Source organism: Rana temporaria, chromosome 5 (genome assembly GCF_905171775.1).
Source record: "Rana temporaria chromosome 5, aRanTem1.1, whole genome shotgun sequence".
NCBI classification, from domain to species: domain Eukaryota; kingdom Metazoa; phylum Chordata; class Amphibia; order Anura; family Ranidae; genus Rana; species Rana temporaria.
This window is the reverse complement of record NC_053493.1, coordinates 14,903,464-14,975,552: the sequence shown is the minus strand read 5'-3', so window position 1 is coordinate 14,975,552 and position 72,089 is coordinate 14,903,464. Positions and strand designations below refer to the sequence as shown.

General features: G+C 47.3%; 1 protein-coding gene across 1 annotated transcript; it reads right to left on the bottom strand.

The window, feature by feature from the left end:
* Positions 1 to 17,076: 17,076 nt before the first annotated feature.
* Positions 17,077 to 54,513, bottom strand: SEC22C (SEC22 homolog C, vesicle trafficking protein). The gene is made up of 8 exons (XM_040354279.1): positions 54,395 to 54,513; positions 53,425 to 53,639; positions 44,271 to 44,454; positions 36,144 to 36,307; positions 30,871 to 31,032; positions 28,852 to 28,970; positions 20,858 to 20,923; positions 17,077 to 17,381 (listed from the first exon to the last, which is right to left on the bottom strand). Exons 1-8 carry the CDS (start codon positions 54,511 to 54,513, stop codon positions 17,181 to 17,183), a joined length of 1,230 nt encoding a protein of 409 aa, XP_040210213.1. The 3' UTR covers positions 17,077 to 17,180.
* Positions 54,514 to 72,089: the final 17,576 nt, after the last annotated feature.

Genomic DNA, 72,089 nt, shown 5'->3' with positions numbered 1-72,089 from the left:
TCACCCTAGTCTCAACCGAGCTCACAACGTCGCTCTTGAGGGCCAGAATGCATCCTGGTTGGTCCAAGCCCAAGAGTGGAGGTTTCCAGGAAGAGTGACAGATCCCTATGCTTTCCCTAGTCATCTGGAACCTCTCTCTGCAGCTAACTGTCCCTGGTAGACGACTAACCTGTCCCTTCCCTATCTACATGCTACATGCGCGCCAAACCTTGGAGGGGGGCTCGTTATACGTCGGCTGTTTGAGTAGGGATATTGTTGTTATGGCAGCCGCTACCTACCATAACCCAGGTATCCTCTTCTGCAGCGGGCGGTCCTCTTTCAGATAAAAAAAAGTGGTCTCTATGGCGGATTCGCCGGCAGAGGCGATCGCGTCCGCTACCTTGTGTGGTATGGAGTTGAGTGAGGGGAAGATGGCCCCCACCCGTCTCCATACCACTGCAGGGCGGAAGCGACGTCAAAACACCATAGCTCTTAAAACGGAGTTCCACCCAAAAATGGAACTTCCGCTTTTCCGGCTCCTCCCCCCCTCCGGTGTCACATTTGGCACCTTTTAGGGGGGTGGGGGGAACAGATACCTGACTAATACAGGTATTTTGCTCCCACTTCTGGGCATAGATAGCCGAGCCACCCGCGGCCATCTACGCCATGTCTGGCCACTCCTCCGTCCGTCCGTCCCTTTCACTGTTTTCTGGGAGACACACAGGTTCCAGAAGACAGCAGGGACTAGTGGGATCGAGTCGCGCATGCGCAGTAGGGAACCAGGCTGTGAAGCTGCAAGGCTTCACTTCCTGATTCCCTTACTGAAGATGGCGGTGCCTCCACCCGAGAGCCAAGGGACAGATTGGCTTTGGGTGCCGACATCGCGGGTGCGCTGGACAGGTAAGTGTCCTTATTTTTAAAAATGGCGCTGGACAGGTAAGTGTCCTTATTTTTTAAAACGTGCCCCATCCTGTCAATCTCGCGTGCAGAAGCGTATAGAAGCTGCTGGGGAAAAGTGGCTCTGCCAGAACCCCTCTAGTGCCAACTGTCGCCCAGGGGTGGAAACGACACCCCCTGGAGCGCAGACCGACCTACAGGACAGTTCAGGAATGACAGCAGCCCAAATTTAACAAATTGTGAATGGGAGCAAAATAACTCTCCCATTCCCCACTAACTTTAGCGTAGTGCCCATACTGAAAGTAAAGGGGGCGCTACATAACCTTTCATAAATGATCACAGCACAGCAGGCTGAAAGCAGCATAAAAGAGACATTTTAAACGCACACAGAACTATGCAGAGTGATCAGCTGTAGAAATTCTATTATTGCACCTTTCTATCCAAGATTTCTGGCTCCCAGATGTCTTCTATACAGGTAAAAAGCTGAGATTAGGAGCACTCTCTTAACCACTAACAGCGGAGTTCCACCTAAAAATGGAACTTCCGCTTAATCCACTCCTTCCCCCCTTACATGCCACATTTGGCATGTCATTTTTTTGGGGGGGTAGTGGGGGGGTCAGGAGGAGTGGGACTTCCTGTCCCACTTCCTCCTTCCGCCGAGGGGCTGGTAAGGCGATTAGCTTAATCGCCTTATTGCACCTCCTCCCTGTTGGCAAACGCCTGTCCAATCGGACGGCGCCGCGCCGCTCGTGCATGCGCAGTGCCGCTCGCGCATGCGCAGTGGGCGCCCGGCCGTGAAGCCGAAAGCTGTCACTGCCAGATGCCCGCACTAGGAATGAAGACGTCGGCCGGCGAGGGGGGGCGAGGAGCGGAGCCCCGGCCGGCACATCGCTGGAACCGTGGAGCAGGTAAGTGTCTGTTTATTAAAAGCCAGCAGCTACACTTTTTGTAGCTGCTGACTTTTAATAAACGTAAAAAAAAAGGCTGGAACACCCTTTAAGGACCCCTTCACGCCAATATACGTCGGCAGAATGGCACGGCTGGGCACAATCATGTACCCGTACGTGATTCCTTAAGCCCAACTGTGGGGTCGCGAGCGCGCCGCCGGCGGAACCTCTGTGACCGCGCCCGCGGGACCCGCGGACCCGATCGCCGCCGGTGTCCCACGATCGATCACCGGAGGTGAGTGTAAACACACCTTCCCTGTTCTTCGTTGTGGCAATGTCAGTGATCGTGTGTTCCCTGATATAGGGAAAGACAATCAGTGACGTCACACGTCCAGCCCCGCCCACCTACAGTTAGTGGTTAACTCTTAAACTGCAATTGTCATTTTCAATGTAAACAACGGCCCAGATTCAGTAAGCAATTGCGCCTGCGTAACCATAGTTACGCAGCGCAATTGCTGACTTGCGCCGGCGTAACGAGTTCTCCTGATTCAGAGAACTCGTTACGCCGACTGCAGCCTAAAATCTGCGTGGCATAAGGCTCTTATGCCACGCACATTTTAGGCTGCATTCTTGCGATGACCGCTAGGGGGCGTTCCCATTGTGGTCAGCGTATAGTATGCAAATTGCATACTTACGCCGATTCACAATGTTGCGCGCCCCCTGCGTACGCAAGTTACGTTGTTTCCGTACGGCGTGTTTAGCGTAAGGCTGCCCCTTCTAATAGCAGGGGCAGCCAATGCTAAACTATACCCGGCGTTCCCGCGTTGCGACGTTCAAATTTTACGTCGTTTGCGTAAGTGAATCGTGAATGGCGCTGGACGCCATACACGTTCACTTTGAGGCAAATGACGTCCTTGCGACGTCATTTGCCACAATGCACGTCGGGAAAGTTTCCCGACGGAGCACGCGCTCTACGCTCGGCGCGGGAGCGCGCCTAATTTAAGTGATTCCCGCCCCCGGCGGGATCATTTACATTGCGCGCGCTTACGCCGGGCAATTTTGCCCTCGCAATTTACGGAGCTACTACTCCGTGAATCGAGGGCAGCGCAAAATATTTGCGGGGGCGCATCGCAATTCTTTCTGAATCCGGGCCAATGCATTTTTATAGCACCTCTTGCTGTGAAAATGATAATGGTCCCAAAAATGTGTCAACATTGTCTGATGTGTCCGCCATAATGTCGCAGTCACGAAAAAAATTGCTGATCGCCACCATAAGTAGTAAAAAAATGTTTTTTAATAAAACTGCAATAAAACTATCCCCTATTTTGTATACGCTATGAATTTTGCGCAAACCAATCGATAAACGCTTATTGCGATTTTTTTTTAACCAAAAATAGGTAGAAGAATATGTATTGGCCTAAACTGAGGAAAAAAATATGTTTTTTATAGATTTTTGGGGGATATTAAAAAAAAGTAAAAAATATAGATTTTTTTTCAAAATTGACGCTCTATTTTTGTTTATAGCGCAAAAAATAAAAACCGCAGAGGTGATCAAATACCATCAAAAGAAAGCTCTATTTGTGGGGAAAAAAAAGACGCCAATTTTGTTTGGGAGCCACGTCGCACGACCGCGTAACTGTCAGTTAAATCGACGCAGTGCCGAATCGCAAAAAGGGGCTAGGTCCTTTACCTGCATAATGGTCCGGGTCTTAAGTGGTTAAAGGGAGTGCTCCTAATCTCAGCTTGTTATTTGTATAAAAAGACACCTGTCCACAGAAGCAACCAATCAGATTTCAATCTCTCCACCATGGCCAAGACCAAAGAGCCGTCCAAGGATGTCAGGGACAAGATTGTAGAGCTACACAAGGCTGGAATGGGCTGCTGTGTACCTGGGCAGTGCACACTATTGCCCCACATGGCCATTTACAGAACTGTAACTTTGTAACCTCCATCCCGACACCGCCAGGAAAATGCTACTTTATCCGGGTTAATAAATTCCTGCGCGGTGACAGGTCCCCTTTAAGTACACAGAGCGAGGCGCCGTCACACCTCTGCAGAGGATCGTCCTCGATAACGCAATTTGTAGCAGAAATTGGAAAATGATCTGTCAGATTCGCTCATTCCGATAAGTGTGACGGTTCTATTTATTCATCTTATTTGCATGTAAATTTGTTGCTGGAAAAAGGATGCGCAAAAATAGCAAAAAAAAAAAAAGAGATAAAATTGTTTGGGTGAGCGCTGAGATTTCACCCCATCTGTGTCATATTTACCGAGCGATAGATGAAAATGTACTCGCTCGCTTTCAGCGGAGGTGACAGCTAATCTAGTACCGCGGCGAGACGCCAAAGAGCCTCCGACTGACTGGGCGATGCTGCCCTCTTGTGGCTGCTGAAAAATAGACTTCAAGTGCATTTCCACTTCTGAAGCCAAGTTGGGGTGACCTCTATTTTATATTTGTTACATGTTCCCATTCACCACTTAAGGTTGTAAAGGTACAATTTTTTTTTTCCTAAATAGCTTCCTTTACCTAAATGCAGTCCTCCTTCACTTACCTCATCCATACCCAGGGCCGCCATCAGGAATTATGGGGCCCCCTGGAGCAGAGAACCGGGGGGTGGGGTGCAGCTGCCTGAAATTGAGAAGTGGGGGGGGCTGCCGCGAATTGAGAAGCGGGGGGGGGGGGGGCGCCCTTTACAAAAAAAAGAAAAATATAAAAAAAAGGGGACCCTTTAATAAAAAAGAAAACAATAAATAAAAATTATAAAAAAAATATATATATTTTTTTTTAAAAAAGGGGGGTTGCCATCTGGAGCCCTGGGGGCCTCCAGGCCCCTTACAGGTTTACTGCCTGTACCCCCCTGATGGCGGCCCTGTCCATACCGCCAAACTTTTTTAGATGGGAATGAGGGACACCTATCAGCAAAAGTATGCAGGCATAGGACACACCCCTTAAAGGAGAATTGTTCAAAAAACAAAATTGGTTAAACCCACAAGTGCTTTTTTTACCACTACTATTCCTTTATATTGGCTTTTGGAATTTACAAATGCAGCAATTTAGAAATCAGATGAAAGTTTAGTGCTGGGAAACACTTTTTGATAGATAAAAAGTGCATTTTATATACATCTATATAGATCAGACCAAGATGAGGGACAAATGAGGAGGAATGAGGGACAGAGGGACATTACTCCAAATCAGGGACAGTCCCTCGAAATCAGGGACAGTTGGGAGCTATACTCATCCTTCCATTTTTCTTGTAAATGTCCTTATTTCTTCTGAGAAATCCTCACTTCCTGTTCTTCTGTCTGTAACTCCACACCGTAATGCAAGGCTCTCTCCCTGGTGTGGAGTGTCGTGCTCGCCCCCCTCCCTTGGACTACTGGAGAGTCAGGACGCCCACTAACACACAGCTCCTTTCTCTATCTGCAACGTAGAGAGCGTCCTGACTCTCCAGTAGTCCAAGGGAGGAGGCGAGCTAAGCCAGAAGGCCATGTCCACCCACTCCCAAGACGTTCAGGGCTGGCCCGAGGACCGGCACCCTACTAATCACTCAGTGACAAACGTGAACACCAAACACAAAAAGACATAAAGTGACGCACACAGGGATAAATAAAAAGAGAGTGGGGGAGAAGGAAGGTGGGAGAGTGAGTGGAAAGTGACCATCGTGCAATACGATGGCCGGCCCTCCCGCCAGGAAACAAAAATTCCTCTGGTCCCAGCCAAAAGGCCCGGCCCTAGAGGCAGGTGGTAAAAAAGTGTAGTGGAGATGTGACCAAGGTGCCACACTTGAAGTGCCCTCTCAAACACTTGTGCAAATACGGCACCCCTGGACTGCCACTCCAGGGGCACAATCTCCACAGGCTTTTCAACGAGCCCCGACCAACAGCCCGGGCCAGCAGCACCCTTCCCAGCCAGGAAGGTAGGAGTTCTGAGAGATTGGGGAGAGCCCACGCCAACAGGCTACTCCCATCCCTCACTCCTAATCACATTCGGGAAATACTAACGGCTCCCCCGGTGGAAAGGAGGAGCTAGTGTTCTCTCCCGAACAACTGACCGGGGCAGGCACCACAAAATCCAGGCCAGAAGGCCAAGGATCCCGGCCTTTCAGGTTCGATCGCATGTTTCTCCGTCCCGATCAGAAGGCTTTCACCTCCACGCCAGCAGGTTGTGCATCTGCCACCGCAATCCTTTTCCACTTCGCCGTGTACTAAGTACGGTTAGCATAGCGCCCCCTACTGGCAACTGATAAAAACAGATAATACACTTAATCTAAGAAAAAAGGCCAAGAAGCGGGAAAAAAAAGCACTTGTGGGTTAACTAATCTTTTTTTATGTATAATTCTCCTTTAACCACTTCCTTACTGGGCACATATACCCCTTCCTGACCAGGTGAAATTTCAGCTTGTGGCACTGCGTCACTTTAACTGACAATTGCACGGTCGTGCGACGTGGCTCCCAAACAAAATTGACGTCCTTTTTTCCCCACAAATAGAGCTTTATTTTGGTGGTATTTGAACACCTCTGCGGTTTTTATTTTTTGCGCTATAAACAAAAATAGAGCGACAATTTTGAAAAAAAAAACAATATTTTTTACTTGTTGCTGTAATAAATAGCCCAATTTAAAAAAAAATAAAACATTTCTCAGTCTAGGCGATACGTATTCTTCTACATATTTTTTGGAAAAAAAATCGCAAGAAGCGTCTGGTTTGCGCAAAAGTTATTGCACTTACAAAATAGGGGACAGAATTATTATTATTTTTTATTATTTTTTTTACTACTAATGGCGGCGATCAGCATTTTTTTCGTGACTGCGACATTATGGCGGACACATCGGACACTTTTGACACATTTTTGGCGCCATTCACATTTATACAGCGATCAGTGCTATAAATATGCACTAATTACTGTATAAATGTGACTGGCATTGAAGGGGTTAACACTAGGGGGTGAGGAAGGGGTTAAATGTGTACCCTAAATTGTGTTCTAACTGTGGGGGAGGGGGGTGACTGGGGGGGTGACTGATCTATGTCCCTATGTACAAGGGACACAGATCCGTCTCCTCTCTCCCCTGACAGGACGTGGAGCTCTGTGTTTACACACAGAGCTCCACGTCTTGTCCCTGTAGCCGCCGATCCCGAGTCCCTGGCGGACATCACGGCCGCCAGGCACTCGCATCGGCATCTCAGCGATGCGGCGAGCACGCGCGCGCCGCCGTCGGACACACGCGCACCCGCGCCGCTGGATGCGCGCGCAGGCCTTCTTTTTACGGCCTATTAGAGATTCAGAACCACCCCGCGGCCGTATAAAGTCGTACGGCCGTCGGGTAGTGGTTAAAGGGGGCGTGGTAGGGATGTGTCCTATGCCTACATACTTTTGCTAATAGGTGTCCCCATAGGTGTGCGCAGCCTATAGCATTAGGGTGTGCACCCCAAAGCCCAAACACACACTACTGATCACTCACCATGTCCATTCAGAAAGGGAAGGGGGCGTTAAATTACGTATTTACTTGCCCCTTACCCACTCCTAAAACATCCCAGCAGTAACAGCCGATAGGAGAAGAGGGAAGCAGGCAGCGCTGCGGGGAGAAGATGGGAGCCAGGGCAGTAGGGGGAATCTGTGCTGCACAGGGTGATTAGGGTGTGCCTTGGCACACCTGGCACACCCTGTGCGAACGCCTATGGGTGTCCCTCTTCCCATCTCAAAAAGTTGGGAGGTATGTCATTACATCACTGTAGAAGGGCTCTAGATAAAAAAGGGAAGTTACAGTATCGCCTGCTCAAAGCTTTCCTCTTTACAGACTATAATAGGAACAGAGCCATCTAGTGGCCAGCCAGCTAACTGCACCAGCTTACACGCACACACCCTGCATCACACCGACATGGTGCGAAAGGAGCTTAAGTAGCGCAGTTCGCCACCAACTAAAGTTCTCTGACTGTACGAAGACAGCAGCAATGAGAACAATGTGTTATTAACCACCACTCCATCCCCGGAGGATTTGGCTGCCAAATGACCAGAGCACTTTTTTGCGATTCGGCACTGCGTCGCTTTGACTGACGATTGCGCGGTCGTGCGACGTTGTACCAAAACAAAATCGACGTCCTTTTTTTCACACAAATGGAACTTTCTTTTGGTGGTATTTGATCACCTCTGCTGTGTTTTATTTTTTGCAAAGAAATAAACAAAAGAAGAGCGACAATTTTGAAATAAAAGCAATAATAAATATCGCCAAAATATATATATAAAAATATATAAAATTTCCTCAGTTTAGGGCGATACGTATTCTTCTACATATTTTTGGTAAAAAAAATCGCAATAAGCGTTTATTGATATGGCTTGCGCAAAAGTTATAGAGTCTACAAAATAGAGGATAGTTTTATGGCATTTTTTTTAATATATATTTTTTTTACTAGTACTAGCGAAACTAGCGAACAGCGATTTTTATCATGACTGCGACATTATGGCGGACACATCGGACACTATTTTGGGACCATTGTCATATTTATACAGCGATCAGTGCTATAAAAATGCACTGTTTACTGTGTAAAGGACACTGGCAGGGAAGGGGTTAACCACTAGGGGGCGAGGAAGGGGTTAAGTGTGTCCTAGGGAGTGATTCTAACTGTGGGGGGGATATGGGCTACCTGTGACACAACATGTCAGTGGGACCGACGGACTCGATGTCCACCGGTGTCCCGCGATCGTGTCACAGAGCTGCAGAACGGGGGGATGCCTGTGTAAACAAGTCACCTCCCTGTTCTGCCTAGTGACAGGACAGTGATCACTGCTCCCGATGACAGGGAGCAGAATATCACTGTCCTGTCACTAGGCAGAACAGGGAGGTGACTTGTTTACACAGGCATCCCCCCGTTCTGCAGCTCCGTGACACGATCGCGGGACACCGGTGGACATCGAGTCCGTCGATCCCGCGGTCACGGGGCTCGCATGCACCCACACACCCATAGTTCCCTGGGTGAAAGCCCCACCCTTTTTATACATCCACCTTAACTTGATTCAGACACACCGCAGCATGAGAGGGAGGTTGCACAGCCCAGAATCCTGCATCAAGAAGCTGCAGTCCCTCCCCCCAGAATTGCTCCAATCTACTCCGTACAGCGGCAGTCAGAATTACGTATGCTGCAGTGCTCATGTGCTGACAAGGAACATGGCACCGCTGTCCATAGCGCATCCCTGAAGGCGGCACTCTGTGCGTAGCGTATCACTGAACCTTGTATATGGCTCACCCATGAACTCTACACTCTGTACGTAGTGCACTCTGTACACAGCACACCCCTGAACTCCGCACTCTCTACGTAGTAAACGCTTGAAATCTGCATTCTGTACGTAGCGCAGCTCCCAAACCCTGCCCTTCGCGCAAAGCACGCCCCTGAACTCTGAGCTAGCTATTACTTAAATGAAAAACCAGTAATAAATAAATGCAGAGGTAATTATTTAATATGATAAAGAGTAGATACATAGTTTTAGATATACAACCGGCCCCTTAAGGACAACCCTATTGCTGATGTGGCCCCCCCCTGTGAATTTGAGTTTGACACCCCCTGTCCTAGTCAGTTGTATGCATGGTTTATTCCTATGGCCAGTGCCGATCCTAACCTCCCTGGGGCCCTAAGCAAAATGACATGTCACATTAAAGTTGAGAAGCGGGGGGGTTGCTGAAAATGACATGTCACATTAAAGTTTAGAAGTGAGGGGGGGCTGCCGAAAAGGACATGTCACATTAAAGATTAAAGTTGAGAAGCTGGGGGAGGGGGTGTTCTGCTGTCGGTGTCGGAAATATGACATCTTACATTAAAGTGACAAGTGGGGGGTCCTGACTTCTTACCTCTTCTCCCATGCACCTAGCAAGTTGAGAAGCGGGGTGAGGGGCCAAAAATGACTTCTCACCAGGCGGGGCCTCCAGTAATTTGGGGGGCCCTCCACAGCTTTGCGGGGCCCTAAGCGGCTTGCATAGTGAGCCTATAGGGTGGATCGGCCCTGCCTATTGCTACCGTCAACCTCATTTTGTGGAGGTATTAAATCAAAAATGCTAACCAAGGGGTATAATGTATAAAGCATTCATTGCACAAATGCCATAAGGATTTGTGCAAACTGGTTGAAATGTACCTGTATTCTTTCTAATAGAATAATTTCTGTATTGTCAGCGCCATCTAGTGGCCAAAATGCAAGAATATATTGCATTTTGCCCACTAGATGGAGCTGACGCAAACTCAAGGAACTTTCCCTGAATTGTTTCTAATTGATTCATTCCTGTATCATTGGCTCCATCTAGTGGCCAAAAAGCGAAAATATACTGCATTTTGGCCACTAGGTGGAGCTGATGATATAGGAATTAATCTATTAGAATCAATACAGAGAAATTCCCTTCAGCTTGCATAGATGCTTCTAACTAGGGTTGTCCCGATACCAATACTAGTATTGGTATCGGGACCGATACCGAGTATTTGCGGGAGTACTTGTACTCCCGCAAATGCCCCCGATGCCTGGCCGAATACTCAGCCCCCCCGCCGCCGCTACGCCGCATCCCGCCGCAACGCCGCCGCTTAGTTAAGGGGAACATTACAGCTTTCATTTGAATAGCTGTAGTGTTTCCCGCCACGCCGCGTACAGACACTCCCCCTTGCTTGGGATTGGACGGGTGATCTGTCCAATCCCAAGCAAGGGGGCGTGTCTATACGCGGCACGGCGGGAAACACTACAGCTATTCAAATGAAAGCTGTAATGTTCCCTGCCCGTATTAACTAAGCGGCGGAGCGGCAGCATCTAGGTATGGGGGACATGGCTGCTTATATGGGGGGAGATGGCTGCTTATATGGGGGACATGGCTGCATATATGGGGGGGGGCATGGCTGCATATATGGGGGATATGGCTGCATATATGGGGGGGACATGGCTGCAGATATGGGGGATATGGGGGACATGGCTGCATATATGGAGGGGACATGGCTGCATATATGGGGGATTTGGCTGCATATATGGGGGACATGGCTGCATATATGGGGGGACATGGCTGCATATGTGTGGGGACATGGCTGCATATGGGGGGGACATGGCTGCATATGGTGGGGACATGGCTGCCTATGGGGGGGACATGGCTGCATATGGGGGGGGACATGGCTGCATTTGGGGACACATTTAAAAAAAGTATCGGTATTTGGTATCGGCGAGTACTTGAAAAAAGTATCGGTACTTGTACTCGGTCCTAAAAAAGTGGTATCGGGACAACCCTACTTCTAACAATCATCCAACTGATGTTTTATACACAGACCCCCAATGTGTTCTCTAGTTGAAAGCACCGCCCTTTTTTCTAAGTCACCTCAACTTCATTCAGACACACCGCAGCATGAGAGGGAGGTTGCACGGCCCAGAATCCTGTATCAAGAAGCTGCAGTCCCTCAGAAAACCACATAGAGAAGCCTGCCACCTCTGGCTACAAATGGATTATTTGAAACTTCGCACACTGGTGTACCTTAAATGTTTCCAGACTCGTATATACTGTAAGCAGGTCACAAGATTAGACTTACTTGCTGAAGTTCCGCCTTACTCTGAAGAAAATAACGGCAAATAACAACTTGATCGTAAAAAAAAAAAACATATTTTAATTATAAAATTCCCTCCACTTTATTTGACAGCATGCAATGCCACCAAACACAATTAAGCCTTTCATAAAAAGCTTTCAGACATCTGTGTCGTTTCTTCGAGTATAAAAAAGGAAATAACATGACAGGCTAAAAATTAAACTTGAACAATAAAAAGAAAAACGGAAAACTGAGCGCAGACATTACGATCCGGCTTTGTTCCCGGGGAAAACTATTAAGTGCAGAGTAAACAAAATTATAAAAAGGAAAACATTGAGAACCTAAAGCCTCGTACACACGATCGGATTTTCCGGCGGGAATTGTGTGATGACAGGCTGTTGTCGGAAAATCCGACCGTTTGTACGCTCCATCGGACAATTGTTGTCGGGATTTCCACCAACAAATGTTGGATAACATTTTCCAACAACAAAATGTGTGCTGTCGGATTATCCGATCATGTGCACAGAAGTACAAACACGCATGCTCAGAAGCAATGCTCACCATAACACTGCAGAAGTTGCCCAAAGGGTGGCGCTAAAGAGCTGAAAAACAGCGTTGTTTCATGTGTGTTGGCCGACAATTCTTTGCCGCTTGTATGCAAGACAAGTTCATGGCCAATGCCCTTTCGGACAAAAGTCCTAAGCTTTGTCTACGGAGAATCCGATCTTGTGTACCAGGCTTAAGATGTTTTTTGGCTTCACTTCAAAAAAAGTTATCACAAACTCTATATGGCCAAAAGTTGGTGGACACCTGACCATCACACCTATCTAAGCTTAATGGACACCCCAATCTGAAACAATAGACATTAATATGAGGTCCCCCCCCCCCCAATTAATATGGGGTCCCCCACTCATCTCCACCACTCATCTGGGAAGGATTTCCACAAGATTTTGGAGTGACCACAAAGGTTCTCCAGGTTCTTCAAGTCATGGTATATCTAGTAGCAGTTGGTCACAGTCAACCGGACTTGCTTGGTAACGTTGAAGATGTTTTAAACAATAGACATTAATACGTGGTTTCCACCTCATCCCCACCACTCGTCTGGGAAAGATTTTCATAAGATTTTGGAGTGACCATGAAGGTTCTCCAGGTCCCCAACTCATTTCCTCTACTCTTTTGGGAGAGATTTCCATAACATTTTGGAGTGACCACAAAGGTTCTCCAGGTTCTTCAGGTCATGGTATATCTAGTAGTAGTTGGTCACAGTCAACCGGACTTGCTTGGTAATGTTGAAGATGTTTCAAAGCTTCTCCAAGCCATTTCTTTAAATGTAAACAAGCTCTAATTGTCCGAATGCAATTATTTCGGTGACATAAAAATTGTAGCTTCATTTCAAATACATTTTACACAAACTCTATATAAATATGTGGTCCCTCCCTCATCCCCACCACTCATCTGGGAAAGATTTTCACCAGATTTTGGAGTGACCACGAAGGTTCTCCAGGTTCTTCAGGTCATGGTATATCTAGTTAGTAGTAGGTCACAGTCAACCAGACTTGCTTGGTAATGTTGAAGATGTTTTAAACAATAGACATTAATATGTGGTTTCCCCCTCATCCCCACCACTCATCTGGGAAGGAATTTCACAAGATTTTGGAGTGACCATGAAGGTTCTTCAGGTCCCCCACTCATCTCCACCACTCTTTTGGGAAAGATTTCTATAAGATTTTGGAGTGACCATGAAGGTTCTTTAGGTCCCCCACTCATCTCCACCACTCTTTTGGGAAAGATTTCCACAAGATTTTGGAGTGACCATGAAGGTTCTTCAGGTCTTGGTATATCTAGTAGTAGTTGGTCACAATCAACCGGACTTGCTTGGTAACGTTGAAGATGTTTTAAACAATAGACATTAATACGTGGTTTCCCCCTCATCCCCACCACTCATCTGGGAAGAATTTTCACAAGATTTTGGAGTGACCACGAAGGTTCTCCAGGTTCTTCAGGTCATGGTATATCTAGTAGTAGTTGGTCACAGTCAACCGGACTTGCTTGGTAACGTTGAAGATGTTTTGAAGCTTCTCCAAGCCATTTCTTTAAATGTAAACAAGCTCTAATTGTCCGAATGCAATTATTTTGGTGACATGAAATTGTAACTTAATTTCCAATACATTTTACACAAACTCTGTATAGCCAAAAGTTGGTGGACACCTGACCATCATGCCTATATAACCTTATTGGACGTCCTAATTTTAAACAATAGTCCCCCCCCCCCCCCCTTATCCCCACCACTCATCTGGGAAGAATTTTCACAAAATTTTGGAGTGACCATGAAGGTTCTCCAGGTTCTTCAGGTCAGGGTATATCTAGTAGTAGTTGGTCACAGTAAACTAGACTTGCTTGGTAATGTTGAAGGTGTTTTGAAGCTTCTCCAAATCACTTCTTCAGGTGTAAAAATGTAAACAGGTTTATTTGTCCAGATGCAATATTTTTGGTGATGTAAAATTGTGGCTTTATTTAAAAAAAAAGTGCAGTGTAATGGAGGTGTAATGGTCAGCAGTCCACTACCTTTTGGCCATATTGTATATATTTGCCATAAACTTACTGGTCTAGGTGCACAGTTGGCACAGCAGACTCTCCCAAAATGGTGGCGGGAGCCCATGACTTCAGACATTTACAGCTTGTAGATGCTATAGGTGTGAGCGTGATTTATCTATATTTCCTACTGCAGGACATCAAATTTTCAAACATACAGAGCAGAAACAGATATGTTTGTCTTCCTCGGAGCCCATGCTGCCCCCTCAGAGCCCTTGGGCACAGGGGGCATAAAGGAACGATTTGCTTGTATCCTAAATGAGGAGTAAAGTCGTGTTTTCTGGAATTTGGAACTGGATCAGCTTTATTTTGTTGAAGATTATTTTCCCACACTGATCTTTTGCGGGTTGACACTTCAGCTCAGCAACAAACTCGATATATTGATACTTTGTTTTGTGCCAGGAAATTGCAGATGGAAATTTAATATTGGCGCCAGCACCACTCTGATCCTGGCTGCAATACTCTGCAGTAGACATGTGCAATTTTTTTAGTTCTGAATTCGTTTTTTAACAAATTTTGACAAATACGTAAATTCCGAGATTTCCGAATATCCAAATTTCCGAATTTCTGAAAATTTGGATTTTTGAATTTTCGAACTTCCGGATTTTCAAATTTCCGTAAATTTTCGGAAATTCAGAAATACAGAATTTGAAAATTTCGGAAATTTGGAAATTCGAAAATCAGAAATTCTAAAAGTCCATATTGGAAAACTCCAAATTCGAAAATTCCAAATTCGAAAATTCAGAATTTGAAAATTTGGAAATTTGAAAGTCAGAGATTAGAAAATCAGAAATTCCAAAATTCCAAATTTGAAAATTAAGAATTTGAAACTTTGGAAATGTGAAAATTTGGAAATGTGAAAATTTGGAAATTCGAAAATTAAAAAAATCGAAAGTCGGAGAAAATCAAAAATTAGGAAATTCCAAATTATAATATTCGGAAATTCTAAATTTTGGAAATTCGAAAATTCAAAACTCTGAGATTAGAACATTAGAAAATTCCAAATTCGAAAAATCAGAATTTTAAAATTCGGAAATTCAAAAATCGGAAAATTTAGATTTTTGAATTTTCGAACTTCCGGATTTTCTAATTTCCGTAAATTTTCGGAAATTCCGAAATACAGTTTTTTTGAATTTCCGAAAATTTTAAAATTCAGAATTTCGGAAATGCGAAGTTTCGGAAATTTTGGAAATTCAAAATTTCGGAAATTTGAAAATTTGGAAATTTGAAAATCAGAAATTCGAAAATTCCAAATTCGAAAATTCCAAATTCGAAAATTCAGAATTTGAAAATTCAGAATTTGAAAATTCAGAATTTGAAAATTTGGAAATTTGAAAGTCAGATTAGAAAATCAGATATTCGAAAATTCCAAGTTCGAAAACTCCAAATTAGAAAATTCAGAATTTGAACATTTGGAAAATTTGAAAGTCAGAGATTAGAAAATCAGAAATTCGAAAATTCTGATTTTGAAAATTTGGAAATTAAACATTTTTAAAGTCGGAGATTAGAAAATCAGAAATGAGAAAATTCCAAATTAGAAAATTCAGAATTAGAAAATTCGGAATTTCAAAAAATCGTAATATTCTGATTTTTGAATTTCCGAATTTTTGAATTTCCGAATATATTCAAATTTCCGAATTCAGAATTAGAAAATTACCGAATTCTCGAATTTATGAATTTACGAAAAATGCATGAAAACTAATATAACGAAAACTAATGATTTTTTTCGGCAGTGCACATGTCTACTCTGCAGGCTTGAATACAAAAATGTAATAAATGCCCTTTTTGTTATTATTTATTTGTTGGCGCATTTATTAAAAAAAATGTATACTTTGAAGGCCTCGCATCCTTGGGCCTCCAGCTAATACACCAATGAAAAAAATAAAATAGAAAAAGTGCAGCGCAAAACTCAAATATATAAATGATACTGGTATACTCAAACACCAATACCATAAGTGTGAATATGAATATGCAGAAAAAAAAAAAAAATTTAAAATTAAATACAATTCAAACAAACAGTCCAAAAGTCCATAAGTGTCAGAAGATGAATGAATTAAACGAAAATAAATCTCCACCATGTGACAATCCACCAAAATTTTGAAGTGATCCCTCCACCGTTGTAGATGGCTACTCTCACCTTCATATATGGACCACTGAGTTAACAGATGGTCAATAAAGCAAATCAAATAGGCAGGTCATGAACAGGAACCAGGCTGATGTATTAGATCCTCATAAGACAACCAAACCGCAAAGGACAGGTGCATGTGAAGAGATAATCACAGACTAAGTGCTCACTGTTGCAATGTGTGGATTTATTCTTTAAAAGAAGCAAAAGTCAGGCTACTCACATTTGGCCAGACAAAAAACGGCATGAAGTAACAATCTTTAGGAATGAACAGCAGATGAGCGACGTGATGTTTCAGGCTCCTAAACCACCGGACGCGTTACGTTATATCAACTTCCTCAGCGGGGCGGGCAAATTGCCTGAAAGCCTGAAACATCACGTCGCTCATCTGCTGTTCATTCCTAAAGATTGTTACTTCATGCCGTTTTTTGTCTGGCCAAATGTGAGTAGCCTGACTTTTGCTTCTTTTAAAGAATAAATCCACACATTGCAACAGTGAGCACTTAGTCTGTGATTATCTCTTTACATGCACCTGTCCTTTGCGGTTTGGTTGTCTTATGAGGATCTAATACATCAGCCTGGTTCCTGTTCATGACCTGCCTATTTGATTTGCTTTATTGACCATCTGTTAACTCAGTGGTCCATATATGAAGGTGAGAGTAGCCATCTACAACGGTGGAGGGATCACTTCAACATTTTGGTGGATTGTCACATGGTGGAGATTTATTTTCGTTTAATTCACTCATCTTCTGACACTTATGGACTTTTGGACTGTTTGAATTGTATTTAATTTTTAATTTTTTTTTTTCTGCATATTCATATTCACACTTATGGTATTGGTGTTTGAGTATACCAGTATCATTTATATATTTGAGTTTTGCGCTGCACTTTTTCTATTTTATTTTTTACTTGCTTAGGATTTTTGCGAATTTCCCTTAGTGTTCAGCTGGCATTACCAGTGATCTGAACCCTGGGGGTCTGTATCACATAAATACACTTTAATATCATCATTTTTTGATCTATATATTTGCGCTGATTGCACCCTGTTTTTTATATATTAATACACCAATGAGTCTGTTTATTGTTACATCAATCCACAGGAAGGTTTTCTTTTTCTCTTGTATTCTTACTTATGTATAAAAATGAAAATCTGTACATCGATGGTTCCTCTTAAACTCCGCCCTCGCTGTGCCTGTCCAGAGGTTTCCGCTGAACAATTTGCTGTGCCAAAAGGAACGCCACTAAAGCGTGGAAGAGAATTTGCCAGACGTTGCGCAGTCCATATAAATATACGTTACACAGGCAGATTACCAAAACAAGTCCCAAGGCTTTCCCTGTCCGTGCCGGAGAGTAGAAGAGATACAAGTAACACTGCAAAAGGGAAAAAGATTGAAATTAGGTTTTACACTTGACGTGAGGGCGGCCATTTTTATTAGCTAAAGGAACAGGGAAATTCTGGGAGTTGGGTATATCTTGTAGGCATGAGGAGCAAAACGTATATGTAGATTTATACACAGAATATCCGATTAAAGAAAACTGATATTTCCATTTTAGGTGAAGATCAGAGGACTTCATTGATTTCCAGGACTTTACCGCTCTCCAGGACCAGGCCTGGAAATCTTCAGTCTCAGCAGTGGCGGCCATGCTATCAAATGCAGCCACTGTGCCATCAAATGCAGCCACTGTGCCATCAATTGTCGCCACTGTGTCCAGCAATTGTCGCCACTGTGTCATCAATTGTCGCCACTGTGCCCACTGTGCCATCAATTGTCGCCACTGTGCCCAGCAATTGTCGCCACTGTGCCCATCAATTGTCGCCACTGTGCCCATCAATTGTCGCCACTGTGTCATCAATTGTCACCACTGTGCCCAGCAATTGTCGCCACTGTGCCCATCAATTGTCGCCACTGTGCCCAGCAATTGTCGCCACTGTGCCCAGCAATTGTAGACACTGTGCCTAGCAATTGTCACCACTGTGCCATCAATTTTCGCCACTGTGCCTAGCAATTGTCGCCACTGTGCCATCAATTGTCGCCACTGTGCCCAGCAATTGTCGCCACTGTGCCCAGCAATTGTCGCCACTGTGCCCAGCAATTGTCACCACTGTGCCATCAATTGTCGACACTGTGCCCAGCAATTGTCGCCACTGTGCCCAGCAATTGTAGCCACTGTGCCCAGCAATTTTCGCCACTGTGCCCAGCAATTGTCACCACTGTGCCCATCAATTTTCGCACTGTGCCCAGCAATTGTCGCCACTGTGCCCATCAATTTTCGCCACTGTGCCCATCAATTTTCGCCACTGTGCTCTGTAAAATGCCCCCTCCCTCCCTTGCAGTTTGGGAGTTAACCACAAAGGGGGCGCTGTTGTGGTTATGTGTTCCCTAAAGTGTGTTTACAACTGTAGGGGGGTGTGACTGTAGGTCTGACGTCATCGATTGTGTCCCCCCTATAAAAGGGATGACACGATCGATGCTGCCGCCAGCCCGCGGCGCGCTCCCGTGACCCACGGCTGGGTACTAGAACACTTACTCTTACTAGTACAGGATGTACCTGTACGTACATGTGCCCAGCCGTGCCATTCTGACGACGTATATGTGCAGGAGGCGGTCCTTAAGTGGTTAACCTGCATAATGGTCCGGGGTCTTAAGTGGTTACACCCACAAGTGTTTTTTTTGGGTTTTTTTTACCACTTCTGTTCCTTTATATTGCCTTTTGAAATGTACAGATGCAGCAATTTAGAAACCAGATGAAAGGTTTAGTGCTGGAAAACACTTTTTGATAGATAAAAAGTGCATTTAATATACAGCGATACGGATCAGACCAACACGAGGGACAAATGAGGAGGAATGAGGGACAGAGGGACATTACTCCAAATCAGGGACAGTCCCTCCAAATCACTCCCATGTTTTCCAATTGTGCTCCTGAGCTGTCACCTTATCACATACGCCCCCTGGTGGAGACTACTTGACACACATTGCACAGGCGTGGTCCAATGTCATCATCAGACAGCCGGTCCAGGGCAATGGTGTGTAGTGACAGGAAGTGGCTGAAAGAGGCTGGAGGAGACCAGCAACACTGAAATTGGAAGATAGTATTTTGAGATAGAAATGGCAACTGAGAGCAAACTAAATGTTATCCGTTAAGGTTTACAGCTAATTAAAGAAGTTTGACTCTCAGATGGCTCGGGGGTGCAGGGTGGGTGCGGGGGTGGGGGGTGGGGTGGTAAATCACCATCTGATATTCTCCGGCACAGATTAATGAAATTTTCTTATAACAAAACTGCAAGTCAGCACTAACGGCATCCTCACAGAGCGCCAAACCAACACTAATCCTCCCCGACATACATCAGATTCGTGGCAATTAGCTGGTGGGGCCGTCAGATCTTTACATTAAAGGCGCGTGCAGTCCGTGAGAAGATTCCGGAATACGAGAAGAATGATTTGCTGCGGTTTGCGATTTTATGAGGACGAGTTGTAAGAAGACGAGAACTTTGAACATAGAATTAAATAACAGTGAGGTCCCTGCTGGAAATGACACTCTTATAGCAATGATTTATATTGATTTATATTGATTTATATTGCGGCGGTGCGTTCATAAAGGGCGCCGGAGCGCCGCCCCATCTCTCCTGTCACTCTCTAAAGGGCCCAGTGGTCCCCAGGGGCCCGGATGGTATCCCCCTTTTTTTTTTATCAGCATCCAAAGCCCCCCCCCCCCCGACATCTAAGGGGCCCGGTGGTCCCCAGAGGCCCGGATGGCACCCCCCCCCCTTTTTTCATTTTTTTTTTTTGTTCGTCAGCACCCAAAGCCCCCTGACCTTAATTTGCGTCGGCAGCCCCCCACAGCTTCTCAATTTGCGGCGCCCCCTGCTTCTCAACTTGCGACACTCCCACTCCCCCCCGCTTCTCAATTTGCAGTGGCAGCCCCCCCCCCCCCCCTCGTTCTCTGCTCCAGGGGGCCCATGCCTGAAGCTGTGTTAGGGGCCCCAAAATTCCTAATGGTGGCCCTGGTGGCAGCACATGGGGCACAGTGGCAGCACATGGGGCACAGCAGAAACATTTGGGGCTCAGCGGCACCCCTTGGGGCACAGCGGCAACATTTGGGGCACAGTGGCAATATTTGGGGCACAGTGGCAGCACTTGGTGCACAGAGGCAACATTTGGGGCACAGTGGCAATATTTGGGGCACAGTGGCAGCACTTGGGGAACAGTGGCAACATTTGGGGCACAGTGGCAACATTTGGGGCACAGTGGCAATATTTGGGGCAAAGTGGCAACATTTGGGGCACAGTGGCAGCACTTGGGGCACAGTGGCAACATTTGGGGCACAGTGGCGACATTTGGGGGCACAGTGGCGACATTTGTGGCACAGTGGCAACATTTGTGGCACAGTGGCAACATTTGGGGCACAGTGGCAATATTTGGGGCACAGCGGAAATATTTGGGGTACAGTGGCAGCACTTGGGGCACAGTGGCAATATTTGGGGCACAGTGGCAGCACTTGGGGCACAGTGGCAACATTTGGGGCACAGCGGCAATATTTGGGGTACAGTGGCAGCACTTGGGGCACAGTGGCAACATTTGGGGCACAGTGGCAGCACTTGGGGCACAGTGGGAGCGTTTGATGGCACAGTGGCTGTGTTTGATGGGCACAGTAGCTGCAATTGATGTTGTTTTTCCCAGAATTTTTCAGTTTGTTTGCGTCCCCCAAAAAAATTGGAGCACCAGCCGCCACTGTTCTGTAGTGCTGTACTCCAGAGGAGCTTGCACTCTAATGTTCCCCTCCCCACAGTCACACATTATTATTATTATTATTATAAAATCTCAGGCACAAAACGCTCCAGAACTCACCTGCGATAGGCTTGCAGAGAAGGCCGTCAGAAAAGCCACAACTCTTCCCGTATTTTCATATCCCTCCTAAATAAAAAAATAAAAAAAAGGTTTGAAATGGGATCTTGCGAAGTTCTCTCCACTCAGAACCAATATTCCAGTGTTTAGCGGATGTGAAGCCAACAGTCTTTTCCATCTCTCGAGGGCTCTATGGGTGAACACTCTGACTTCTCAGGTCTGTACACCTGCTGTGCCCATTATGAAGGTTCCCACCATCCCTGTGCTGAGTTCCTGGGTCTGTACATCTGCTGTGCCCATTATGAGGGGTTCCCACCATCCCTGTGCTGAGTTCCCAGGTCTGTACACCTGCTGTGCCCATTATGAGGGGCTCCCACCATCCCTGTGACGAGTTCCCGGGTCTGTACACCTGCTGTGCCCATTATGAGGGGTTCCCACCATCCCTGTGCCGAGTTCCCAGGTCTGTACACCCGCTGTGCCCATTATGAGGAGTTCCCACCATCCCTGTGCCGAGTTCCCGGGTCTGTACACCTGTTGTGCCCATTATGAGGGGTTCCCACCATCCCTGTGCTGAGTTCCCGGGTCTGTACACCTGCTGTGCCCATTATGAGGGGTTCTCACCATCCCTGTGCTGAATTCCTGGGTCTGTACACCTGCTGTGCCCATTATGAGGGGTTCCTACCATCCCTGTGCCGAGTTCCCAGGTCTGTACACCTGCTGTGGCCATTATGAGGGGTTCCCACTATCCCTGCATTGAGTTCCCGGGTCTGTACACCTGCTGTGCCCATTATGAGGGGTTCCTACCATCCCTGTGCCGAGTTCCCAGGTCTGTACACCTGCTGTGCCCATTATGAGGGGTTCCCACCATCCCTGCATTGAGTTCCCTGGTCTGTACACCTGCTGTGCCCATTATGAAGTGTTCCCATCATCTCTGTGTTGAGTTCTGGGTCTGTACACCTGCTGTGCCCATTAAATGGGGTTCCCACCATCCCTGTGCTGACATCACGGGTCTGTACACTCGCTGTGCCCATTATGTGGGGTTCCCACCATCCCTGTGCTGAGTTCCTAGTTCTGTACACCTGCTGTGCCCATTATGAGGGGTTTCTGCCCACACAGTGTGCGCAGTGACAGGGCTCTTGGGAGATGTGGTTCTGGGGGCCATGCTTACATCAATGGGGACTGAACTCTCAGCAGCTGCTCTTGCCATAATCTCACAAGCCTGGTGATGATGTCACAGGGAGTGATAAAAGCTGTTTCTCGAACAAAGTAAAAACAAATAAATAATACAGGGACATGATCTAGAGGGGGGCAGAGAAAGGTTTAGAAGTTAATTTGGGTCACGTGTGGACATACATTTTGGGGGTGATTTATTAAGAGTTTGCATAGTCATTCTGGGGAAAAGGGAATAAAAGAAAGATAAAACGAAAAAGAAAAAAGGAAATAAAGAGAGAAAGAAAGAAAAGAAAGAAAGAAAGAAAGAAGAAAAAGGAGAGAAAGAGAGAAAGAGAGAAAGAAAGAAAGAAAGAAAGAAAGAAAGAAAGAAAGAAAGAAAAAGAAAAAAGGAAAGAAAAAGAAAAAAAGGAAATAAAGAGAGAGAGAAAGAAAGAAAGAAAGAAAGAAAGAAAGAAAGAAAGAAAGAAAGAAAGAAAGAAAGAAAGAAAGAAAAATAAAATAAAGAGAGAAGGAAAGAAAGAAAGAAAAGAAAGATAGAAAGAAAGAAAGAAAGAAAGATAGAAAGAAAGAAAGAAACGAAAGATAGATAGAAAGAAAGAAACGAAAGATAGAAAGAAAGAAAGAAACGAAAGATAGAAAGAAAGAAAAAGAAAAAAGGAAATAAAGAGAGAAAGAAAGATAAGAAAGAAAGAAAGAAAGAAAGAAAGAAAGAAAGAAAGAAAGAAAGAAAGAAAGAAAGAAAGAAAGAAAGAAAGAAAGAAAGAAAGAAAGAGATAAAGAAAGAAAAGAAAAATAATCAAGGAACCATTCCTTGTGCTATATAAAAGTTTTTCATTGACATAAAGTGTAAAATACTGTATCTAGCCACTAGATGGTGCTAAGTTCATAGATAATTCCTATTCAGCCACTAAGCACCAAGAATGATACTTAGCACCATCTAGTGGCCAAATAAGGTATTTATGTTTTAAATCAATGAAAAACATTTACACAGCACAGGAAATAGCCCAATAACATTCGTATTTTTTTTATTTTTTTGCCCCACTCGCACAGAATGCACTTTCACCAGGTGAATGGTTTTGTGAACTCTTTACAATTACACCAAATGAACGTAACACTCTACTGTCCCCCTGTCTGTGTATGGTACTTGTGATGCCTCCTAGATATTTCCTGTACCCCCCCCCCCCCAATAGGACGTGGGATACACCAAATACAGGTGTGACGAGTCCTCCATGCAGCTGTAAGGTGTGCGTCTGTGTCGATCGCTTTCCCGCGGAAGGCGGCGGATTAGCCAAGACACGCTTTTCTTCAAATCTGAATATATTGTGATGGTGGAAATTCCTTTGATGTTTCCTATCGCTGTGTGGAAAGGGAAAGCTCTCTGATTGTACTTTGTTCTTCGTGGATGAAACTGATCGCCTGAGAGCAGGAAATTTGCAACACTCAGGGAAGAGGCGAGGAACGGAGGAGATCCCTTCCAGAACAAAGAGTCCTCCAGATCAAGTTGTATCAGATATCCGGGTGAGAGAAGGGCCCCGGGGGGCCACAGAGAGGTTAAATGGCGACTCCGGACAAGGAAAACAACGGATCGGTATCATTGTCAGGAAACCCGAAAACAATACGGCGATCTAAATGTTATCCGTGTTTGTCTCTGGTAGCTAGATCCAGCAGGCTTCTCACAGGGCTTCTAGGACCCATTTATGGAAATTTTTATAGGATTTTGTAGAATGTTCTGTATGAATTATATGAGCCTACAGGGGCCCATGTCCATCTGAGAGATTCCATCTTCTGTTCTCTGGCTCATTATGTGTTTCACATGCTTGTTTTCCTGTTCCTCCTCTACATCTTTACTGCTGATGTGAGTCTCCTATTATTCTGAGTTCTTTCTCTGCCCCTCTCACCTGTCTCCCCTATTGGTGCCTGCACCCTGCTCTGCCCCTCTCACCTGTCTCCCCTATTGGTGCCTGCACCCTGCTTCACCCCTCTCACCTGTCTTCCCTGTCTGTGCCCCCACCCTGCTCCGCCCCTCTCACCTGTCTTCCCTATTGGTGCCACCACCCTGCTCCACCCCTCTCACCTGTCTCCCCTGTCTGTGCCCCCCACCCTGCTTCACCCCTCTCACCTGCCTTCCATGTCTGTGCCCCCACCCTGCTTTACCCCTCTCACCTGTCTTCCCTGTCTGTGCCCCCACACTGCTTCACCCCTCTCACCTGTCTCCCCTATTGGTGCCTGCACCCTGCTCCGCCCCTCTCACCTGTCTCCCATATTGGTGCCTGCACCCTGCTCCGCCCCTCTCACCTGTCTCCCCTATTGGTGCCCCCACCCTGCTCTGCCCCTCTCACCTGTCTCCCCTATTGGTGCCTGCACAATGCTCCGCCCCTCTCACCTGTCTCCCCTATTGGTGCCCCCACCCTGCTCTGCCCCTCTCACCTGTCTCCCCTATTGGTGCCTCCACCCTGCTCCGCCCCTCTCACCTGTCTCCCCTGTCTGTGCCCCCACCCTGCTCCGCCCCTCTCACCTGTCTTCCCTGTCTGTGCCCCCCACCCTGCTTCACCCCTCTCACCTGCCTTCCATGTCTGTGCCCCCACCCTGCTTTACCCCTCTCACCTGTCTTCCCTGTCTGTGCCCCCACACTGCTTCACCCCTCTCACCTGTCTCCCCTATTGGTGCCTGCACCCAGCTCCGCCCCTCCCACCTGTCTTCCCTGTCTGTGCCCCCACCCTGCTCTGCCCCTCTCACCTGTCTCTCCTGTCTGTGCCCCCACCCTGCTCCACCCCTCTCACCTGTCTTCCCTGTCTGTGCCCCCACCCTGCTCCGCCCCTCTCACCTGTCTCCCCTATTGGTACCTGCACCATGCTCCGCCCCTCTCACCTGTCTCCCCTGTCTGTGCCCCCACCCTGCTTCACCCCTCTCACCTGTCTTACCTGTCTGTGCCCCCACCCTGCTCCGCCCCTCTCACCTGTCTTCCCTGTTTGTGCCTGCACCATGCTCCGCCCCTCTCACCTGTCTATCTGTCTGTGCCCCCACCATGCTCCGCCCCTCTCACCTGTCTATCTGTCTGTGCCCCCACCCTGCTCCACCTCTCTCACCCATATCCCCTGTTTGTGCCCTCACCCTGCTTCGCCCCTCTCATCTGTCTTTGTGGCCTCATCCTGCTCCACCCTCTCACATGCCTCTCCTGTTTATGCCTGGACTCTACTCCACCCCTCTCATCTGTGTTCCCTGTCTGTGGTGGCACCCTGTTCTGCCCCTCTCACCTGTCTTCCCTGTTTTTGCCGGCACCCTGCTCAACCCTTTCACCTGTCTCCCCTGTCAGTGGCCCTCACATTGCTCCACCCCTCTCACCTGTCTCCCCTGTCTGTGCACGCACCCTGCTCCGCCCCTCTCACCTGTCTCCCTGTTTGTGCCCCCCACCCCGCTCCACCCCTCTCCCCTTTTTTCCTATCTGTGGCCCCACCCTTCCCACGCCCCTCTCACCTGTCTCCCCTGTTTGCACCTGCACCCTGCTCCGCCCCTCTCACCTGTCTTCCCTGTCTGTGGCCCCCACCTTGCTCCACCCCTCTCACCTGTCTTCCCCTTTTTGCGCTCCCACCCTGCTCCGCCCCCATATTTGTGAATTTAATACATGTATCTAGCAGTTTGCTGTAAAGTGTTTGCAGTGGGTGTTAGCGCCCGTAACCCTGACCCACCCTACACCGGTAACCGCCATATTTTTTCTCGTACATAAACTGCTTACTTCTCAGACTAATCAACAGACTCCTTGGGGTGACTCACTATAGGAGAGCCAACGTATCTCCAAGCACTTCCCGCACATTAGCCGTAATAGGACTCATCCTCTCCTTCAGCTCTTGTTGTGCTTGTTCATTTCTCAGGAACAGCAATCTCAGGTCATTATTGGGTCTCAAGTACCTCTGCAGCTCGGCTGAAGTGTGCACACTCGTGTTCCTCCGCAGAGGAGGCCAGATATCAATAGAGACCGCCAGCAATGAAATGTGCGCCGATTCCAGAATGCAGCGCACATGATCGGGAGGACTATAATAAGAGTGGATTACCGCGAGTCACAGATCACGTTCAACGCACTTGTCCTGTATTGTTGAAGTTGTGTATAATGATAGCAATGCATGCTCATGTTTAACCACTTGCCCTCTGTAAGATTTACCCCCCCCTTCATGACCAGACCATTTTTTGTGATACATCACTGCGCTACTTTAACAATGGCGCGGTCATGCAACGCTGTACATAAATTACATTTATGTATTTTTTTCCCACAAATAGAGCTTTCCTTTGGTGGCATTTGATCACTTCTGCGGTTTAAATTTTGTGTGCGCTATAAATGAGAAAAGAGCGAGAATTTTGAAAAAATACATATAATATTTTCTTCTCTCTTTTCATGTGACAACACTGAAGAAATGACACTTTGGGCCAGATCCACATACATGTAGATCGGCGCAGCGTATCAGAGATACACTACGCCGCCGTACCTTACCTGGCGTATACTCAGCGAGTTCGCCCCGTAAGTTACGGCGGCGTAGTGTATTTCTGGCGGCGGATTTGAAATTGGGCGGGTTGGGGGCGGGTTTCATTTAAATGAAGCGCGTCCCCGCGCCGAATGAACTGCGCATGCGTCGTCCCAAAATTTCCCGACGTGCATTGCGCTAAATGACGTCGCTAGGACGTCATTTTTTTAACTTAGACGTGAGTTACGTCCATCCCGATTCACGGACGACTTACGCAAAAAATTTTTTTTTCAAATTTCGATGCGGGAACGACGGCCATACTTAACATGGCAAGTCTATCTATACGCCGCAAAATAGCAGCTTTAACTATACGCCAGAAAAAGCCGACTGCAGACGACGTTAGAAAATGCGAAGGCCGCGCGTACGTTCGTGGATCGTCATAAATCGCTAATTTGCATACCCGACGCGGAAAACGCCACCCAGCGGACGCCAAAGTATTGCATCTTAGATCCGAAGGGGTACGAAGCCGTACACCTGTCGGATCTAACCCAGAAGCCGTCGTATCTTGGTTTGAGGATTCAAAACAAAGATACGCGACGCAGGAATTTTGAAATTACGCCGGCGTATCAATAGATACACCGGCGTAATTTCTTTGTGGATCTGGCCCTTTGTATCTACAATGTTGTGTAGTGAGAGTACAGCTTGTATAACAGTGTACATTTCCTGTCCCCTCAAAATAACTCAACACACAGCCATTAATGTCTACACCGCTGGCAACAAAAGTGAGGACACCCCTAAGTGAAAATGTCCAAATTGGGCCGAATTAGACATTTTCCCTCCCCAGTTTCATGTGACTCGTTAGTGTTACAAGGTCTCAGGTGTGAATGGGGAGCACTACACAACATTGTAGATACAAAGTGTAATTTCTTCAGTGTTGTCACATGAAAAGATATAAGAAAAGATTTACACAAATGTCAGGGGTGTACTTACTTTTGTGAGATACTGTATATACACCATAGTTTGTAGACGCTTTAACTTTTGCGCAAACAAATATACGCTTTTGTGGATTTTTGAAGGGGGGGGTAAATCTACCAGGCAAGTGGTTAAGAAAAATGCCCCCACCCCAAAAAAAAAAATAGCATGCCGAATGTGGCATGAAAGGGGGGTCACCAACAAGCGGAAGTTCCATTTTTGGGGTGGAACTCCGCTTTAAGTAGGCGGTATCTCCTCTAAGACGTTTCCTGGTAAGGCCCCTTTCACACTTGTGTGCAGGGCCGCCATCAGGAATTATGGGGCCCCTTAAACAGCTTCAGGCATGGGCCCCCTGGAGAAGAGAACCGGGAGGGGGGTGCTGCCGCCTGAAATTGAGAAGCGGGGGGGGGGGGGGCCTTTACAAAAAAATAAGAAATAAAAAAATATATATATAAAAAAGGGGGGTAGCCATCCGGGACCCTGGGGACCTCTGGGCCCTTTAATAAAATACATATATACAGTATATATATATATATCTACACGCTAATTTTTTTTTTTTAGAAAAGGAAATTACAAAAAAAGGGGGGTTGCCATCCGGGACCTCTGGGCCCTTTAATAAAAAAAAGAAACATCTGGGCCTTTTAATAAAAAATAAATAAATAAAAAAAATATAAAAAAAATAAAAATAAACATTTATAAAAAAAAAGGGGGGTGGGGTTGCCATCCAGGGCCCTGGGGACCTCCGGGCCCTTTAATAAAAAATAAATTAAAAAAAGGGGGTTTGCCACATGGGGCCCTGGGGACCTCTTAGCCCTTTAATAATAATAATATATATATATATATATATATATACAAAAAATATAAAAAAAAGGGGGGGTTGCCATCTGGGGCCCTCTGGGCCCTTTAATAATAATAATAATAATAATAATAATAATAATATAATATATATATATAAAAAATAAAAAAATATATAAAAAAAAAGATATTTTCTTTATAAAAAAGGGGGGTTGCCATCTGGGCCCCTGGGGACCTCCGGACCCTTAAAATAAAAAAAAAATTGGCCCTTTAATAAAAAATAAAATAAAACTATATTAAAAAAAATATATTTTTTTTATAAAAAATAAATAAAAAAGGGGGGGGGGTTGCCATCTGGGGCCCTGTGGGCCTCTGGGAACCTCCGGACCCCTTACTGCCTGTACCCCCTGATGGCGGCCCTGCTTGTGTGACTTGTCCTGGGACTGCAAAGTCACATGACAAGTCTTACCCTGTGAGTTGCGTTTATTTCTTCTTCTCCACCTTCCAGCTGCTGCACAATGGCAGTTGGTGATGGACAAAGCCGCACATGGCTACATCAGTAGTACGCTCCTGACTTTCCCTTTAGCACAGAAGAGATCTTACCTGGAAGGAACGCTCAGCCAGGTGAACTCCTCGGATCAGACTTAGCGCGGCGCACATGATGCTCAACATCACCGACAGGATCCCCAGAGGGCTCACCGGGGACATTCGGCAATTCAGGCCTGTGGGTCGTAGAGGACAAGTGTCATGGAGGACATAGAAGAGTGACGGCAGTGATGGCAGAAAAAAAGGGATTATTGTTTTAATTTTTTTAAAAGAGATGGTCAGAGACTGCAGACATGATACAGGAGATGATCAGAGACTGCAGACATCATACAGGAGATGGTCAGCGACTGCAGACAGGATACAGGAGATGGTCAGAGACTGCAGACATAATATAGAAAATGGTCAGAGACTGCAGACATGATACAAGAGATGGTCAGAGATTGTGAACATGATACAGGAGATTGTCAGAGACTGCAGACATGATAAAGAAGATGGTCAGAGACTGCAGACATGATACAAGAGATGGTCAGAGACTGCAGACATGATACAAGAGATGGTCAGAGACTGTAGACATGATACAGGAGATGGTCAGAGATTGCGGACATGATACAGGAGATGGTCAGAGACTGCAGACATGATAAAGAAGATGGTCAGAGACTGCAGACATGATACAGGAGATGATCAGAGACTGCAGACATGATACAGGAGATGGTCAGAGACTGCAGACATGATACAGGAGATGGTCAGAGACTGCAGACATGATACAGGAGATGGTCAGAGACTGCAGACATGATAAAGAAGATAGTCAGAGACTGCAGACATGATAAAGAAGATGGTCAGAGACTGCAGACATGATAAAGAAGATGGTCAGAGACTGCAGACATGATAAAGAAGATAGTCAGAGACTGCAGACATGATAAAGAAGATGGTCAGAGACTGCAGACATGATACAGGAGATGGTCAGAGACTGCAGACATGATAAAGAAGATAGTCAGAGACTGCAGACATGATAAAGAAGATGGTCAGAGACTGCAGACATGATAAAGAAGATGGTCAGAGACTGCAGACATGATAAAGAAGATGGTCAGAGACTGCAGACATAATACAGGAGATGGTCAGAGACTGCAGACAGGATACAAGAGATGGTCAGAGACTGTAGACATGATACAGGAGATGGTCAGAGACTGCAGACATGATACAAGAGATGGTCAGAGATTGCGGACATGATACAGGAGATGGTCAGAGACTGCAGACATGATACAAGAGATGGTCAGAGACTGCAGACATCGTACAGGAGATGGTCAGAGACTGCAGACAGGATACAGGAGGAGGTCGGAGACTGCAGATATGATACAAGAATGGTCAGAGACTTTAGACATCATACAGGAGATGGTCAGAGACTGCAGACAGGATACAGGAGATGGCCAGAGACTGCAGACATGATACAGGAGATGATCAGAGACTTCAGACAAGATACAGGAGACGGTCAGAGACTGCAGACATAATACAGGAGATGATCAGAGACTGCAGACATGATACAGGAGATGATCAGAGACTGCATATATGATACAGGACACGGTCAGAAGAAACATTTTCATGAAAAATAAAGGGGCCATTGAGCAGTGGATGTGTATGGAATATTTTTACAGGATAAGGAAATCTTCTCATGTCACTTTAAGGCTTTGTATGGTCCACAGTCACATAGCTGTGGGAGGGACCCAGCAGGCTCCACCCACTACAGGCTGCCTGCAGGAAACTACAGGAAGGGGCGGAGACAAGACCAGTCCCCCTGCACAAGGAGAGAGCAGCAGGGAGCGGTCTTTATTACAGGAAGATGACTGCACAGATCTGGGAGAAATACACAAAGCTCACCGAGATTCCATGAAGAATACACATGATGAATGGATTTAGGATAGATCCTCACTTTTTTGTACCGGAGACAATTGTCCCCGGGGACCAATAGAGAGGATGAATCCCTTACCGGGGACACAGACAGAAACTCCTTACAGGGGTTCTAACCCTTGCCTACCCCATTTACATACATTTTCTTACATAGAATTGGACCCTCCACCTTACCTGCGTGCTCGTGTGCCGTTACGTGCCCGTTGGCGAAGCCGTTGACCTCCCCTATATCTTCTAACTTTAAATAGACAGGTGGGGGGCTGGGATCCGGGCGGACTGGGAGGGAGCTGCTCCCGGCAGAGTTATAATTGTGCTTCACCCGTTGTATAACGCCGTCTGCGGGAGACACAAGGCAGGGATTGAATAGAACGCACCTCACACCGCACACGTGCAGAACAATTCATTATTTACATCAATTCATTTCGTTTGATTCGTTTTTCAGAATTTGTTTCCTTTATTCTAATTCGAATCGATTTTAAATTATTCAACTCAAATCCATTCTAAATCAAGTTTATTCTATTCTAAATTCACATTTTGTAAGATGGTTACATTCTTTCTATTCCATTCTATTCTATTGTTTTTTTTCTATTACGTTCTTTTAATTTCTATTCTATTTAATTTTGAATGTATTCTATTTAAAATTGGAATGTCTGAAAATGGTTATATTGTTGTATTCTTTCTATTCTATTCTATTGTTTTTTTTTTCTATTTTATTATAGTCTATTCTTTTGTATTCTATAAAAAAAAAATCAATTTTAGTCTATTTTTGTCTATTCTAATTAGAGTTTATTCTATTCCAAATTCGAATTTTTATAAGATGGTTATACAGTATTTTTTCTATTCTATTGTTTTTTTTTTTCTTTTCAGTTCTTTTCTATTCTATTCTCTTCTATTCAAAATCAAATTTATTCTATTTAAATTTAGATAATAGATAATATGTTCTTTCTATTCCATTGTATTCATTTTTTAATTCTGTTCTATTTTTTTTCTAGTCTATTCAATTTCTTTCTATTCTATTCTACCGCTTGATCGTTCTTCTAGGCAGCAGGAGGGGACGTCCCCCCCCCCCTCTCCCGCCGCCATCCGGTGCTTCTCCAGCCTCTCCCGTGCCATCAGGAGCCCGGAGAGCGAATCGGCCGGCACTCGTTGGTGAAGCATAGAGATGACTGGTGACCAGATGGTCACCAGTCATCTCTATGACCGTCGGAGGACCGGGCGCGACGTTATGACGTCACGCCCGGTAACCCGAAAGTAATCAAAGCCGCTATCGCGGCTGTCGGCATGTAATCAGTGATTTTTTTTTTTCACCGATTTCACGCTTGTAAGCCCGGAGGAGAGATGTGGGGTCTTATTGACCCCACATCTCTCCATAAAGAGGACCTGTCACACACATTCCTATTACAAGGGATGTTTACATTCCTTGTAATAAAAATAAAAGTGATCAAAAAAAATAAATAAAAAAAAAGTGTAAAAAAAAAAAATGAAGTAAAAAAAAAAAATAATAATAATAAAAATGTTTTTTTAAAACGCCCCTGTTTCGGTCGCTCGCGCTTAGAAGCGAACGCGCATGCAAGTCCCGCCCACATATGTAAACACCATTCAAACCCCACATGTGAGGTATCATCGCGTGCGTTAGAGCGTGTGCAACAATTCTAGCACTAGATCCCCTCTGTAACTCAAAAATAGTAACCTGTAAAAAAAAAAAATTAAGTGTCGACTATGGAGATTTTTAAGTACCGAAGTTTGGCGCCATTCCATGAGTGTGCGCAATTTTAAAGCGTGACATGTTAGGTATGTATTTACTCGGCGTAACATCGTCTTTCACATTATACAAAAAAATTGGGCTAACTTTACTGTTTTGTTATTTTTTAATTCATGAAACTGTTTTTTTTTTCCTAAATAAAGTCGTTTGAAAAATTATTGCGCAAATACCGTGCGAGAAAAAAAGTTGCAATGACCGCCATTTTATTCCCCTAGGGTGTCTGCTAAAAAAATATATATATAATGTTTGGGGGTTCTGATTAATTTTCTAGCAAAAAAAATTGTGATTTTTACATAAAGGAGAAAAGTGCCAAAATAGGCCCGGTAACGAAGTGGTTAAAGGATGACAATGAAGAATACAAGTGGCAGCTTCAACACCATGCATGTTTTTTTTTCTGTATTTTCTGAAAGGGCGCCAAAAAGCCATGCATGCTGCATCTTTGGCACACTTTCAGAAAACAGGAAAATATATATAAATTTTTTTTTTTGGGGGGGGTGATGACACCATGTTTTACTGCACCAGGTGATACCAACCCTAGTGATGCCACTGGCAGTAGCACACAGAAAGTGCGCCTTCTGCCAGTTACATGTATTTCTGGCACTGGCCGCCCGATGACAATCCTCGGGTCGGTTGGCACTGTTTTTGCAGAAGAGAAGAAGGGGCCTGGCTGCCCGGGAGAGCAGAGGGAGGAGGATTCTTCTGGGTTCCGGGCCACAGAGGCACTACACGTGATGTCCCTTGACGTTGACGCGCAGTGCCCCTCCTGCCTGCCTGGGGGGGTGCCAGATATAGGATCCACCTCGGGCGCCAAATGCTCTAGGTACGCCCCTGCTAACAAACATCTCAATGATTCAGAGGAGAACTGGGTGAAAGTCTTGTGATCAGACGAGACCAAAATCGAGCTTATAGGCATCAACTCAACTCGCTGGCCCGGATTCAGATAGAGATACGCCGTCGTATCTCTGAGATCCGTCCGTCGTATCTATGCGCCTGATTCATAGAATCGGGTTCCGCATAGATCTCCCTAAGATCCGCCAGGCGTAAGTGACCGTCGGATCTTAGGCTGCAATTCCAGGCCGGCCGCTAGGTGGCGTTTCGTTTTTTGTACGCAACGAATATGCAAATGAAGATTTCCGCCGATTCAGAAACGAACGCCCGCCCGGCGCTTTTTTTTTTTTTTACGTCATTTGCATTCGGCTTTTTCCGGCGGATAGTTACCCCTGCTATATGCGGCGTATCCTATGTTAAGTATGGCCGTCGTTCCCGGGTCGAATTTTGAATTTTTTACGCGGTTTGCGTAAGTCGGTCGCGAATACGGATGGACGTAATTTACGTTCACGTCGAAACCATGACGTCCTAGTGACGTCATTGGGAGCAATGCACGCTGGGAAATTTAGCCGGCGGCGCATGCGCAGTTCGATCGGCGCGGGGACGCGCCTTATTTAAATAGTACACTTCCCCTAGCCGCGGAATTTGAATTCCGCCGGGGGATTTACGATCCGCCGGCGCAACTTTAGAGGCAAGTGCTTTCTGAATACAGCACTTGCCTCAAAAACTTGCGCCGGCGGATCGTAAATCAGATAGGTTACGCGGATCTAAAGATCCGCTAATCTATCTGAATCTAGCCCACTGTGTTTGGAGGAGGAGGAATGCCGCCGCCTATGACCACCAAGAGCATCATCCCCACCGTCATACATGGAGGGGGAAGCATTATGCTTTGGAGATGTTTTTCTGCAAAGAGGACAGGACAACTTCACCACAATGAGACGATGGACGGGGTCAAATCTTGGTTGAGAACCTCCTTCCCTCAGCCAGGGCATTGAAAATGGGTCATGTATTGGTATTGCAGCATGACAATGACCCAAAACACACGGCCAAGGCAACAAAGGAGTGGCTCAAGAAGAAGCACATTAAGGTCCTGGAGTGGCCTAGCCAGTCTCCAGACCTTAATCCCATAGAAAATACGTGGAGGGAGCTGAAGGTTCAAGTTACCAAACGTCAGCCTGGAAACCTTAATGACTTGGAGAGGACAAAATCCCTCCTGAGATGTGTGAAGACCTGGTGGCCAACTACAAGAAACGTCTGACCTCTGTGATTGCCAACAAGGGTTTTGCTACCAAGTACTAAGTCATGTTTTGCGAAGGGGTCAAATACTTGTTTCACTAATTAACCACCTACCATCCGGCTGCCGACTATTTATGGCCACAAGGTGGCTCTAATCTGCCGGGAGGCCGTCAATATACGGCCTCTGTCCGCGCGCCGCTGACGGGGCGCCCGCGCGCCACGTCACACAGGTGCCGATGCGCGTGCCTGGCGGCCACGATGTCCACCAGGCACCCGCAATCGGCAGTCACAGAGCCAGGGACGTGGATCTCTGTGTGTAAACACAGAGATCCACGTCCTGTTAGGGAGAGGAGATCAATGATGTGTCCCTTGTACATAGGGACAACCATCAGTCACCTCCCCCAGTCACTCCCCCCACAGTAAGAATCACCTAGCAGGGAACATATTTAACCCCTTGATCCCCCTTCCTTGCCAGTCACATTTATACAGTAATGAGTGCATTTTTATAGCACTGGTAGCTGTATAAATGTGAATGGTCCCAAAAATGTGTCAAAAGTGTCCGATGTGTCCGCCGTAATATCGCAGTCGTGACAAAAATCGCAGATCGTCAACACTACTAGTAAAAAAAAAAAATATATAAAAAAAAAAAGTAATAATTCTATCCCCTATTTTGTAGGTGTTATAACGTTTGCGCAAACCAATCACTATATGCTTATTGCTTCTTCTTTTTTTTACCAAAAATTTGTAGAAGAATACGTATTGGACTAAACTGAAAAAAAAAAAAAAATGCTTTTTTAAATGGTAAATTTATAATAGCAAAAAGTAAAAAAATATTGTATTTTTTTCAAAATTGACGCTCTATTTTTGTTTATAGCGCAAACAATTAAAACCCGCAGAAGTGATCAAATATCACCAAAAAAAGCTCTATGTGTGGGAAAAAAAGGACGTCAATTTTGTTTGGGAGCCACGTCGCACGACCGCGCAATTGTCATTCAAAGCGTGACAGTGCCAAAAGCTGAAATTTCGTCTGGGCAGGAAGGGGGTATATGTGCCCAGTAAGCAAAGTGGTTAAAATGCAAAACAATTTATATTGATTTTCTGGATATTTTTGTTATTTTGTCTCTCACTGGTAAAATAAACCGACCATTAAAATGATAGACTGATCATTTCTTTGTCAGTGGGGCAAATGTACAAAATCAGCAGGGGATCAAATACCTTTTTTTCCCCTCAGAGCCGGTTCACACTGGGGCGGCACGACTTCAGGGGCGACTCGGCCAGGCGACATGAAGACGACATCTAAGGCGACTTGCAAAATGACTTCTGTATAGAAGTCAATGCAGGTCGCCCCGAGTCGCCCCCGAAGTAGTACAAGAACCTTTTTCTAAGTCGGAGCGACTTGCGTCGCTCCTATTAGAACGGTTCTATTTACTAGAATGGGACGCGACTTGTCAGGCGGCTGCGTCGCCTGACAAGTCGCCCCAGTGTGAACCGGGTCTCACTGTATGTAATGAAAACAGAAACATTTTTATTCATAAATTTCATTGATGAGGAAGGAGGAACCAAGGAAGGAAAAACATAAGCAGAATAAACTTCAAAGTCATATCCTATGGGAAAGACTCACCAAACTCCAGGAATGCGTAGGGCCTGGAGGCCAGGGTGATGGCTGTGCTGTTGTAAGAGGCGGAGAACTCCCAGGCCAGTTCTTCCAGGAAGCTGAATGCCGCGGCGGAGGGGTAAGTACTGGAGCAAACCACCACGGAGGAGATGTCACCTGATGAGAGAAAACTGCGCAGACATAGGAGGGTTACAAATATTGCCCTGAAATTATACACGTCCACCCCAGACCTGCTACTAGTAGGACAACTCTATACTAGACATGGGCACTGGTGAAAATTGTGTTCGTTTTCGTTTCATTCGTTTTTTGTTTTTATTTTTTGGATATATTCGTAACTTCGGAAAAATTTGAATTTGTTATGTTCCATCCGTTTAGAATCGGTATTCGTAAAATTAGAAAGGGGTAGATTCACAGAGGACGATACGCCGTCGTATCTCTGAGTCTGACCGGTCGTATCTATGCGCCTGATTCTTAGAATCAGTTACGCATAGATTTCTATTAGATGCGACCGGCGTAAGTCTCTTACGCCATCGGATCTTAACTGCATATTTACGCTGGCCGCTAGGGGCGTGTACGCTGGTTTATGCCTAGAATATGTAAATCAGCTAGATACGCAAATTCACGAAATGTACGCCCGGCCGACGCAGTACATTTACGCCATTTACGTTAGGCTTTTCCCGGCGTAAAGTTACCCCTGCTATATGAGGCGTATATGCGGCGCGCCAATGTTAAGTATGGCCGTCGTTCCCGCAACGAAATTTGAAAAATGTACGTTGTTTGCGTAAGTCGTCCGTGAATGGGGCTGGACGTCATTTACGTTCACGTCGAAACCAATGACGTCCTTGCGGCGTACTTTGGAGCAATGCACACTGGGAAATTCCACGGACAGCGCATGCGCCGTTCGTGTAAAACGTCAATCACGTCGGGTCAGGGTTAATTTACATAACACACGCCCACCTCTTCACAATTTGAATCAGGCAGGCTTACGCCGGCCTATTTACGCTACGCCGCCGCAACTTTCTTTTAAGAAAACGGCACTTGCCTGTAAAAGTTGCAGAGGCGTAACGTAAATAGGATACGTTACGCCCGCACAAAGAAACGCCATTCTACGTGAATCTACCCCAAAATGTGTAAATTCGAGAATCCGAAATAATAACTAATAATAACAAACTCGTTATGATCGAAATTCATTATTTCGAATAAATTAGTAACTTCGAAAAAATTTGAATTTGCTATGTTCCATTCGTTTAGAATCGGTATTCGTAAATTTGTAAATTCGAGAATCTGAAATAATAACTAACTAACTAATACCAAACTCGTTATGATCGAAATTCGTTATTTCGAATAAATTTGTAACTTCGGAAAAATTCTATTTCGTTACGTTCCATTCGTTTAGATTCGGTATTCGTAAATTCGAAAATTTGTAAATTCGAAAATCAGAAAATAACTAACTAACTAATAATAATAATCGTTATGATCCAAATTCGTTATTTAGAATAAATTTGTAACTTCCGAAAAATTCTAATTCGTTATGTTCCATTCATTTAGATGCAGTATTCGTAAATTTGAAAATTCATAAATTAGAAAATAAGAAAACTTGTAAATTTGAAAATTCGTAAATTTATAAATGAGAAAATTTGGAAATTTGAAAATTTAGAAATGAGAAAATTAGAAAATCGGAAAATTAGAAAATCCAAAATAATAACAAACTAACTAGCTAACTAACTACTAAATTATAGGTATTGGAATTTCCTTTAAATTTTTTCTGTTTATGAACGTAATGAAAACGAATTTATCTGAAGTTACAAATTATCCAAAATAACGAATGCCGTATCTAAATTAATGGAATATCACGAATTAATAATAATAAAACGTTTTTAATTAATATTATTATTTATTATTATTAATTTGTTATGTTCTATTCATTTTGATGCGGCATTCGTTATTTCGAATAGTTAGTAACTTTGGATAAATTCGTATTCGTTACGTTCGCTAAGGCCCCTTTCACACTGGGTGGATCAGTAATGATCCGCCTCTGTGTGTCCGTAAGCTCAGCGGGGATCGCACCGTTGATCCCCGCTGAGCCGTCGGCTGACAGGGCGGTCTCCGCACACTGTCTTTTCTCCGCTGTCCCCTATGGGGGGATCGGATGAACACGGACTGTATGTCTGTGTTCATCCGATCCGATCTGATCCGCAGACGGAAGAAAAAAAATAGGGTTTTCTTCCGTCTGCAAAATCGGATCTTTGCGGAGGCGGACGATTACGGGTGTCAGCGGATGTTCATCCACTGACACCCGCAATCACATAGGGCCAGATTCACAAAAGAGATACGACGGCGTATCTACTGATACGTCGTCGTATCTCTGTTTCTATCTATGCGGCTGATTCACAGAATCAGTTACGCATAGATATCCATAAGATCCGACAGGTGTAATGGACTTACACTGTCGGATCTTAGGATGCAATACCGCGGCCGCCGCTGGGGGCATTTCTCGTCGTAATCCAGCGTCGGGTATGCAAATTAGCACTTACGGAGATCCACAAAGCTTTTTCCCTTCGTTAAGTCGCCGTAAGTGTTCGTTTGCCGTCGCAAAGATAGGGTACCTTTACAAAAGTGTAAAGGTACTCTACCATGCAAAAGTATACCCGTCGTTCCCGCGTCGGTTTTTAATTTTTTTTAAATCTTTTATTTTTCCCGCCGCAACTCTTTTTAACCGGTTGCGATTCACAAAACTCGTCGCAACGTAACTTCGCGCAAAGCACGTCGGGAAAATAGCGTCGGGAGCATGCGCAGTACGTCCGGCACGGGAGCGCGCATAATTTAAATGGGACTCGCCCCATTCGATTGGGCCCGCCTTGCGCGGGACGGATTTAAGTTACACCGCTGCAAATTTCCAGGTAAGTGCTTTGTGGATCGGGCACTAACTTGTGTAATTTGCGGCGGTGTAACTTAAATCAGAAAAGTTACGTTGCGCCCGCTGGCTGTGAATCTGGCCCATAGGGACCAATACGACATACGGTCCGCACGTGTGAAAGGGGCCTAACAGCCAAATTTGAAAGGAAATGCCAATACCTATAATTTAATAGTTAGTAATAGTTATTATTAGTTATTATTATTATTAGTTAGTTAGTTATTGGTTTGGATTTTTGAATTTTCGGATTGTCGTTCTTATGCCAGACGATCAGAAATTCCCACAGCAAAACAGTGGATTTTTTTCCAGCGGATGTTGGGCTCAAACTTGTCTTGCATACACACGGTCGCACAAATGTTGTCGGAAATTCCGAACGCCAAGAACGCGGTGACGTACAACACGTACGACGGCACTAGGAAAGGGAAGTTCAATTCCAGTCGTGTTAGTAGAGGTTTGGTGAGAGACGATTTCGCGCTTTTCAGCCTCGTGCTTTTCAGTCCAAAACAGCGTGATGAATGTGCTATATCTCCATTACGAACGCTAGTTTTACCAGACCGAGCGCTTCCGTCTTGTACTGGATTCAGAGCATGCGTGGAATTTTGTGCGTCGGAATTGTCCACACACGATCGGAATTTACGAGAAGAGATTTTATTGTCGGAAAATTTGAAAACCAGTTCTCAAATTTTTGTTGTCGGAAATTCCGACAGCAAATGTCCGATGGAGCCTACACACGGTTGGAGTTTCCGACAAAAAGCTCACATCAAACATTTGTTGTCGGAAATTCTGACAGTGTGTATGCAGCATTATAGTCGGATTTTCGTTCATTTGAATTTCCAGATTTAAACATTTTCAGGTTTTTAACCACTTAAGGTTAAGGACCTTGCCCCTTTTTGCGATTCGGCACTGCGTCGCTTTACTGACAATTGCGCGGTCGTGCGACGTGGCTCCCAAACAAAATTGGCGTCCTCTTTTTCCCAACAATAGAGCTTTCTTTTGGTGGTATTTTTTTCAAAATTGTTGCTTTATTTTTTTTATAGCGCAAAAAATAAAAACCGCAGAGGTGATCAACACCTCTGCGGTTTTTATTTTTTGCGCTATAAAAAAAAAATAAAGCAACAATTTTGAAAAAAATGCAATATTTTTTACTTTTTGCTATAATAAATATCCCCAAAAAATATATAAAAAAATAAAAAATGTCCTCAGTTTAGGCCGATACGTATTCTTCTACATATTTTTGGTATAAAAAAAAAAATCGCAATTAGTGTTTATCGATTGGTTTGTGCAAAATTTATAGCGTTTACAAAATAGGGGATAGTTTTATGGCATTTTTATTAATAATTTATTTTTCACAACGAAAAGTGCTATAAAAATGCACTGATTACTGTGAAAATGACAATTGCCGTTTAGGAGTTAACCACTAGGGGGCGCTGACGGGGTTAAGTGTGACCTCATATGTGTTTCTAACTGTAAGGGGGCAGGCGGGACGTGTGACGTCAGTGATCGTCTTTCCCTCTATCAGGGAACAGACGATCACTGACACTGCCACAGTGAAGAACGGGGAAGTTTTGTTTACACTCACCTCTCCCCGTTCTTCAGCTCCTGAGACCGTTCGCGGGACACCGGTGGCGCTCGGGTCCGCGGGTTCCGCTGGCGCAGTCACAGAGCTTCGGACCGGGTCGCGAGGGTCGACGGCGTGCTCGCGGCGCTCGCGACCCCACGGCTGGGCTCTTAAAGAGGACGTACAGGTACGCGCTTGTGCCCAGCCGTGTCCTTCTGCCAACGTATATCGGCGTGAAGGGGTCCTTAAGTGGTTAAATTTACGAATTTTTGAATTTACAAATTCTTGAATTTACAAATTTTAGAATTTATGAATTTTTTAATTTACGATTTTTTTGAACTTACGAATTTACAAATTTTTAGAACTTACGAATTTTTGAATTTACAAATTCTTGAATTTACAAATTTTAGAATTTACGAATTTTTGAATTTACGATTTTTTTGAACTTACGAATTTACAAATTTTTAGAACTTACGAATTTTTTGAATTTACAAATTTGTCGAATTTCGGTGAAAAAAAATAATTCAGAATGAAGCGAATTGCACATGTCTACTTTATATCACTGCCAGGAGCAGTTTTAAAGGTAATAGACAGGCCAGGACACTTCACCCTTTCCCTGCCAGAGGAGTTTTTGCATTTTTTTTTCACAAATTTTTAATAAATTTTATATATATATATATATAAGTAATAAAATAAATAAAATTTTTTTTAGGTCTGATGCTTAATTAAAACTCTCAAACACTAACACACACACGGTCGTTTTTTGTGATGAAATAAAACAAAGTTTTTCAAACTTCATTTTAAAAAACGACGTTGCCTACACACCATCGTTTTTTCAAAATGCTCTAGCAAAGCGCAGTTACGTTCAGCACATACGACGGCACTCTATTCCATTCAAGCTCGCGTCATAACTTGCTTCTGAGCATGCGCGGGTTTCAAAACGTCGCTTTAAACGTCGTTTTACCCACACACTATCATTTTAAATGACACAAAAAACAACCTTTTGAAAAACGACGTAAAAAATTGAAGCATGTTCGAATTTTTTTTTTGTCGTTTTTCAGAAGACCTAAAATGTCGTTTTCCCAACACACGGTCATTTTAAATGACGTTTTTAAAAATGTCGGTTTTTTTTCATTACAAAAAACGACCGTCTGTACGCGGCATTAGGCCCGGATTCAGAAAGGAGTTACGACGGCGTATCTCCAGATACACTGTCGTAACTCTGAGTGTGAGGCGTCGCATCTCTGCGCCTGATTCATAGAATCAGATACGCCTCACTGTTGCCTAGATACAAGCGGCGTAAGTCTCCTACGCCGTCGTATCTTGGGGTGCATATTTACGCTGGCCGCTAGGGGCGCTTCTGTAGATTTACGCGTAGAATATGCAAATGAGCTAGATACGCCGATTCAGAAACGTACGTGCGCCCAGCGCATTGATTTACGTCGTTTACGTAAGGCTTAAAGTTACCCCTGCTATATGAGGCGTAGCTAATGTTAAGTATGGACTTTGGGACAGCGTAGAATTTTGCGTCGCTTACATCGTTTGCGTAAGTCGTCCGTGAATGGGGCTGGGAGTAGGTTACGTTCACGTCGACTAAGCATTGAGCGGGCGTGATTTACTTTGAAAATTCAACGTGATACTGAGCATGCGTGCGCATGCGCCGTTCGTTAAGCGCGTAATTTACGTGGGGTCACGAATCATTTACATACAACACGCCCCCTACCAGCCTAGTTTGAATTAGGTTGGGCTTACGCCGGCCTATTTACACTACGCCGCCGTAACTTAGAGCGCAAGTTGTTTCTGAATACGGGACCTGCCGCTCTAAGTTACGGCGGCGTAGTGTATCTGAGATACGATACGGCGCCTAAAGATGGGCATTTAGGGCCAGATTCACAGAAAAAAAAACGTATCTATGAGATACGATTGTCGTATCTATGCGGCTGATTCATAGAATCAGTTACGCATAGATAGCCCTAAGATCCGACAGGTGTAATTGACTTACACCGTCAGATCTTAGGATGCAATTCTAGGCCGGCCGCTAGGTGGCGATTCCATTGCGGTCGGCGTAGAATATGCAAATGACTACTTACGCCGATTCACGAACGTCCGCTTTGCCCGTCAATCTAAATTTACGTCGTTTGCGTAGAGATGTGTCGCGTAAAACTAAGGCTGCCCTCTAGGTGGTCTAACCAATGTTAAGTATGGCCGTCGTTCCCGCGTCGAAATTTTAAAATTCACGTCGTTTGCGTAAGTCGTCCGTGAATGGCGCTGGACGCCATTTACGTTAATGTCGAAACCAATGACGTCCTTGCGACGTCATTTAGCGCAATGCACGTCGGGTAATTTGACGGACGGAGCATGCACAGTACGTTCGGCGCGGGAACGCGCCTAATTTAAATGGTGCCCGCCCCATTTGAATTAGGCGGGCTTGCGCCGAGCGGATTTACGTTACACCACCGCAAGTTTACAGGTAAGAGCTTTGTGAATCAGGCACTTACGCTGTAAACTTGCGGTGCTGTAACGTAAATGGGATACGTTACGCCGCCGCTGCGCAGCGTAAAGGTACCTGAATCTGGCCCTTATTTCTGAATCCGGCCCTAAATGTTTTCTGAAAACAGAAACCCTAGAGAATAAAATAATGGGAGTTCCAGTTGTTGTCACACAATATTGGTGAAACAGGAAACACAAAATGTAAGTAGAAAATACACAAATGCAACAAATTACCCAAAGAGGGGCCAAGATGGCAGATTCCATGTCTGTAAAGAATAGGAGGGTTTAATTCCACATGCCATACTACAGATTAACACTTTATGTGCATTAATGTACCGCAATGGAACAGGCACCTGTTTATGGGCCTTAACTCGAATACTGACTTGCCGGCCCAGATTCTCAAAAGAGATACGACGGCGCATCTCCAGATACGCCGTCATATCTCTGCCTAGCGCCGTCGTATCTATGCGACTGATTCTTAGAATCAGTTACACATAGATATTCATTAGATCCGACAGGCGTAAGTCTCTTACACCGTCGGATCTTAACTGCATTTTTTTTTTTTTTTGCCCGCTAGGTGGCGCTTTCGTCGATTTCCCCGTCGAGTATGCAAATTAGCTAGATACGCGAATTCCCGAACGTACGCGCGGCCCACGCAGTAAAGTTACGACGTTTACGTTAGGCTTTTCCCGGCGTAAAGTTGCCCCTGGGTCTATGAGGCGCAGCCAATGTTAAGCATGGGCGTCGTTCCCGCATTGAAAATTTATAAAATTACGTCGTTTTCGTAAAACGTCCGTGAATGAGCTGGACGTAATTTACGTCCACGTCAAAACCAATGACGTCCATGCGACGTCATTTAGAGCAATGCACGCCGGGAAATTTTAGGGCGGCGCATGCGCAGTTCGTTCGGCACGGGGACGCACTTTAAATGAAACACGCCCCCTACCCGCCGAATTTGAATTCCGCCGGGTGATTTACGCTACGCCGCCGCAACTTTACAGGCAAGTGCTTTGTGAATAAAGCACTTGCCTGAAAAACTTGCGGCGGCGTAACGTAAATCAGATACGTTACGCCCGCCCATTTTTACGCCCATCTACGAGAATCTGGCTCGTCATGTCCACACAAGACCACATGTGTGTGAACCGGCCCTCGTATGACCAGCTGTACTTACTGTATATGAAAGTTGCAGACGTTGGCGGTGCCTCTGGGTGGGCGCTGGGACAGGGTGACGGAAAGTCTCTTTACCCATCTCTTGCACTCCAGAATCTGCATGTTCGGGTGGAAATCGGTGGAGGCAGAGAGAGGGAGGCCATCTTGTAGCCTCACAAGGCAGGCGTAGAGAATCATGGGTATTCACCTTCGTCCCAATCATGAAGTCAGCATCTGGAAACAAGCAGGAGGTTTGTTATAGGGACTCCGATGGGGTCGTATTATGGCACAGGATATAAATATGATTATAATTGTCTGGGGCTCTGTGCCAACACCAGGGCCGATCCGCCCTATAGGCTCACTATGCAAGCTGCTTAGGGCCCCCGCAAAGCTGCGGAGGGCCCCCCAAATTACTAGAGGCCCCGCCTGGTGAGAAGTCATTTTCGGCCCCTCACCCAGCTTCTCAACTCGCTGGCTGCATTGGAGAAGAGGTAAGAAGTCAGCAACCCCCACGTCTCACTTTAATGTAAGATGCAATTTCCGACAGCAGAACACCCCCTCCCCCCGCTTCTCAACTTTAATCTTTAATGTGTTAATGTGACATGTCACTGTGTCACTGTCGGCAGCGCAATCCCCCCCCCCGCTTCTTAACTTTAATGTGACATATCATTTTGCTTAGGGCCCCAGGGAGGTCAGGATCGGCACTGGCCAACACCCAGATACATGTATGGGTCAAGGGCTTATGGAGATCAGGGCCCGATAAATTGTTCAAAAGCCTACCATGCCCCAACCGTAAAATAAAAGTTTATACTCACGCAATAAAAGCATGAGAATGCAAAGCATGTACTTTAATGGTGGAAGGCTCTGGATGAGGCTGGATGTTACTCTGGGAAGTGGGAGAGAGGTTAGGGGTTCCAGAAGGGGTTGGGGGAACTCTGCAGCCCTTTTGGTGGCCCTGTAGGGATGGGGTTTCTGGAGGGGGCTGGGAGAAACTGTGAGCGATGGCGTCTCCCTAGGAGGTGGGAGGCTTTCCAGGGACACTGTGGGAGACTGGAGGGTGCTTCAGGGGCTGAGGGGGAGGGGGGGAATTTTGAAGGTCAGGGGGCAAAGTGGGACACTGTTTGGGAATAAGGCCACTATTGTGGTCAGGAGACTCTGCAGTAGGCTGGGAGGCACTGCGGGGGGCTGGGTGGCACTATGGATGTTTGGAGAATACTGTAGAGGTTGGGGGGTACTGTGGGGGGCTGAGGGGCACTGTGGTCCACAATGGATGGTTGGGTGGCACTATGGGAGGTTAAAGGATCTGCAGCTGGCTCTGCAGCAGACATGTGTGGCCCTGTAGGGGATGAGTTTTCTGGAAAGGGCTGGGGGAAAAATTCGGGGGATGTGGTCTCTGGAGGGGACTGAGAGTCTCTCCAAGAGGCTGATGACTTTGCATGGGCATTGTGGGAGACTGGAGGGCGCCTTAGGGTCTGGGGGGGGGCACTGTGGGAGGTCAGGGGGAAATGTGGGACACTGCTGGAGATAAGGCCACTATTGAGGTCTGGGGACTCCAGACTAGTAGGTTGGGAGGCACTGCAGGGGGATGGGTGGTACTGTGGGAGGTTGGAGACCACTGTCAGGGAGGTTGGGGAGCACTGTGGGGGCTGAGGGGCACTGCGGCTGGCTAAAGGACTAGTAGGAGGGAGGCTGCAGCTCACCACAGTCTGATGGTTGAGAACCATAGATCTAGTCCTGTCCTTTCTCAGATGATATCTCTTGGCATTGGCAATATACATTAATATAAGCTATTCAACAGCAGACTTAGCAGCCCTGTAAGGGATGAGTTGTCTGGTAAGTTCTTGGGAAACTTTAAAATATGGGGTCTTTGGAGGGTACTGGGGTCTCTCTAGGAGGATAGGGACTTTGCAGGGGCACTAAAGGAGACTGGGGTTGGGTGCTACTGTGGAAGGTTAAAGACCACTGTGGAAGTTTGGGGGAATTGTGGGGGCTGAGAGACACTTCAGTCCACTATGGAAGGTTGGGGGCACTATGGGAGTTTAGGGAATCTGCAACTGGCCACGGCCCAGTGGTTGAGAATCACAAATCTAAAGAAGAGTCCCGTCCTTTTTGATGATATCTCTTGGCAATGAACATCAACATACTTACTGGGGCAGATCCACATACATCTGCGTGGGCGCAGCGTATGTGAGATACGCTACGCCGCTGTAACTTACTTTTCTTTTCTTTGAATCCTGAAAGAATTTGCGCCGTAAGTACGGCGGCGTAGTGTATCTCTCGCGGCGTAAGGGAGCGGAATTAAAATTGGGCGGGTAGGGGGCGTGTTTCATTTAAATGAAGCGCGTCCCTGCGCCGAACGAACTGCGCATGCCCCGTCCGTCAAAACTCCCAGGGTGCATTGCTCCAAATGACGTCGCTAGGACGTCATTGTTTTCGACGTGTACTTAAATGGCGTCCAGCCCCATTCACGGACGAATTACGCAAACGATGTAAAATATTTCAAAATTATACACGGGAACGACGGCCATACTTAACATTGAGTACGCCACCAGATAGCAGCTTTAACTATACGCCGGAAAAAGCCGAACGGAAACGACGTAAAAAAATGCGACGGCCGGTCGTACGTTCGTGGATTGTCGGAAATAGCTAATTTGCATACTCGACGCGGATTACGCCACCTAGCGGACGCCAAAAAATTGCATCTAAAATCCGAAGGCGTACGAAGACGTACGCCTGTCGGATCTAACCGAGATGCCGTCGTATCTTGTTTTGAGGATTCAAAACAAGATACAACGCGGGAATTTTGAAATTACGCCGGCGTATCAATAGATACGCCGGCGTACTTTCTTTGTGGATCTACCCCACTGTGTATACACCAATATGGTGGTGGGGGAAAGAGAGTTCTGGAGGGTTAGGGGACTCGAAACTTGGTGGCCTGTAGGGGATGCGTTTTGTAGAGGGGGCAGGGGAAACTGAGGGGACTAGAGGGTCTCCTCAGAAGGTTGGGGTCTTTGCAGGTGAACTTTGGGAGACCGGAGGGTACTACAGGGCCTGGGGGGGCACTATCGGAAGTCAGGCGGTAGTGTGAGATACTATTTGAGATTGGGGCACCAAGGGGGGGCTGGAGGCTCTGCTGGGTGGCAATGTGGGAGGTTGGAGAATGGAGAGTACTATGGAAGGTTTGAGGGCAGCTGGGAGGCACTGTAGGTCGGTTAGGGGATCTGCAGCTGGCTAGAGGCCAGGATTAAGTGCTTGAATGACCTCTCTCCATACTGTAGTGCTACCAGATGGGGGGCGTGTTTAAGCTTATGCAAATACAGACTCTCGGAAAGTCAGTATTTGCATAGGCATTTCTACAGAGAGAGGAGTGATGGGCCATTGCCATGTGTCTACTATACCACAGTTCAAATGATTTGTGATGCCAATACAGGTACACTTTACAAATATTGTAATTTGAAGTTCAGTTCACCACAAAAACTTAATAAAAAATCATTAAAATTGAAATTCGCTTCACCTGAGGCACCCAGGACAGAGAAGGGTCCCGAGTCTTCCAGAAAAAGGTGGGTGGGTTTACGGGATCCTCACGTGACTTCAGCTCCTTTTGCACAGTTTGGTTAAGACACAGAAGGGGGAAGGGACATTCAGATTTTCTTCTCTATATAAAAAAAAAAAAAAAATGTTACAGCAATGACCACTGGATATCCGTAAAATTATTCTGATTGGTCAGTCCATCTATAAAGTGGTATCAAAACCCCAAACCAAAAAAGTAATACAGTGGAACCTTGGCTTACGAGTATAATCCGTTCCAGGAGAAAGCTCGTAATCCAAAGCACTCGCATATTAAAGCAAGTTTCCCCAAAGAAGTCAATGGAAACTAAAATAATTTGTTCCGCATTGACTTCTATGGCATGCAATACCGCATGTGGCCAGAGGTGGGGGTGCCGGAGAGACTCGGAAATACTCGGAAAGGCTCGGGGACAGCTCGGCTGAACTCGAAAAACCTCAGAATGGCTTGGGAACTGAGTATTTCCGAGTTTTTCCGCTTGGCTCCGGCCCCCCCCACCTCTGGTCAAATGTGGTACTGCACACCGCTGTGGCTTGAATCCTGCTTGTTTTGCGAGACAACACTCGCAAACCGAGTCAGGATTTTCCACAAAAAAATGCTCGTATAGCAAAACGATTGTTAACCCCATTACTCGCAAGCCGAAGTTTCACTGTATACTGCAGCTTACTAATCATTAGATGTGGTGGCTACATTCATTTTCTTTTTTTACCCCTCTGTTTTCACCTGGTGATCTGGCCAGTGACACCTGTATTAGAGCGCCCCCACTCTGGATGGGGGAGAACAGGGGGCACCTTTGGACAGCAGCATTGTTAGTCTGGGGGAGGGGAGAGAACTGTTAGATGAACTAGCAGATTTAAATACACTAACAAATTAAAAGCCAAACTCCAGCTCACAGTTTATAAGCAGTTAAAGCTAGACATGTGCACTGCCGAAAAATGTGTTCGTTTTCAATTTCGCTTCATTCGTTTTTTTGTTTTTTGTTTTCGGGTCATTAGTTATGATCAAAATCCGTAAATTTGAAAATTCTTAAATTTGTAAATCTGAAATATCAAAATAATAACTAACTAATAATAACAAACTATTAAATTATAGGTATTGGAATTGCGAATTTATCCGAAGTTACGAATTATCCAAAATAATGAATGCCGCATCTAAACTAATGGAATAAATTAATAATAATAAAAAGTTTTTTATTATTATTATTATTGTTATTTGAAACCAAACCACGGTCAGGTAGACCAACTAAAATTTCAGCCACAACTGCCAGGAAAATTGTTCGGGATGCAAAGAAAAACCCACAAATAACTTAAGGGGAAATACAGGACTCTCTGGCCCAGATTCAGGTAGATCCGCGCAATATTTGCGTGGGCAAAGGGCAGCGATTTTTGCTCTGCGCCCACGCAAATATTTCGATTTGCCTGCGATTCACGGAGCAGTAGCTCCGTAAATTGCGCGGGCGCTATGCTAATTAGCCCTGCGTAAGGGCGCCTAATGTAAATGATCCCGCCGGGGGCGGGAATCATTTAAATTAGGCGCGCTCCCGCGCCGAGCGAACAGCGCATGCTCCGTCGGGAAACTTTCCCGACGTGCATTGCGGCAAATGACGTCGCAAGGACGTCATTTGCTTCTAAGTGAACGTGAATGGCGTCCAGCGCCATTCACGAATCACTTACGTAAATGACGTGAAATTTAAATTTCACGAGCGGGAAGGGCGGCTATACTTTAGCATTGGCTGCTCCTACTATTAGCAGGAGCAGCCTTACGCTAAAGTCGCCGTACGGAAACTCCGTACCTTGCGTGCGCAGGGCCCGCACAACTTTTGTGAATCGGTGGTAGTATGCAATTTGCATACTATACACTGAGCACAATGGCCGCGCCCCCTAGCGGCCAACGCAAGAATGCAGCCTGAGATATGAAGGCATAAGGAGGCTTATGTCTGTCATATCCTAGGCTAGCGATGTTCCTGAATCAGGGGCATTCGCTACGCGGGAGCAAAACAGCTATTGCGCCGCGCAACCTATGGTTGCGCGGGCGCAATGGCTTCTTGAATCTGGGCCTCTGAAAACATGAGGGCCCGGATTCACAAAGACTTACGCCAACGTATCTAATGATACGCCGCGTAAGTCCACGGATGCGCTGTCGTATCTATGCGCCTAATTCACAGTACAAGATACGCCTGAATTTTGGCTTCCTACGACTGACGTAAGTCTCCTACGCCATCGTATATTGGGTGCATATTTACGCTGGGCGCTAGGGGTGCTTCCATTGATTTACGCGTTGAATATGTAAATGAGCGAGATACGCCGATTCACGAACGTACTTGCGCCCGTCGCAGTAAGCTACGCCATTTACGGAAGGCGTACGTCCGGCGTAAAGATAAAACATCTCTATAGGTGGCGCAGCCAATGCAAAGGTATGGACGACGGAACAGCCGTCGGATTTTACGTCGTTTACGTAAGTCGTACGTGAATGGGGCTGGGCGCAGGTTACATTTACGTCGTTGCCATTGAGCCGTCGTATCTTAGGGCGTAAATTCGAAGTGATTCTGCGCATGCGCGCGCATGCGCTGTTCGTTCGGGAATTTATTTACATGGGGTCACGGCTAATTTTAATGCAACACGCCCACTACCTTACTAATTTGAATTAGGCGGGCTTACGCCGGCCCATTTACGCTACGCCGCCGTAACTTAGGAAGCAAGTGCTTTGTAAATACTGGCCCGTATTCAGAGAGCAATTGCGCCTGCGTAACCATAGTTACGCAGCGCAATTGCTTACTTGCGCCGGCGTAACGAATGCTCCTGATTCAGGAACCTCGTTACGCCGACTGCAGCCTAAGATATGCGTGGCATAAGGCTCTTATGCCCGCATATCTTAGGCTGCATTCTTGCGATGGCCGCTAGGTGGCGTTCCCGTTGTGCTCAGCGTATAGTATGCAAATTGCATACTAACGCCGATTCACAACGTTACGCGAGCCCTGCGTACGCAGTTTACGTCGTTTGCGTACGGCGGTTTTCGCGTAAGGCTGCCCCTGCTATTAGCAGGGGCAGCCAATGTTACGTATACCCGTCGTTCCCGCGTCGCGAAATTTGAACTTTACGTAGTTTGCGTAAGTGAATCGAGAATGGCGCTGGACGCCATTCACGTTCACTTTGCAGCAAATGACGTCCTTGCGACGTCATTTGCCGCAATGCACGTCGGGAAAGTTTCCCGACGGAGCATGCGCTCTATGCTCGGAGCGGGAACGCGCCTAATTTAAATGATTCCCGCCCCCTACTGCTCCGTGAATCGCGGGTAGCGCAGAAAATTTGCGGGGGCGCAGGGCAAAAACGTTGCCCTGCGCCTCCGTAAAAAATGTGCAAATGTACCTGAATCTACCCCACTGTACTTGCCTCTCTATGTTACGTCGGTGTAGCGCATATGAGATGCGCTACGCCCGCACAGAGATACGCCGCTCTCTGTGAATCTGGACCGTGGTGTGGCTGTTTCAAGATGCACAATAAGGAGGCACTTGAAGAACGATGGGCTACATGATCGAGTCGCCAGAAGAAAGTCATTACTACACAAATGTCAGAAAGTATCCCGCTTACAATACGTCAAACAGCACAGAGGCAAGACTCAAACCTTCTGCCACAGAGTCATTTGGAGTGATGGGACCAAAATTTAGCTTTTTCGCCACACCCATAAACACTCGTCACAGATGGCGTCCTCCTGGGGCACTTGCCCCCTCAACCCCCCAGGGTATTAAAGCGGAGCTCCACCCAAAAACGGAACTTCCGCTTTAAGTGTTGGTGTTGGCGACCCCCTGACATGGCAAATTTGGGGGTGGGCATTTGTTGGGGGGGCGGGTACCCTGTTATAACACCCAGCTCCCACTTCCTCCCATGACACCGGAAAGGAAGATCACCTCTCCCTCCCTGCAATCTTCTGGGACACATCACAGGTCCCAGAAGATTGCCCGGCCATTCGCAGCGCGCAGAGCGGCTCGCGCAGCGCATGCCCGGCTGTGAAGCCACAGCCGAGCGCTCACAGTTAGGATGCCGGCGCCTCAGAGAGGAGGGGGACCTCCATTATGACAGCCAGACATTATGTTGTTGATAAATATTAAAGACAATACATAGCGGGTTTGTATACTTTTTCTTATTAGGACAAAAAAATATATATAATTTATAATCTTTAAAGGAACACTAAAGGCAGAATTTTTTTTTTAAATAACAAACATGTTATACTTACCTCCGCTGTGCAGTTCGTTTTGCACGGAGTGGCCCCTAATCCTGTCTTCTGGGGTCCCTCGGCGGCTGTCTCGGCTCCTCCTTGCAAAAGTTTTCCACGTTCATGCGAGCTCCCTCGCATGGTGGAAAGCTTTTGCGAGCGCGCTCCCGTGATACAGCGGCGGGCATAGCCGCCGACTGTATAACTCGGCCCCGCCGCCCGATTTGTGATTGACAGCAGCGCCAGCCAATGGCTGCACTGCTATCAATCCGCCCAGCCTAGCCAATCAACGGCCAGGCTGGGAACCGAAGAGGATCACGGGGACGTGTGCGGGACTTTCGAACGGTGAGGTAAGAAAAACGGGGGCTCGGGGGGCGGTGCTGTCAGATGTCTTTTTTTTAAAAAAAATTACCTTTACAACTCCTTTAAGTCAGGTAAATTTTAAATATTGCTTAGTAAATTTTGTAAAAAAAAAATTTAGCCAGCAGGTGGCGCTCTCAGCTACTTTTCGCAAACGTTACGGGTTCTCCCACCGCCTTTGTTTTAAAAAGTCTATTTTCTTGAAAACTGTCTTCTCTATTTAAAAATGTTTCAGAACCGCAAAGAAGAGGATCACAATGAATATTCAGTGGAAAAGAACGCAGTGGTACCCCAAAAGGAAGTAGTATATGGTCCATAGAACAATTAAGCTGTAATGGATATTGCCCCAGGGAGAGGTGGCATCTTATACCATTTTACCAGACCAATAAATCTTAGAACACCACACCCCCGCTCCCTTTTTTTTTTATTCTTCCTTTTTCTCTTCCCTGCCACTTCCATTTTCTCTAGTCTCTACCTTTTCCCCCACTCTTCCATTGTTACTGTCAGTGAAGACTCATGCATGTGGGCAGGCACATGGTTCCTGTAAGCCCTGTTTGTGGGCGTTAAGTGGGTGCGCGAGCACGCGAGCGTGCACACAGGTTTGCGCATGTGCACATTGGTGCCAGACAGGCTATTTAAACTGCACTAGCTGATTGTGTCAGTGTCGTGTGGTCTACTACATTCCTGAAGCATCTGTGTATCTGTTCCTGTATTGCTCTTCTGTTTGCCAACCTGATCTGCTCCTGACTCTGCCTAAACTCTGCCTACTGTCTCTAGCCCCTGGCTTGCCTCTGGACTACGCTTCTGCCTTACCCTTGTGCTCATCTGCCTTATGTTACTGACCAGTATTGCTCTTCTGTTGCCAACCCGATCTGCTCCTGACTTTGCCTAAACTCTGCCTACTCCAGCCCCTTGCTTGCCTCTGGACTGCGCTTCTGCCTTACCCTTCTGCTCATCTGCCTTGTTTGTTACTGACCCCGGCCTGACTCCTGGCTACACTTCTGCCTGTCACCTGTGTCTTATCTGCCTGCTAGTTGCTAACCTGGACTGTCTGACCTTGCCTTGGCTTTTCTTCCTGCACTTGATCCAGTTGTAGCTTTGCCTGACATCAGTTCCTGCTCTTTTGCTAGCGTGTCACCAGCCAGCTGCACCTGCGTATCGTGACGCACGTCAGTATTCTCCAGCAGAAGTCTTATCATGCCACTCTGTGCTCTGGCATTCCTTGTTACTGTACCAGGTAGGGTTGCCAACTCATCCCTTTAAAACAGAACACATATGAATTACACAGGTTCTTTAATGCAAATAAGGCACCAAGTGAGTTTAATTACCTCCTTAAAGCGGGAGTTCACCCATTTGTAAAAAAAAAAAAAAAATCTCCCCTTAGCTTCCTGCTCGTTCGGTCTAGGGGAATCGGCTATTTGTATTAAAATATGAGCAGTACTTACCCGTTTTCGAGATGCATCTTCTTCCGTCGCTTCCGGGTATGGGTCTTCGGGAGCGGGCGTTCCTTCTTGATTGACAGTCTTCCGAAAGGCTTCCGACGGTCGCATCCATCGCGTCACTCGTAGCCGAAAGAAGCCGAACGTCGGTGCGGCTCTATACTGCGCCTGCGCACCGACGTTCGGCTTCTTTCGGAAAATCGTGACGCGATGGATGCGACCGTCGGAAGCCTCTCAGAAGACTGTCAATCAAGAAGGAACGCCCATTCCCGAAGCCCATACCCGGAAGCGACGGAGAGGATGCATCTCGTAAACGGGTAAGTACTGCACATATTTTAAAATAAACAGCCGATTCCCCTAGTAAAAACGAGCAGGAAGCTAAGGGGGAAAAGTGCCCTCTAAGGGTGAACCCCCGCTTTAATCAGCCACAGAACCTGTGTAATTAATATGTGTTCTGTTTTAAAGGGATGAGTTGGCAACCCTAGTACCAGGGCTCCTAAGCCACAGCTGTAAGAGAAGCCTTCCTCTACATATCGGGCTCCATCGCCAGGTACATTACAGTTACACAGTTACACCTTAGGGCAGCATTTCTCAACCAGGGTTCCATGGAACCCTTGGTTTCCCTCAGAGGTTGCCAGGTGTTCCTTGAGCTCTGGCTGATTGACCTGCATAGTGTTTGGGCCACCATCCATGTTTCTGTGTACTACTTAATGTTACAATGTATCTTGTTGCAACTGTTGTCCTAGGTTGACCTGCTGGGTTGGTGGATCTGAGAAGGGAGGGATAACTTGGCTGTTCAGGTCTTTCTGCTCTATAGAGGGTTACAGTACCCTGCAGGTCATACCAGGTGCGGACTGACAATTAATGGGGCCCCCGGGGCAATAAGAGATTATGGGGCCCCCGGACAATAGGGGATTATGGGACCACACAGTATACACACAGACACATACAGTATACATACACTGTATACACACACAGACACCCATTATACATACACACAGAATACACATACACACACTGAAAAGGTACTGGAGAGGCGGGGCAGCTATAATCTTGGGATTTTTTAAAAAACACAGATTTTTTACATACTGTCCCTGGTTTTACTTAGGCTGACAACCCTGATGGGGCCCCCTAGTGGCATGGGGCCCCTCGGGCAGTGCCCGAGTGCCGAATGGTCAGTCTGCCCCTGGGTCATACCATATACATAGGCGCTCATTGATGCCCGGAGAGAGGTCCTGAATATACTGTCAAGATGTAGCTGTTGTGGAAACCCAATCAGGGAATGGCTCTACATGAACTTATGCTGGACTCTTTTTGTCAGGGACCTCGATCAACAGGTGCTCATTTTTATGCACATGTGCAGAGTCATGAGCATAGAAGCCTAGGACGAGCAAGAGCTAAAATGCACATTGGTGCATACATGCGGGCACGTGCGCGTACACGTAGGCGTGCACACGCATCCAAAGATTCTGGTGCCCTGCAGCCTTTTTAAACCAAGAGTCTGCCTGGCCTCAGTGCTGGATTATCTTCAGCTCTGGTTCCTGCGTTCCTGGTTCTAGAAAGTCTGACCCGGCTACGTCTGACACCTCTCTTGGATCACCCCTGCCTGTTATGTCCGCTGCTCTCTTATGTTACTGACCTTGGATTTCTGACTACGTCTCTGCTTCCTGATTTGGTGCCCCACCGCCAGAACATTACCGACTTTTGCCTGTTTCTGACTTGAACCCGATTCTTACCCTGCACCTGCCTGTCTGGTTGCCGCTGAACAAAGCCTGTGACCAGACTCCAAACCACCACTGGAAGGACTGGAAGGACTCCCGTGTCTCCAAGCTACAGCTTACTACTACAGCTTCCTGTCACCTGCACCCTTCAACTGCCCTAGCAGTCCCCGTCTCCACTACCAGGGGTGCTTGGACGAAAATTGCTCAAGAGGCTACCCTCATCATCTTGATGGCTGGGCACAGTGGCTGCATTTGATGGCATGGCACAGCGGCGACAATTTTATGGCACAGTGGCTGCGTTTGATGGGCACAGTAGCTGCATTTGATGGGCACAGTGGCGGCAATTGATGGGCACAGTGGCGGCAATTGATGGGCACAGTAAGGCTGCAATTGATTTTTTTTTTTGTTTGTTTGCCCCCCCCCCCAAAAAAATGGATTACTTTTATGGACCTTGCTGGCAGCTGCTACATTCATGTAGAAGTGGCAGCCAGTAAAAAAGGGGCACTTTTCTCCTGCCAGTAAATGCCAGTGATAGGAAAAGATAGATTGCCAGTAATATAGGCGTGCGCAAGGGGTGTGCCAGGTGTGCCTGGGCACACCCTAATCCTGGGATTGGCAACCTGTCAATGGTGGGCAGGTGACAGGTAAATCGCAATCCTTCCTTGCCAACCCTCAGAACCTGGACAGGAGAGGTGGTGGGGGTCGAATTTAGTGGAACCAATCTGTATTTTCCGCATGCAGCAGCTGAAAGTAGGCTTCTCCTCCTCTCCCTTTTGTCAACATTCAGCTGCTACAGGAGGAAAATATAGGGGATTGGTACTAATAAATGCCACCCCTCCTTACCCTGTTACTTTTCCTTCTGTTGCCCGGGTCCCCCATGTGCTCCCCCCTTCATCCCATTGTTTCAGGATGGAGAGCAGTGAAGAGGCCAGTAAATATTTCAAATGCATATGTGTTGGAGCTTTGGGGTGCACACCCTAATGCAATAGGCTGCGCAAACCTATGGGCAGTAAAAAATATGGTTGCGACACTTGGCTTGGAACTGTGCATGTGCAGTTCCAGTCCGAAGCCAGCCGAGAACATCCAAGCAGTGGGGGCCCGTAATGCAGGGCCGAGGGGCACCGCCCCCCTATCCTTGCGTCCGGCCCCTAATCTACATGCCGGACGCAGGGCGCTGGACGCATGGATTCCAATGTTTTTTTGTTAGTTTTTTGAAGCACGATCCCCCTAGAGCCAGAGGTTCTAATAGGCTTCAAAAAAGGGTGGGCTCTGCGCCCCAAGCCCACTGAGTTGCGTGACAATAGCGAATGAATGTTCGCTATTTTGACACTGATTCTCCTCCCGGCCAATCAAGAAGCAGGTTCTGAGACTCATTTTCTGATTGGCTGGAAGGAGAGGCGATCCTATTGGGCTAGGGGGAGGAGGGAGGAGACACACGGCAGAGGAGGAGATGCAGGGGAAGCCGCTGCCTGTTGCCCGGAGGGAATCATTGCCCCTGCCATAGATGGGGTAAGAGTGCGAGGCTGGTAATCGACAGACCGGCGGGGGGGTGCGGGTGACCCGACCAACTGGGGGGGGGGGGGGAGTGGCTGCGAGTGCATTGTTTGCCACCCCCCAAAAAATATACCACCAACCACCACTGCATCCAAGAACCTGCTACAGTGTGTTCAGGCAGTGCCAGTGGGGAGCGGGTATGGCTGTAAATTCTGGAATTGCCAGTAAAAACTTGGCTGTGCCAGTAAATTGTAGGTATAGTGTCAGTAAATCTGATAGGTTGACTATTAAAGCTGAATTCCAGGTATGTCTAATTGTGCATAGTCCATATATAAAACGAAGGACAGAGGGATTGGGTTCCTCTGTGGGACAGTTGGGAACTAAGCCCTAAAATGATTATACCGATAAAGCACGGCATCGATATTTTATCCAGCATTGTGTATCTCCACCGCCGTACCATCTGCTCCCCTACGAGGTCACAGTAATCCGTTACTCACCGGCGGGCGCTCGGGCCGCACGTTATCCACAGACTCTGGCAGGTGGCCGGATTCAGCCTGGTGCACTTTCCATGGAAAGATCTCAATCCCGATCCATAATCCTCTTTTCCTCCGTCACACAATCTCCTGCAGACACAGAGGATTTCACATTAGAGATCAGAGGGCCACTCGTGGACTGTCAGCATCATTGTATCAAAAGCAAAGGAAGGATTTATTGTCACACATTGATACTTTATGGCCGAGTCTATTGCAACATCCAGCAGTGTCTGCAGTAAAGCCCCATTCACAGGAGCATACCGACCTGTACACCCATCACAATCACACGCTGAGACTTGGGGGTCCTAGAACACTGACACTTGGGGGTCCTAGAACACTGACACACTGAGACTTGGGGGTCCCAGAACAATGACACACTGACACTTGGGGGTCCTAGAACACTGACACTTGGGGGTCCCAGAACAATGACACACTGACACTTGGGGGTCCCAGAACAATGACACACTGACACTTGGGGGTCCCAGAACAATGACACAGTGACACTTGGGAGTCCCAGAACAATGACACACTGACACTTGGGGGACGTCCTAGTACAATGACACACTGACACTTGGGGGTCCCAGAACAATGATACACTGACACTTGGGGGACGTCCTAGTACAATGACACACTGACACGTGGGGGTCCCAGAACAATGACACACTGACACTTGAGGGTCCCAGAACAATGATACACTTAGACTTGGGGGTCCCAGAACAATGACACACTGACACTTGGGGGTCCCAGAACAATGACACACTGACACTTGAGGGTCCCAGAACAATGACACACTGACACTTGGGGGTCCCAGAACAATGACACAGTGACACTTGGGGGTCCCAGAACAATGACACACTGACACGTGGGGGTCCCAGAACAATGACACACTGACACTTGGGGGTCCCAGAACAATGACACACTGACACTTGGGGGTCCCAGAACAATGACACACTGACACTTGAGGGTCCCAGAACAATGATACACTGACACTTGAGGGTCCCAGAACAATGATACACTGACATGTGGGGGTCCCAGAACAATGACACACTGACACTTGGGGGTCCCAGAACAAATATACACTTAGACTTGGGGATCCCAGAACAATCACACACTGAGAATTGGGGGTCCATATCAATGACACACTGACGCTTGGGAGCCCCAGAACACAAAAACACTGACACTTGGGGGTCCCGCGACAATCGCATACTGACACTTGTGGGCGCCAGAACAATGACACACTGACACTTGGGGGTCCCAGAATAATGACACACTGACGCTTGGGGTCCCAGAAGACAAAAACACTGACACTTGGGGGTCCCACAACAATCGCATACTGAGTCTTGGGGGTCCCAAAACAATGACACACTGAGATTTGGGGGTCCCAGAACAATGACACACTGACACTTGGGGGTCCTAGAACAATGACACACTGACACTAGGGGGTCCCAGAACAATGATACACTGGCATTCGGGGGTCCTAGAACAATGACACACTGACACTTAGGGGTCCCAGAACACAAAAACACTGACATATGGGGGTCCCACGACAATCGCATACTGAGACTTGGGGGTCCTAGAACAATGACACACTTACACCTGGAGGTCCCAGAACAATGACACAGTGACACGTGGGGGTCCCAGAACAATGACACACTGACACTTGGGGGTCCCAGAACAATGACACACTGACACGTGGGGGTCCCAGAACAATGACACACTGACACTTGGGGGTCCCAGAACAATGACACACTGACACTTGGGGGTCCCAGAACAATGACACACTGACACTTGGGGGTCCCATAACAATGATACACTGACACTTGGGGGTCCCAGAACAATGACACACTGACACTTGGGGGTCCCAGAACAATGACACACTGACACGTGGGGGTCCCAGAATGATGACACACTGACACGTGGGGGTCCCAGAATGATGACACACTGACACTTGGGGGTCCCAGAACAATGACACACTGACACGTGGGGGTCCCAGAATAATGACACAGTGACATGTGGGGGTCCCAGAATAATGACACACTGACACTTGGGGGTCCCAGAACAATGACACACTGACACGTGGGGGTCCCAGAATGATGACACACTGACACGTGGGGGTCCCAGAATGATGACACACTGACACGTGGGGGTCCCAGAATGATGACACACTGACACGTGGGGGTCCCAGAATAATGACACAGTGACATGTGGGGGTCCCAGAATAATGACACACTGACACTTTGGGGTCCCAGAATAATGACACACTGACACTTTGGGGTCCCAGAATAATGACACACTGACACGTGGGGGTCCCAGAATAATGACACACTGACATGTGGGGGTCCCAGAATAATGACACAGTGACATGTGGGGGTCCCAGAATAATGACACAGTGACATGTGGGGGTCCCAGAATAATGACACACTGACACTTTGGGGTCCCAGAACAATGACACACTGACACGTGGGGGTCCCAGAATAATGACACACTGACACTTGGGGGTCCCAAAATAATGACACACTGACACTTGGGGGTCCCAGAACAATGACACACTGACACGTGGGGGTCCCAGAATAATGACACACTGACAATAAGAGGCTGCGGAACAATCACACTCGGGATCGAAGATCAATGGCTCCACTCACGATCACAAATCAATGTTTTCAGGTAATTGTGATCTTGGAGTGTCATGTATGACTGTGAGCTGCAGCAGCACCTTCTGCTGAGAGATGCAGTTTACAGATCAGTTCCCCGTCCTGAGAGTCAGTCCCTGACATTTATTAGGACAGGCAGGGCTCACTTTTAGCATTGTGTGTAATGGCCAGGGATGTATCTTGGCCTAGGCCGACAAGGCCTAGGGCGGCACTTTGTGGGGGGCGGCACCCACGGGCACCAAAGCCGCCCCCCGCATGAAAAAAAAAAGACCCTTGATCCGTCCTTTTATTTAATCGGCTCCCGCGGCCGCCTTCCGGCTCCCTCATAAATTTAGGGGGAGGGTACAGACATAAACAGAGGTACAGGGAGGGTACAGAGGTGCGGGGAGGGGGTACAGGGAGGGGGTATGGGGAGGAGGTACAGAGGTGCGGGGAGGGGGTACAGAGGTGCGGGGAGGGGGTACAGAGGTATGGGGAGGGGGTACAGAGGTACAGGGAGGGTACAGAGGTGCGGGGAGGGGGTACAGAGGTATGGGGAGGGGGGTACAGAGGTGCGGGGAGGGGGTACAGAGGTATGGGGAGGGGGTACAGAGGTGCAGGGAGGGGGTACAGAGGTATGGGGAGGGGGTACAGAGGTGCGGGGAGGGGGTACAGAGGTATGGGGAGGGGGTACAGAGGTGCGGGGAGGGGGTACAGTGGTGCGGGGAGGGTATAGAGGTGCGGGGAGGGGGTACAGAGGTACAGAGAGGGTACAGAGGTGCGGGGAGGGGGTACAGAGGTATGGGGAGGGGGTACAGAGGTGCGGGGAGGGGGTACAGAGGTGCGGGGAGGGGGTACAGAGGTATGGGGAGGGGGTACAGAGGTACAGGGAGGGTCTAGAGGTGCGGGGTGGGGGTACAGAGGTATGGGGAGGGGGTACAGAGGTGCGGGGAGGGGGTACAGAGGTATGGGGAGGGGGTACAGAGGTGCAGGGAGGGGGTACAGAGGTATGGGGAGGGGCTACAGAGGTGCGGGGAGGGGGTACAGAGGTAGGGGGGGGGGGTACAGAGGTGCGGGGAGGGGGTACAGTGGTGCGGGGAGGGTATAGAGGTGCGGGGAGGGGGTACAGAGGTACAGGGAGGGTACAGAGGTGCGGGGAGGGGGTACAGAGGTATGGGGAGGGGGTACAGAGGTGCGGGGAGGGGGTACAGAGGTATGGGGAGGGGGTACAGAGGTGCGGGGAGGGGGTAAAGTGGTGCGGGGAGGGTATAGAGGTGCGGGGAGGGGGTACAGAGGTACAGGGAGGGTACAGAGGTGCGGGGAGGGGGTACAGAGGTGCGGGGAGGGGGTACAGAGGTATGGGGAGGGGGTACAGAGGTACAGGGAGGGTACAGAGGTGCGGGGAGGGGGTACAGAGGTATGGGGAGGGGGTACAGAGGTGCGGGGAGGGGGTACAGAGGTATGGGGAGGGGGTACAGAGGTGCAGGGAGGGGGTACAGAGGTATGGGGAGGGGGTACAGAGGTGCGGGGAGGGGGTACAGAGGTATGGGGAGGGGGGTACAGAGGTGCGGGGAGGGGGTACAGTGGTGCGGGGAGGGTATAGAGGTGCGGGGAGGGGGTACAGAGGTACAGGGAGGGTACAGAGGTGCGGGGAGGGGGTACAGAGGTATGGGGAGGGGGTACAGAGGTGCGGGGAGGGGGTACAGAGGTGCGGGGAGGGGGTACAGAGGTACAGGGAGGGTACAGAGGTGCGGGGAGGGGGTACAGAGGTATGGGGAGGGGGTACAGAGGTGCGGGGAGGGGGTACAGAGGTATGGGGAGAGGGTACAGAGGTACAGGGAGGGTACAGAGGTGCGGGGAGGGGGTACAGAGGTATGGGGAGGGGGTACAGAGGTGCGGGGAGGGGGTACAGAGGTGCGGGGAGGGGGTACAGAGGTACAGGGAGGGTACAGAGGTGCGGGGAGGGGGTACAGAGGTATGGGGAGGGGGTACAGAGGTATGGGGAGGGGGTACAGAGGTGCGGGGAGGGGGTACAGAGGTATGGGGAGGGGGTACAGAGGTGCAGGGAGGGGGTACAGAGGTATGGGGAGGGGGTACAGAGGTGCGGGGAGGGGGTACAGAGGTATGGGGAGGGGGTACAGAGGTGCGGGGAGGGGGTACAGTGGTGCGGGGAGGGTATAGAGGTGCGGGGAGGGGGTACAGAGGTACAGGGAGGGTACAGAGGTGCGGGGAGGGGGTACAGAGGTATGGGGAGGGGGTACAGAGGTGCGGGGAGGGGGTACAGAGGTATGGGGAGGGTACAGAGGTGCGGGGAGGGGGTACAGAGGTATGGGGAGGGGGTACAGAGGTGCGGGGAGGGGGTACAGAGGTGCGGGGAGGGGGTACAGTGGTGCGGGGAGGGTACAGAGTCAGGCCTAGGGCAGCACGAAACCTAAATACACCTCTGGTAATGGCCAATATCTGGCCCCATGGACCCACAGAAGCAAGGGGATGTTGCAGGGACTTTTCACTGGTCCACGGTATGCATTACAGGGGTTGATTTACTACAATTGGAGAGTGCAAAATGTGGTGCAGCTCTGCATTGTAGCCAATCAGCTTCTAACGTCAAAAAAACCTGGAAGCTGATTGATTTCTATGCACAGCTGCACCAGATTTTGCACTCTCCAGTTTTAGTAAATCTCCCCCCCCCCCCCCAGTGTCCTTTCCTCCAAATCCTGCAACAAGTAATTAGAAAGCTGCAATCTTCTTCTTCTTCCGGAATGTCATGTTTGGCTCGCCGTTTTCCTGCACTGCAGACAGCAGAGTGACAGAACGGCCCAACCCATGCCAATTACCAACCTCTATATTCCCAGACAGACAGACGGACGGGTCTTTCCCCCGTCTATGAGTCACACAAACACTGCAGACGTGTCTTCTTCTATATAATGTCGTCTGACTATGAGAAACCCGCAACGATCATCAGTACAAGGGAGAGAACCTCTACAACTCCCATTCACCCCACAAAGAGATTCACAGCTTTCATATACAAATGTCCCGCTTTAGACTTTTAGAGGGATTTTGTTTTGTTTGTTTTTTTGCTTTCTGTGAAATAAAGACCGCTCTCTGCTGCTCTCCCTTTTTATGCAGGGAGACTGGTCTTGTCTCCTCCCCCTCCTGTAGTTTTCTGCAGACAGCCTGTAGAGGGTGGAGTCTGCTAGGCCCCTCCCACAGCTCTGCTCTTTCTCTTTGTGCAGGGAGACTGGTCTTGTCTCCGCCCCTTCCTGTAGTTTTCTGCTAGTAGCCTGTAGTGGGAGGAGCCTGATGGGCCCCTCCCACAGCTCTGCTCTCTCTTTGTGCAGGGTGACTGATCTTGTCACCAACTCCGCCTGTAGTTTTCTGCTGGTAGCCTGTAGTGGGTGGAGCCTGATGGGCCACTCCCACAGCTCTGCTCTCCCTTTTTATGCAGGGAGACTGGTCTTGTCTCCACCCCTTCCTGTAGTTTTCTGCAGGCAGCCCGTAGAGGGTGGAGTCTGCTAGGCCCCTCCCACAGCTCTGCTCTCTCTCTTTGTGCAGGGAGACTGGTCTTGTCTCCGCCCCTTCCTGTAGTTTTCTGCTAGTAGCCTGTAGTGGGAGGAGCCTGATGGGCCCCTCCCACAGCTCTGCTCTCTCTTTGTGCAGGGTGACTGATCTTGTCACCAACTCCGCCTGTAGTTTTCTGCTGGAGCCTGTAGTGGGTGGAGCCTGATGGGCCACTCCCACAGCTCTGCTCTCCCTTTTTATGCAGGGAGACTGGTCTTGTCTCCACCCCTTCCTGTAGTTTTCTGCAGGCAGCCCGTAGAGGGTGGAGTCTGCTAGGCCCCTCCCACAGCTCTGCTCTCTCTCTTTGTGCAGGGAGACTGGTCTTGTCTCCGCCCCTTCCTGTAGTTTTCTGCTGGTAGCCTGTAGTGGGAGGAGCCTGATGGGTCCCTCCCACAGCTCTGCTCTCTCTCTCATTGTGCAGGGTGACTGATCTTGTCACCAACTCCGCCTGTAGTTTTCTGCTGGTAGCCTGTAGTGGGTGGAGCCTGATGGGCCACTCCCACAGCTCTGCTCTCCCTTTTTGTGCAGGGAGACTGGTCTTGTCTCCACCCCTCCCTGTAGTTGTCTGCAGGCAGCCTGTAGAGGGTGGAGTCTGCTAGGCCCCTCCCACAGCTCTGCTCTCTCTCTTTGTGCAGGGTGACTGATCTTGTCTCCGCCTCCTCTTGTAGTCCAGTGCCGGGAACAAGGTAATCTAGAGCCCAGGGCAAACATGCCAAAACTCCCCCCCCCCCCCAAGATTTATGAGCAATATTTTTCTGCAAAAACTCCCCACCCCCCCCCCCAAAAATGAAATACAAATCTGCATGCTTACCCCCTAAGCATAACCCCCCTCCCATGACCCCCCTTTTTTTTATTTTTATTTTTTGTTTTTTTTAAAGGGCCCGGAGGTCCCCAGGGCCCCGGATGGCAACCCCCCCTTTTTTTTAGCAATTTTTTTTATTTTTATTAAAGGGCCCAAAGGTTCACAGGGGCCCGGAGGTACCCAGGGCCTCGGATGGCTACCCCCCCATTTTTTATAAATTTTTTTACATATATTTTTTTGCAAGGGGCCCAGAGGTCCCCAGGGCAACCCCCTTAATTCATGGCACTCCCCGCTTCCCAATTCACGGCCCCCAGCCCCATGTTCTCAATTAGCAGCGGAACCCCCACACTTCTCAATTCGCGGCAGCCCCCCCCCCCCCCCCCAGTTCTCTGCACCAGGGGGCCCATGCCTGAAGCTGTGTAAGGGGCCCCATAATTCCTGATGGCGGCCCTGGCCAGTGTATACTGATACATAAATATACATTGCCTTCCCTGATCATCAGCTCAGCAGCATATGGTACATTGTTGCAGTGTACTGTATGGAAGGTGTGTAGTTATAGGCACTGATACATAAGAATACATTCTCTGATCAGATCTGGTACATTGTTTCAGTGTGTGGAAGTTGTAGAGTTATAAGCAGTATATGCTGCTATATTGCATTCTCTGATCAGCAGCATATGGTACATTGTTGCAGTTTATAGAAGGTGTATGCTGAACATCGTTCTCTGTACACCGCAACAATGTACCATATGCTGCTGTTTAGAGAATGCAATGGATCTTTATGTATCAGTATACACTGCCTATAACTCTACACCTTCCACACACTGCAACAATGTACCAGATACTGATCTAAGAATGCAATGTATCTTTACCAGTGCCTATAACTCTATATCTTTCATACACTGCAACAATGTACCACATGGCGATCAGAGAATACAAAGGATCTTAATGTATTAGTGCCTATAACTCTAAATCTTTCATACACTGTCTGCAACATAAAGATACATTGCATTCTCTGATCAGATCCGGTACATTGTTGCAGTGTGTGGAAGGTGTGGAGTTATAGGCAGTATATGATAATATATAAAGATAAGGCCGGATTCAGAGAGATCGGCCTGTCTCTCGGCGGGCGTAACGTATCTCAGATACGTTACGCCGCCGTAAATTAGGGCGCAAGTTCCGTATTCAGAAAGAACTTGCGCCCTCTGTTACGGCGGCGTAACGTATGTGGTCCGGCGTAAGCCCGCCTAATTCAAATGTGGGTGATGTGGGCGTGTTTTATGCAAATTTAGTGTGACCCCACGTATCTGACGTTTTTTTACGAACGGCGCACGCGCCGTTCGTGAAAGAATCCCAGTGCGCATGCTCGAAATTATGCCGCAAATCATCAATGCTTTAGACGTGAACGTAACTTACGTTCAGCCCTAAATTGCGAACAACTTACGCAAACGACGTAAAATTTTCAAAATTCTACGCTGGCCCGACGGCCATACTTAACATAGGATACACCTCATATAGCAGGGTTAACTTTACGCCGGAAAAAGCCTAACGTAAACGATGTAAAAAAATGCGCCGGGCGGACGTACGTTTTTCTGAATCGGCTTATCTACCTAATTTGCATATTCAACGCGGAAGTCTAGGGAAGCGCCCCTAGCGGTCAGCGTAAATATTGCACCCTAAGATACGACGGCGTAGGAGACTTACGCCGGTCGGATCTTAGGGAAATCTATGCGTAACTGATTCTATGAATCAGGCGCATAGATACGACGGGGGCCATTCGGATTTACGACGGCGTATCCGGAGATACGCCGTCGTAACTGCGATCTGAATCCGGCCCATACATTGCATTCTCTGATCAGCATCTGGTACATTGTTGCAGAGTGTCTCAGGTGCAGAGTTATAGGCAGTATATGCTGATACACAAAGATCCTTTGAGTTCTCTGATCGCCATATGGTACATTGTTGCAGTGTATTGAAGGTGTAGAGTTATAGGCACCAATACATTAGAAAACATTGTATTCTCTGATCAGAATATGGTACATTGTTGCACTGCATGATAGATATGGAGTTATAGGCACTGACATATAAAGATACATTGCATTCTTAGATCAGTATCTGGTACATTGTTGCATTGTTGCACTGTATGCAAGGTGTAGAGTTATAGGCACTGATACATAAAGGTCCATTGCATTCTCTAATCAGCAGCATATGGTACATTGTTGCAGTGTATGGAAGGTGTGGTGTTATAGGCAGTATATACTGATACACAAAGATCCTTTGTATTCTCTAATCACCATATGGTACATTGTTGCAGTGTATGAAAGATATAGCGTTATAGGCACCAATACATTAGGATCCATTGTATTCTCTGATCAGTGTATGGTACATTGTTGCACTGCATGATAGATATAGAGTTATAAAAGAATATGGCACCGATCATAGGTGTGCGCAGCCTATTGCATTAGGGTGTGCACCCCAAAGCTCTAACATATTTGCTTGTGTATATACAGTATACTGATGGTGTCAGCAGAGTGGTGGGCGGTGTCAGTAGGGCAGAGATTGGTGTCAGTAGTTTTTTTATTTTTATTATATATTTATTTTATTTTAGAAGCCCCATTAGGGAGATTTGATGAAATATCAGGGGTCTATTTCTGTGCGTTACTGCACACTTAACGCAGTATATTTCTGTGCGTTACTGCACACTTAACGCAGTATATTTCTGTGCGTTACTGCACACTTAACGCAGTATATTTCTGTGCGTTACTGCACACTTAACGCAGTATATTTCTGTGCGTTACTGCATGTTTAACTTTGTACATTTTGGTGTGCTATGTGCCGTTTTTTATTCTGTATTTTTCTGTGCATTAGTGCACGTTTAACGCAGTATATTTCTGTGCAATCTGCACCACACAGGGGGGTAGATTCAGGTAGGGGCGCGCAAAACTGCGGCGGCATAACGTATGACATTTACGTTACGCCGCCGCAACTTTTATGGGCAAGTGCTTGATTCACAAAGCACTTGCCTATAAAGTTGCAGCGGCGTAGCGTAAAAGGTGCCGGCGTAAGCGCTCGTAATTGAAATGATCCCGTAGGGGGCGTGGATCATATAAATTAGGCGCGTTCCCGCGCCGAACGTACTGCGCATGCGCCGCCCATAAAATTTCCCGACGTGCATTGCGGTAATTGACGTCGCAAGGACGTCATTGGTATCGACGTGAACGTAAATGGCGTCCAGCGCCATTCACGGACGACTTACGCAAACAACGTAAAATTTTCAAACCGCGAGGCGGGAACGACGTCCATACTTAACATTGGCTGCGCCTCCTAATAGCAGGAGCAGCCTTACGACGCAAACGACGTAAAAAACTACCGCCGGGCGCACGTACGTTCGTGAAGCGGCATAAGTATGTAATTTGCATACTCTACGCTGACATCTATGGGAGCGCCACCTAGCGGCCAGCGTCAGAATGCACCCTAAGATACGACGGTGTAAGAGACTTATACCAGTCATATCTTAGGCTAATGTAGGCGTATCTAGCTTTCTGAATACAGAAAGTAGATACGCTGGCACTACTTAGCAATTACGCGGCGTATCTATGGATACGCCGGCGTAATTGCTCTCTGAATCTACCCCAGGGTGATTAGGGTGTGCCCAGGCACACCTGGCACACCCTGTGCGCACGCCTATGGCACTGATACATAAGAATACATTGCATTCTCTGATTAGATCTGGTACATTGTTGCAGTGTATGGAAGGTGTATAGTTAGTTATAGGCAGTATATACTGATACACAAAGATCCTTTGTATTTTCTGATCAGCATATGGTACATTGTTGCAGTGTATGAAAGATATAGAGTTATAGGCACTGATATATAAAGATACATAAGAATACATTGCATTCTCTGATTAGATCTGGTACATTGTTGCAGTGTATGGAAGGTGTATAGTTAGTTATAGGCAGTATATACTGATACACAAAGATCCTTTGTATTTTCTGATCAGTATCTGGTACATTGTTGCAGTGTATGGAAGGTGTATAGTTATAGGCACTGATACATAGGAATACATTGCATTCTCTGATCAGATCTGGTACATTGTTGCAGTGTGTGAAAGGTGTGGAGTTATAGGCAGTCTATGATGATACACAAAGATCCTTTGTATTCTCTGATCGCCATATGGTACATTGTTGCAGTGTATTGAAGGTGTAGAGTTATAGGCACCAATACATTAGGATCCATTGTATTCTCTGATCAGTATGTGGTACATTGTTGCACTGCATGATAGATATAGAGTTATAAAATAATATGGCACTGATACATAAGAATACATTGCATTCTCTGATCAGATCCAGTACATTGTTGCTGTGTGTGGAAGGTGTATAGTTATAGGCAGTAAATACTGATACATAAAGACCCATTGTATTCTTTGAGCAGCACATGGTACATTGTTGCAGTGTGGAGTTGTAGGCAGTATATACTGACACACAAAGATCCTTTGTATTTTCTGATCAGCATGTGGTACATTGTTGCTGTGTGTGAAAGATATAGAGTTATAGGCACTGATATATAAAGATACATTGCATTCTTCAATCAGTATCTGGTACATTGTTGCAGTGTATGGAGTTATAGGCAGTCTATACTGATACCATAGGCGTGCGCACAGGGTGTGCCAGGTGTGCCCAGGCACACCCTAATCACCATGTGCAGCACAGATTCCCCCTACTGCCCTGGCTCCCATCTCCCGCCAAGCTGCCAGCTTCCCTCCTATCAGCTGTTGCTCCTGAGATGTTCTAGGAGTGGGGAAGGGGCCAGTAAATATGTAATTTACCAACCCCTTACCTTTCTGAATGAACATCGTGAGTGATTGGTAGTGTGTGTTTGGGCTTTGGGGTGCACACCCTAATGCAATAGGCTGCGCACACCTATGACTGATACATAAGGATACATTGAATTCTCTGGTACATTGTTGCAGTGTATGGAAGGTGTGGAGTTATAGGCAGTGTATACTGATACATAAAGATCCATTGCATTCTCTGATCAGCAGCACATGGTACATTGTTGCAGTGTATGTAAGGTGCAGAATTATAGGCAGTCTATACTGATACATAAAGACCCATTGTATTCTTTGAGCAGCACGTGGTACATTGTTGCAGTGTGTGGAGTTATAGGCAGTCTATACTGATACATAAGGATACATTGAATTCTCCGGTACATTGTTGCAGTGTATGGAAGGTGTGGAGTTCCATGCAATGTATACTAACACACAGAAACATTCATTGATGATTAGATACATTGTATCGGTGTGTGACGTCACAGTGCCCCCTCCCCTCCCCCCCCCCTACCTGTCAGTGCAGCACACACACAGGACGCAGCAGCTTTGCACACATTTGCAGGCCAGGCCACCGACACTCACTGAGTCTGCGCACCACATCCATCGCCGCTCTTAAAGTGGCAACGCCGCGTCTCCAGGTCTTAAAGGGGCGACAATCTGCTGTGATCTGATACAGTTTTATAAATGCAAATTGTTAGACGGGTTCATTTTGTTTTTGTTGGCAGGCTGTCCGGGAAGTGCGGGAAACCTTTTGTTTGCTTGTGATTGGCGATGCCCTTCGATGTGCGCCCGCCGCCGCCTTACTTCAGAAGCGAGTTGCCATGTTTGTACAGCGCGTTCTATGCTAGCCAAAGCTGGATACACAGGCCCAGATTCTCAGAAGAGATACGCCGTCGTATCTCTGCGTTTTGCGCGGTCGTATCTATGCGCCTGATTCTTAGAATCAGTTACGCATAGATTTTCCGTAGATCCGACTGGCGTAACTGTGTTACACCGTCGGATCGTAACTGCATATTTACGCTGGCCGATAGGTGGCGCTTCCGTCGTATTCTGCGTCGAGTATGCAAATTAGCTAGATACGCGAATTCCCGAACATACGCCCGGCCGACGCAGTAAAGTTATGCCGTTTACGTTAGGCTTGCCCCGGCGTATAGTTGCCCCTGCTATATGGTGGCATAAGTGCGGCGTAACAATGTTAAGTATCCCGCGTCGAAATTTGAAAAAGTTACGTCGTTTGCATAAGTCGTCCGTGAATGGGGCTGGACGTCATTTACGTTCAACGTCGAAACCAATGACGTCCTTGTGACGTACTTTGGAGCAATGCACACTAGGAAATTCCACGGACGGCGCATGCGCCGTTCGGGAAAAACGTCAATCACGTCGGGTCACAGTACATTTACATAAAACACGCCCCCCTGATGCAAATTTAAATTAGGCGGGCTTACGCCGGACGATTTACGCTACGCCGCCGCAACTTACGGAGCAAGTGCTTTGAGAATACAGCACTTGCCTGTGTAAGTTGCGGAGGCGTAACGTAAATCAGATATGTTACGCCCGCACAATTTTACGCGGATGTACAAGAATCTGGCCCACACCATACAATTTTCTGCCGGCCCTCGCACCACACAGCTGAAGATAAATCTAACAACAAAAGTTGTATAGTGTGTGCCCAGCTTTAGGCTGCATTCACACTTCGCATTCCCACTTGCGATTTTTAGGTGTGGGCGATTTTCATGCGATTCCGCGTGTCGCGCAGTCACTTCAATGGGCTGCCCTATGCGTGTTTGTTGCCCAAAAAGAAGCTCCTGCTGTTTTCTGGGTGACAAGCTTCGCGTGATTTTTAACCACTTGCTGCCCGCCATATAGCAACACAGGGGCACGCAGAACGGCGATCGAAGGTGCTGTGTGCCAGTCTGACACGCTGCATCTCCGATAGTGGTAAGGAGCCTCTGACGGAGGCTTCTTACCGCGTGATCAGCTGTGACCAATCACAGCTGATCATCATGTGAACCGGGAGGTGCTGGTAAACGGCATTCCCGATCGGCGGCTCTCCGTGTCAGGGAGGGGGGGGGGTCTGAGCTGATAATCAGCACACTGATTATCAGTGCAGCCCCCATCAGAGGTGCCTATCAGCTGCTAATCACTGCCCACCAGCTGTCAGCCTGTGCCCCTTAAAGAACGCCTGTCAGTGCCCATAAATGTGCCAATCAGTGCCCATAAAAGTGCCAATCAGTGCCCCATCAGTAATGCCTGTCAGTGCCCTTCAGATGCCACACAGTAATGCCTGTCAGTAGCTCCTCATCAGTGCTGCCTATCCAGTGCCATCTATCAGTGCCCATCACTGATGGGTACTGATAGGCAGGGCCGGCCTTAGGTGTTCAGGCGCCCTGTGCAAGCTAATCCTGTGGCACCCCCCCATCTTCACCCCTCGCCCCCTGGTCACCTAAACAAACACAAAGAGGACCCCTTTACATTACACAGCACCCTGCAGCTCTGGACCCCCTGCATGTTACACAGACCCCCCTTCAGTGCAGACCCCCCTTCAGTGTATCCACCCCTTCAATGCAGACCCCCCCGTTCAGCGTGCCCCCCGTTGCCGGTCTGACACCCCTCCAGTGTGTGGTACGCCCCCACCCCCCCTAGTACGCCTCTGGATGGCCACACGGTGCCCCTGTTGCCCATGGCGCCCTGTGCGGCCGA

Coding starts and splice junctions, on each gene's coding strand:
- SEC22C (XM_040354279.1), bottom strand. CDS start 54,513: ATGGATGGTGGCCCAAACACTATGCAGGTCAATCAGCCAGAGCTCAAG. Junction 36,308..44,270: donor GTCTGCAACTTTCATATACA/GTAAGTACAGCT, acceptor ATGTCTGCGCAG/TTTTCTCTCATCAGGTGACA. Junction 31,033..36,143: donor CTACGCATTCCTGGAGTTTG/GTGAGTCTTTCC, acceptor TGTCTCCCGCAG/ACGGCGTTATACAACGGGTG.